This window comes from Prorops nasuta, unplaced genomic scaffold (assembly GCF_024137725.1).
Source record: "Prorops nasuta isolate Cenicafe-Biocafe unplaced genomic scaffold, Cenicafe_Pnas_1.2 PNAS00001, whole genome shotgun sequence".
NCBI classification, from domain to species: Eukaryota; Metazoa; Arthropoda; class Insecta; order Hymenoptera; family Bethylidae; genus Prorops; species Prorops nasuta.
The window spans coordinates 13,068,422-13,140,510 of record NW_027116798.1 but is presented as its reverse complement, the minus strand read 5'-3'; the positions used below and the strand labels follow the sequence as shown (position 1 = coordinate 13,140,510).

The 72,089-nt window shown below is 37.0% G+C and overlaps 1 protein-coding gene across 1 annotated transcript; it reads right to left on the bottom strand.

Moving 5' to 3' along the window:
* Positions 1-41,848: 41,848 nt before the first annotated feature.
* Positions 41,849-43,012, bottom strand: LOC136772480 (uncharacterized). Its single transcript, XM_066725496.1, has 2 exons — positions 42,834-43,012; positions 41,849-42,758 (listed from the first exon to the last, which is right to left on the bottom strand). The coding sequence occupies exons 1-2, from the start codon at positions 43,010-43,012 to the stop codon at positions 41,849-41,851; spliced, it is 1,089 nt and encodes a 362-aa protein (XP_066581593.1).
* Between the last annotated feature and the right edge of the window lie 29,077 nt (positions 43,013-72,089).

Here is a 72,089-nt window from a genome sequence, read left to right as displayed (position 1 = left end):
ATTGCGAAAGCAATTCATCAACTCACTTTGCGTATTCTCGATCAGGAAGATCGTCTAGTAAATTTCGGCGGTGAAGAAATTACAATTCAGTTACACATCAGAAAATGTTAATTTACAAAAATACTTATAAATCGTTGATACTCAATGAGCCTATCAGTCCACCCGCTGCTGCAGAACAGGATACATTGAGTGAAGATAGTGTTAGGAGACGACTAACAAAAAGAAATATCGCCTTTCTGCAATCATTGGGAGTAAACATTGGAAAAAATAGACCCATTGGACGTAACTGCTCAACCAGTGTACAACAATCGTATCACTAAAATGGAAATGCATGCTTACAATCCGTATGCAAATGCATCATTGGGAAATAGTGATGAAATTGGAATTCCTATACAACAATAAGATTTAATTTTTCTACCATGTGAAAGTTATCTCTATATAGAAGGGAAAATACTACCAGGCACCCGTGCAGCAGCTACATCAGAGCCGAATATATTGTACCTCGATTCTAATTCTATGGCATTCTTGTTTGATGAAATTCGTTATGATTTGAAGGGTATAGAGATTGACCGCTGTAAGAATGTGGGTATTACTAGCTCTATGAAGAATCTCATCTCCTAACTTCTGAAGAGAGCAAGAGTCTACGTCATTCTGGATGGTTACTACAAGATTATAGGTCTTCAGAATATTTCAAAACTCTTGTGTTGCATTGCAAATGTTAGGTTTTTGCAAAGACTACAGAAGAGTTATAATAAATGCTCGTCATTAGCTAGTTCTTATTCGAGCACGTGATGATACGAATTCACTATTCTCAACACCAAATATCTTAGGCTCTACAATTGAAGTACAAAAAATGCAATGAAGGATTCCTCATATATCGTTAAGTGATTAGGTAAAACTTAAATTTCTACATATTATTGAACAACACAAAGGTCTAACTATGGCTTTTCGTTCCTAGGAGCTCTATTAATATCCGCTTCTACCTGAAACACAGAGGCATACTTGGGCTGTAAAAGCTGCTGCACAATTGGAGAAACCTCGATACGTTATATTAGCATTTAAAAAAGATAAGATAAATACGCAGCATACTGAGGTGCATAGATTCTCCGATAGTTATGTGCGTGATATTAAAGTCTATCTGAATTCTGAATTCTATCCATATGATCGACTTGATAGTGATACTGGAAGAAATAGTTTTTCTGTACTATAGAATATGTATGATAAATTTATTCAGTCATATTACGCAGGAGAAAAGCAGTCGAAACCTGTGCTTGAATATAATGGCTTTTTAGAATACAGTTTTCTCTTCATCTTTGATTGTTCGCATTAAAATGAATCTATAAAATCAGACACAGTTGGTGTTAACATTGAGATTGATTGTTCTCGAAATATTGCACCTAATACTACTGCATATTGTTTAATTATACAGAATAAAATTGTAGAATATAATCCGCTTACTAGTATTGTTAGAAATGAAAGTTAATCACTAATAAACTAATTATAAGAAGCATACTATTTTAATGAATGTTAAGAAAAGAGCTTAGAATTATAAGAAGCTTTCCACTAATCACAAAAATTACAGTAATATAACTGCAAATTTAATTTCCTATTCAGCTATATAAGTATGATATAACAGGCATATAGTTGAACAGCCAATTACAGCTAACTGTTCTATTATTGTATTTTATGCTTGGTAGGTTACTATTATGTGTAGTGTATGATAAAGAGAAAAAAATTAATAATTATAGTATAATAATCATTTATTGGTATCATTTTTTTGCAGACATTTCCAAAATTAATCTTATGAATATCATTGATTAAGTTTAAATTCTAAATTGTTGTATCGTCCGCCCAAATATAACATTTTTAACATATTTCTCGACGTAACATTATGAAATTTTTGAAGCTGTTCTGGTGTTTCTTCATAGGCAAATCGATGAGCCAAATTTTCTATAATTTCGTAAATAAGATGGACAGAATGTGATTTAAAATAATTATAACACCAAATTTTTTTACTGAATTTTTTTAATATTTTGTTTATTTTAATGCCAACTTCAGGGAAAATCTTCCACGAACTTGGTGGAAGGAAAAACCCCTGGTTTTATTAACTTTTTAAATGAGGGACGAAAACCCACGAACGTGGTAAGAAACCCTGGACAATCCAACTCAGTTTTCTATTCCACGAACTTGGTGGTAATTTAATAATAATTTACACACAAACAAATTTAACATAAATGTACCCTGGTAGAAAATAAAACATGGCCCTGAACAGATCCTTACTAGTTCACCTTAGATTTGTGGGGGGCGCTGATGAGGAAAACTAGCCAGGGCATTGTCGGGTTTGTAACACTGAGGTTGATCAGAAACTGTTTAGTTAAACTATTGCGGCGTTGATCAGTTTTCCCCGCTAATTCCCTAACTATTTTATTGAGATTATGTAGACTAGGTATTCAATAATTTTCTTAATAAATTCATTCTTTTAAAGCTATAGAGTAGACTAGTGTAAAATAATGCAAATGATAAAAGCAATTACTGCACTTAGCAAAAAGTAAGCTTATTCAATTAAAACAATTTCATTATAACATTTTAAATTGTGGCTGTCACTCTGTCAATAACAGTTTAAAATATTAATGAAATTGTTTTAAGTGAATTATAAGCTATAGATCACTTTTTACTAAGCTCGGTACTTGCTCTTATCCTTTGTATTGTCTTACATTAGTCTACCCTCTAGCTTGAAAAATAATTAATTTATTAAAAAAATTTTTGAATATTTAGTAAATGACTTTAAATGAAAACATATATTAAAATATATTTAAAATTTATTATAATTTAACACACTGCACAAAAACGATAACCTTTGAAACTATTATAATACATCTGATTAATTACTATTATCATTTGATGTTAATCTTACTCTCTTATTTCTAAAGCCATCCCAATCCTTGCAATTGCTTAGTGCCACTCCTATTGTTTTGTATACTTCTTTTTCACATAAACTTCGTCCATCTACCTTTTTATGATTTTGTACCATAAAATCTGAAAAATTTTGTTTTATATTAAATAACATATTTCAATTAACATTATAATTAATCTAAACTTATTTTTAAAAATTATTGTTACCTAAAATAAATTTAAAAAACAACGTATTTTTTAGCACTTCTTTCCCAGGTACCTTCTTTATTACCGTGTATTGAAGAACAAGATCTCTTGACATAAATTTTTTCAAAATATTTACAGCAGTCTTGGAAGGTATGTTATCAGGATTTAATAAAGGCGTCAGTGATAATTCCTGAAAAGGTATACCTATAAATATTTATCCATTCTAATTAGTATTGATTTTAATATTATATTTAAATATTATGAAAACTCACAAAGTCCCTTGTAAAATCTTCATTTTGAGATAAATTGTCATTGAAATTGCTAAATTCACCAGTTGTTTTTAAAGGTAGATTGAGACTGTATTTCTCAGCAAAGGATTTTCCACCTGTAGTTGGTACCAAAGAAATATCCCCAACTTGTGAAAGGCAACTTAATATTTTTCGTTGATTTCGAATGACCTCTTTTATATCAGCATTTAAGGAGACAATTCTAGATTCTATTCTTTGTAAATCTGTAAAGATAATAAATTCCTTATAAATTGTAGGATTTTAATTTCTTGTTTAAATGTTTTTAAATCTAATCATAATCAAAAATCAATTACCAATATTTACATTGGTTACAGGGGTTGTCTCCTTGTTTATTTTTAGCGGGTCATTTCTTTCGGGCTCCATTTGAAATTCATTAGGATTTATTATAATTGATTCTCTGCAACCCGTAGCATCAGAATTACTTAAATTATTTAAATTTAAATCCAGTGTCACAGCAGTATTATCATCTAAAAATTTATTTGAAAATATTAAATAAAAACATTTATAGATATTAAAAAATTAACTTTAAACTCTATTTATATTATAATATTGAAATTCATACCTTTCACCAACTGAAGTATTGTTGGAAGATGAAGCATCACCGTAGGATATTGAAGCTCTACTATAAATAAAAATATCATAATGATAGTGTAAAAATAGAGGTGTGTATATATTTCTTTCTTACGGTTGTCTTCAACTGATGCAAGTACATTGGGATTTATATTTTCATCTACAATTAATTTTTCCTCCGGAGTATGAAAATGTTTAATTTGCTCAAAGTTGTCAGTTAAAACCTTTTTTTATATTCTTGCACTATCCTTTGTGCTATCTCAGGTGGTTCTACATCAGTCTCAGTAGTAAATGCATATTCCACATTTTCTAAAGTTTTTAATTTCTTCACAGCATCTTTATAGGTTTCTAAATAAATTAAAAAATATTTTACTAAGTATTTAAGGTAAAAGCATAAATAATACTAACTTGCTTGTCCTCTTATTGATATAGTGAAATATGGCCATGACTGTGATGGGTCCGCTACACTTTTCACCAAGTTATGAAGCAATTTACAGCTTTCTTTCGTATATGGTCCAGGAGGAAACCTTGTCATACACTTTCCTTTACTTTTATTGTATTCTATCCATTTTGACGGTACTATATCTATAGTTTTTGTATTTTTTGGTCGCCCTTTGGATATGAATTCAATCAATTGAAATATATATGCAGCAGATGCAGATGAATCTAAAATTTAATATATATATATATTGTTGTGGTTCAATCGCTGATTCACGACAAACTTGAAATTCTTTTGTATTATAAGGTTTATTGATTTTTGATTTACAATGTTTCTTCTTTATACAAGTTGATAAACAGAGCTATGAGCTAGATAATTATAGTTTTAAGAGACAAAGGATTGCCTGGATAAAATTAAGAGATAAGAGGACTGAAGGTCCTAGGAGACTCGACTTGTTCCTTCTAGCTTTTGACTCGAACTGATTTTTGGGGCTGCACGTTTGGGGCTCTTACCCTCAAAGTGCAGCGTCAAACATTACCTTATATGGTAACATTTGCGGGTCCCAATGGTCAAATGCGTCATTGTTCTAGAACATTCGACTGCCGTCGAAGTGCATTTGCCACGTGTCGGGACTTAGCCTTGGCGACAGTGTGAACGAGCTGCGTCTGGCGCTTCGTATTACACTTAGGAGTTTGTCGTTTTAAGAGGCTATTGGTATTTTAGTATAACTATGCTAGATTAAGATTTATTAGTTATGTCTCCAAATGAATATAATATTAATGATATTAATTATATGGTGTTTATAATAGAAATGAGTTATGTATGTTTATTCCATGTACATAACACCCCTCCCCCCCTGGAAAAAGAGGGTGGGTGGCTAATAATCGGGGTCATATTGAAGATTTGCTGCTTGCTCAGGTGTGACGATAATCATGTGCGTCGGGGCAGCGTCGTCCGTTGCTGGGGCGGCGGTGTCATCTGTTACGATGGCATTGGATGGCAATGCCTGTATTGACCTGAGTCTTGGCTTAGGTTTTGGTCTTCTGTGAAGATATCGCCAGATTATGTAGATGGTTAATCCTATGATGATTAACGTTGTAGTAGAATATGAGATGGCCATATGTTGATAGGTGTGGTGTTGTCCTAGGTCTTCGTTTTGTACATCCTTTTTCAGCTGTTTTAGCTGGATGCTGAGCGTGTTGAGGTCGTTGACCTTGTTCAGGATGTTATGCAGCCTGGGAATTTTGGTTGTGTTGATTGCTGCTACGTAGTTTTCAGGATCTATGGCTCTGAAAGAGAAATTATAGTGCGGGATATAGTGTTTATGTTTGTTGAGCTTGGAGGTTTGTACGGGTTCCAAAACAAAATCAGTAGCTGTTAGGATACAATTTTTATATAAATTAATTACTCCGGAGCCCATTAATTCTATATTATAGGTAGGTTTTTGTTTGCAGATTACTTCTACAATTTCTAATCGCGGTGTGGAGTATATCCACGAGGCTTGGTTTTTCATGGGAATTAGCATCGGTTGCACTAAATGTATAAGTTTATGCTCGCACGTATTTATATCTATGTATTTTAAGTATAATGCAATTTCGCTTGGATTAACTGCTTTTATTTTGTTGGATGGTTTATCCGTCGGGCAGAAATAATTATCTTTTATCGTATAAAATTTTTGTAGTTCGTCTTCGGTATACTCTGTATAATGTTCAGCAATGCTGTCTATTGCTATGTATTCCTGTTTTAAATCTATTATGGAGTGTAGTGTTGTAGAATTCTGAATAGGGATTGGAATTGGATATATTTGCAAAAGATCGAATTCTTTGGGCGTTATTAGAGGTATATGAAATACTACAATTAGTTTGTTGGTTTTGGAATAAATTTTGGGTTTCATTAGTTTTGAAATTAAATGTATATTTAGTGTTTCTAATGGAAAAGGGAATTGCGTGCCAGGAGGGATGTGAGGGATCGCATCCTTAAGGTATTCGAGAATTTTTGTATATCGTATAATTTTCGGATTTATTACTTCTTGGCTCGCCTGTATTACGAAATTTAGTAAGTGTTCCGTGTCTATCATTAATTCTTCGGATGTAAGATTAATGTTATATAGAGCTTCTCGCTCGTCCGCTTGGTCTTCTAGATCACGTACTGTTTTCATCAGCATTTTTTCGTTCGCATCTATTTTTTGTATCGTGTTATTATAAGTTTCTATAGTTTGGTCGATAATTTGTATTGGTTTCAGGAGTGCTATTTTGTTGGTCTCTACTGTTTGATCTATGCTTTGTAGATGTTTATTTATTTCTTCTTCGTCGTTACTGTCCATTATTCCGAATAAAATTTTTCCGATTGATCCTACTCCGTTTGCTAGTCCTCGTTTGTTTCTCTCTTGGTGTAATGTTATTTCATCTATTTCATCTAGGTTCTTTCGGCTGTCTCTAGCTTGTAGACGGTATCAAGGACGGGGTGTTTACAGAATTTTCTTCCTTCTTGTTTGTAGCAAAGGGTTTGATTATATAGGAATTTGTCTAGTTGCGCGAGTCTTTGGCGATATTCTACTATGTCGGTGATTATCGCTAATTTCCATTTTTCTTTATAAAAATTGACCGTGCCGAATTTTTCATAGAATAGTCCCGGTTGCCCTTTGATGGGAATGTTTTGGACTTGCTGGGAGCTTCCGTGGATCGTTATGACCATAAGGGTCAGCATGCACCTATAATAAAGGGTAAGTTTGGTTAATTGTGGAGTTTTAATGTGAAAAATTTTAATAAGTTTTATTTTTACTGGGAGTTATTTTAGTCGGTCGCGAAGGTGCGTCTAGTTCATAGACATTGGGTCAGCGTTTTTGCGTGAATTTGCGCGAAGTGGGGAATGGACTATATATTAGTGGTTTCCGTACGGGGAATTTCATTTCGATTTTCAAAGTTCTGGAAACCCATAGTGACAATGGCTGTACAAGTTTATAAGCGGAAGGATATGTATGACCGAGGGGAGATTGACGGCCAGGGGCGTCGCCTTTTCCTAAGGCTGAACAACGGTGAGTGTCTTTATATAATTCTCTACCCCTTTTTTTTTGTTTTAGTTTTTGTTTCTATATAATTTTGAGTTCGTTGTTTCTATTCCTTTTCTCTCTTTTTTTTTTTTATTTAGTCATAATTTTCAACGTGGGTGCGGTGCAGTTCCGGAGGATGTGCCGGAAATCGGACCGCATCCAGATGCATCAGGAGTGGGATTATGACAGCCTGGAGGACTGCTTCTGGGTCGTTTTTGACTTGTACGGGATAAGGTGGCTCCAATACACCGGGGTGGAGCCCTACCGTGGTTGGGGGTACCCAACCAGCAGGTGGAAGGATGGAGGGGTCCGCCGTTGGAGGAGAGGGACGTCCTCCAATATCATGGATTAATTTAATTTCATATTTTTGTATCTTAATTTTTTTCTTTTTTAAATTTGTATTCTTAATTGTGAGAGGAGGAAAGAGGAAAAAAAATGTTCTTTTGAATAAACTTTAAGTTCATTTTAAATGTATTTATTTTTATTTCTAGTTTTAGTACCTTCCCTTATTGGCATAATTTAAACATAAGTAGATTAAATAATAAGAAGGGAGGTGAGAGGGAAGAGAAGAAAAAAAAATAATAATAATAATATGAAATGGAAAAAAAAATTTTTTTTTTTGCTTGAAGGAATTAAGTTTAGATTTGTAATTATAATAAAAAGTATTTTAGGGTTGATTATTCATAAAAATTATTATTATGGTTAGATAATTCTAGTGGTAGTAGCATATAGAATTGATTTAATTTTAATAGTAATTATAAGAGTAAATTGTAGTAGGAAGTAGATTAGGGTGAAGGGGAAAGGAGGTGAGAGAGGATGGTATGTGTGGGTGGTTGAGTCGGTAACTACACGTGATACGGCTTTAGCCTATTGACGTGGGTTACGATTTTCTTTTTACCCACTGCTAACTCATAATTTAACTCGCTTAGTTTTGCGGTTATGGTATAGGGACCGTCGTACAGGGGTTCCAATTTCTTCGGTCTTCCAGCGCGAATCATTTCTCGCTTTAACAATACTTGGTCTCCTACTTCGTAATTTGATTCTTGTGTATTGTGATCGTAATAGATCTTCGATTTTTCCTTTTCCCATATTAATTGGTCTTTCATTATGTTACCTGTTGAGCGAATTCTTTCGCGGAGCTCGTTATAGTAATCTTCGAATGTATATGTAGGTTGCGGCGGATATTTGAGCGTGGTCGGTAATTCTACCTCGCGTCCGAATAGCAGTGAAAAAGGCGTTCGGCCTGTAGCTTTGTGTGGCGTAGTGTTATAGGTGAACATGGCGTAGGGTAACCATTCGTCCCAGTTATCTAAATCTTCGTTGACAAAGTTTTTTAAGTACGACGCCAATGTTCGGTGCGACCTTTCTAACGCACTATTCGACTGTGGGTGGTATGCCGTGGTCTGTATTTTGTCAATTTTTAATAGCTTACAGACGTCCTTAAAGAGGTTACTTAGAAAGTTAGTACCCTGGTCAGTTAAAACCTTTTGGGGTAACCCGTAAGAAAAAATGATCTTTTCAACGAATAGTCGTGCCACAGTAGAGGCTGACTGGTCTTGAATTGGTAAGGCTATGCTGTATCTTGTAAAAAGGTATTGGAAGGTTAAGGCATACTTGTTTCCTTGTTTGGTCGCAGGGTATGGTCCTATTATATCTAGGGCGACCTTTTCGAAGGGTTCTACTGGCGTGTCTGTTATCTGCATTGGTGCACGTTTCACGTTGCCTGTTTTATTGCGCTGGCACTTGTCACATTTTTTTATGTATTCTTCAATGTCCTTTTTCATATTTGGCCAAACGTGTTTAATTTTAATTCTTTGCAGAGTTCTGTTTACGCCTTCATGTCCTCCGAAGGGAGTATCGTGATACTCGTAAAGGATTTGATTTATCATTGTGGGAGTTTAGGTCGATGATTTCTCATCAGCTGTTTCTTCCTCGGCGTCGGAGTTAGCTGAGGTTGCATCTTCGTTTGAGTCGGTTGGCCTTGGGGCGGCTTGCCGTGCTCTTGAGCGCGTGGTCACGTATATACGACTTAGCGCATCTGCGTTTGTATTCTGAGTACCTGGTTTGTATCTAATTTCGTAATCGTACTCGGCTAACTTTAATCTCCAACGCATCAATCTGGAGCCTGGGTTTTCTACATTGAAAAGCCAAGTGAGTGGTTGATGATCGGTGATGATGGTAAATCGAGTACCATATAAGTAAGGTCGAAAATTTTGTACAGCCCAAACTATAGCTGCTAATTCTTTTTCCGTGATGCTGTAATTTACTTCGGCCTTGTTAAGCGTTCTGCTGGCGTAAGCAACGGGGAGGTCTTTGCCTACCTCGCCTTGCGATAACACGGCTCCTATTGCTTTATTGGAGGCGTCCGTGGTCAGAATGAAAGGTAGATGAAAGTCTGGATACTGTAAAAGTGGTGCAGTAGTCAATCTTTCCTTTAGATTTTCAAATGATGATTGTTCTAGGGAGGTCCAGTTGAACTTCACTCCTTTCTTTAATAGGTTCGTCATGGGTTTCGACAGGTCAGCAAAATGGTCAATGAACCTTCGGTAATAGCCTGCTAGGCCTAAAAAGGATTGTACGTCCTTTACGCTCTTGGGTGCTGGAAAATTTTTTACAGCTTCTATTTTAGTTGGGTCTGGAGAGATGCCTTTGTCTGTAATTATATGACCCAGGTAGCAAGTTTCCTTGCGAAGGAAACGGCATTTTTCCGGTTGCAGCTTTAGAGTATTTTCACGCAGTCGAATGAACACTTGTTTCAGTCTTTTATTGTGTTCTATTAGAGTAGGGGCGTGAATTACTATGTCGTCAAGGTAAACGAAACATTGGATCCCTTGGAGTCCGGATAATACGGTGTTCATTAAGCGTTGAAACGTAGCTGGCGCGTTTTTCAATCCAAACGGCATGCGGTTGTATTCGTAGTGCCCTAGGGGTGTGGAGAAGGCTGTTTTTTCCTTGTCTTCTTCGGCCATGCCTATCTGGTGAAATCCAGAGGCTAGGTCAAGGGTGGTGAAATATTTTGAATGACCTAGTTGGTCCAATATTTCGGTGATATTTGGCAATGGATAGGCATCGCCTATAATAGCTTCATTTAGCTTGCGAAAATCTACGACGATGCGCATCTTTATATTCCCTTGTGCATCGGGTTTCTTGGGTACCACGAGCATTGGCGCGTTCCACTGGCTTCGGCTCGGCCGTACTATTCCGTCAGCTTCTAGCTGAGAAATTTGTTTATCAATTTCCTGTTTATGCTTTTCAGGTAACCTATAGGGTTTTTTAAAGATAGGTTTGGTATTTTCTACCAAAGTAATGGTATGTTTTACCGCTTCAGTAGTGAGGAGTTTGTCACCTTCTAAGAGAAATATATCATTGTATTCCTCACAGAGTTCTGTTAGAGTGCGCAATTCTTCCTGAATTAATGATTTAGTTCTAATTGAGACTTTAGCCGGGCGAGTCGATCGCTGGCGCAATTATTTACAGCGTATACGGTTATGGGTACAGAAGGGTCGTCGCCCTGAGTCGGTGGACTCGGAATATCTTCTAACACAACTGTAGGCAAGGGTATCTCTAGTTCTTTCTCCGTGATGTTCAAAATGCAGACGCAGCAGGTAGAGTTGGTTGGCCTAGTGGCACAGTTACCTATATACACTCCAGGTAGTATTTGCTGTCCGTATACAATACCGTCTTGTTTACTATCAGTTAACGCGGCTACTAATGTTTGTGATCTCGGTTTTAGTGACACCGTACGTGATACTAGCTGTTTCATTGGCCAGGTGTGTCCCAGCATCGTCAAGGACATATCCTTTTCATAATGGAAGCTGTTTCTTTTCCAGAAATCCATGCCGATTAGTCCGTCGGCTATTAGCGAAAAGGTGTCTGGTACTATTTGAAATTTATGGTTTATAGTGTATTTTCCGACTTTTATGTGTAGGTAAACTGACCCTAGTATCTTCACGGGTGTTCTACTTATTCCTGTTAGCGTAATCGGAGTTTTGTCAGCTATTGTTTCTTTGCGCAGGACTCTTATTTTAATTATGGAGACATCGGCTCCAGTGTCGAAGAGTAAGGTTGCCGGTCGAATGAATTCAGCGGCTTGTACTTCGATCTAATTTTTTATAGGAGTATAGAATACCATATTAGCGGTTAGATTTCCTACAGGTGTTGGTCGATTTATATTTTCGTTAATTGGCTGTTCTGAGTTATTTGCATTCTGTTGAGCTTCTCTTTCTCGCTTTGCTTTTAGGGTGCGGCACTCTTGGACGGTGTGTCCTGGTTTTTTGCAATAATTGCAAGAGGTGGATACTTTGTTAACGGAAGATGAGTGACTCTGAGTCCGTTTTGCGTTGCTAAGTCGCGCGTAGCATTTTTCGGCTACATGTCTTTTCCTATCGCAGCGTTTGCAATAGAGGTGCGAAATATTCCGTTGTCCGGAGGGTCGTTGTTGTCCTTGGTTATCGCGTCTGCCATGGGTCGAGCCCTGTTGAGTTCTGTACTCTTCGTCGGAGCGAGTCAAGGATTCACGATCTATTGCGATAGCAATTGATTCTCTTAGAGTTGCAGGTTCGCAAGATGCTACCATAACTTGGAGTTTAAAATTCAATCCTTTTATGAATTGATGTTTCGCTTGTTGCATTAACAATTCTTCTATGGCTTCGTTTTTAGCCGGGTCATTTGCTGGCGTGATGCATCTTTCTTTCAAACCTGATAATATGTCTTCTAATCGAGAAGCATAGGATCGTACCGATTCGTCTTTTCCTTGTCGGCATCGATTTAAACTATTTTGAAGGGTCGCAGTAGACCGTCGGGGTTTGAATGCTTCTTCTAATTCTCGTATTAGTTGCTCGATATTTTCGATTACTTTGTGCTTAGTTTCAGTATAAGCTTTGCCTCTTAGTATTGTGAATCTAACCTGCCGTAGAAATTCGTCTCTATCTAACGGGTGTAGATTTTGGTTTGCCATAACTATAGAATTCACAAACAGTTCTAGCTCGTCTGGGTCTCCTTTATACTTTGGAATTCTTCCGAGAGTTACATGTAGGGAAGCATATCCGTGATGAGGTTCTTCTTCTTCCTCATCGTCAAAATTTGGCACGTATCGAGGTCTTTCGCAGGGAGTCACATACGATGTTCGTTGTGCCGGTCTTGCCGTGGAGGTCCTCGCGGGGAGCCTATTAAAATCTTGGCGTAGTCTGGAGAGTTCGTCTCTCAGTCTCGCGTTTTCTTCTTCAATTGCGCTAATTTCGCGGGGCCTTATGCTGTTGTGTAACCTTCTAATTTCAGCATCTATGGCGCTAGGAGGGACCGTTTCGTCATGAGGAATCGTGTTTGTTGGTGCGTCTTCTATTCTGATAGGCAGACGTTCTGCGGTGTAACTATGGTCTAAATCTGGGGCGTCATTGTTCGCGTTGCCACGGTGAGCCATAGTTAGTCTATTCCGTCTTCGCGTATTTACGTTTCGAAATGGGGTTCCTTCGTCTGTTTCCCTAAGAGTACGTAAGGTTCTATTCCCTAAATGAGAGATGCAACTATCTATCTCCCGGGTGATTGAAACACGATTTGGTCGAGGTACACTATGCAATGCGGGAGTTAAACTAGGTTCAGATTGAGATCGGTCTAAATTATCGGGATTACGGTACATGGAAGAAATTTAGTACGACCAACGCTATGGGCTCGCGGTTACAATGTTCACAAATAAAATTGCTACTGATATGATTGGCACCGTACTCACCAAAAGCTCATTTTCACTGGTTGGCTGGCTGCAAGTTCTGCTGGTTTCCAGTCGTTGATTTCTTGTAGTCGTGAGGTAGTATGCGGGGTGAACCTCGAAGTTGTGGGTTTGTCGCTCCGTTGCTGAGAAAGGCAAAGTTAACGGATGTCTCGTTGAGTATCGATGATTGTCCACGTCGGTTCGTCCTTGTAGAGGTTGGTCGATCGAAGAAATAAAATTTTCTTAATTTTCCTTGGGATGAAGATTTATGTAGGTTTGATCTTCACCAGTCAACGGATCCCACCGCTGCCACCAGTTTGTTGTGGTTCAATCGCTGATTCACGACAAACTTGAAATTCTTTTGTATAATAAGGTTTATTGATTTTTGATTTACAATGTTTCTTCTTTATACAAGTTGATAACCAGAGCTATGAGCTAGATAATTATAGTTTTAAGAGACAAAGGATTGCCTGGATAAAATTAAGAGATAAGAGGACTGAAGGTCCTAGGAGACTCGACTTGTTCCTTCTAGCTTTTGACTCGAACTGATTTTTGGGTCTGCACGTTTGGGGCTCTTACCCTCAAAGTGCAGCGTCAAACATTACCTTATATGGTAACATTTGCGGTTCCTAATGGTCAAATGCGTCATTGTTCTAGAACATTCGACTGCCGTCGAAGTGCATTTGCCACGTGTCGGGACTTAGCCTTGGCGACAGTGTGAACGAGCTGCGTCTGGCGCTTCGTATTACACTTAGGAGTTTGTCGTTTTAAGAGGCTATTGGTATTTTAGTATAACTATGCTAGATTAAGATTTATTAGTTATGTCTCCAAATGAATATAATATTAATGATATTAATTATATGGTGTTTATAATAGAAATGAGTTATGTATGTTTATTCTATGTACATAACAATATATATAGTTTTAATAATCATGAATGTAGGTAAATTGAATTTTACCACTACTAGATTCCTCGTACTCCATTTTTGTTATAAAAATTTGTATTAAGAACTTGTTAAAATTGAAACGCAAGGCACATAAAATAATTTCTGATCGTCTTTAGTGTGTAAAGGCAAGTCGAAAACTGAAAGGCTAGGCTGTGAATGTGTACAGTGGGAACCTGAAAACCTATGTTATAAACAAAAAATGTAAACAATAAGGCGCAGAGGCATGTGATGCTGCACTCTCTCTAGCTAAAGGATTCTTTTGCACATTCAATCCTGTCGAAGATTGAGAATTTTTCTTACAAATTCATGCTGCGTTAACTTCACGAAAGAGTAATAATATTCATTTTGATATATTACACACATTCTTTGAATTTAATAACATACAAGATGCAATTAAATAAAGATTGCTGGACCAAAGTATACAAGCGCACAATTTTTGTTTAAATTTGAAAATTGATCAGTGTATGCGCATGGGCGTCAGCGTTGCCAACTCCGCCATTTTGATTATACTACGCTGTACAGTGATGTCATTGATGCCAGAATCAAGCTTTTAACAACGAAAATGAAGTTAGCCGCTAGCAAGCAGCAGTATGCAAAATTTGAAGGAAAGGGATATATGATATTTAACTGCAATTTAAAAACATGTCTGTACTTTATTTCGAAATCCTGGAAAATTACAAATAAGTTAAAAAGCATAGTTTTCTGACACTTGCCGTATTCTTATAAAATTGTTATAAATATTTCTGGAAAGTACGGAATAAATGATACACATTTAAAAAAAATTATCCATCTACAACCTTTGGTTATGTAGAAATAAATTTTTCAATTAAGTTGTTTAATATCTCCAACGCGCCTCCCCCACTGTTCAGGCGCTACCCCCACCACCGCGCTACGTAGCGAGGAGATCGCTACCACCGAGCGCGTGATTTCTAACAGATTCTTCTTGGTTGCAAACAAGAAAAATTGAACGAAAGATTAAGACAAAAATTTAGGCGATAGGGTGATATGTGCACTACTACTGTGCCAAATTTCAGGTCGAAAGGTCAAATACTTTCGACGTAGTGCACCGTGAGTAAAACTTGATGATCTCAGCTTCTACTGCTCCAATCGCCATGATTTTTTTTTAAATTAATGGTTTTTTATAAACATTACAATGCATTTTATTGCAATTGTTAAAATCCAATAGTTGCTGAAATGCGGACGATAGCAACGGGTTTTTTCAATTAAAAAATGCTTTGTTTATTATTGAAAAATATGCTTTTACACCATTTGTTAATAACGTTAATACCAATTTTTAGCAATTGATTTCATTAATTTATGACCGCCAAGAAAAAATTGGCAGCTACTTAAAGTTTTCACATAAATAATTTTGCAATAGGCCACCATTTTTAGATATCGAAAAATGGCTTTTATAGCAAATTCTTCTAACTAAAAGACACCTTCTAGTGAACTTTCAGTAGCAATCAAGCATTTGTTATATGGTTTTTCACTACTTAAACTTTTCTCCACTTCCTGTACTTCATTAATGTTTTTACAAATAAACAAAACAAATTGATTTTTTAAACCACGCCTATCTTATTGAAAATTTAATTACGAACAAGTTTTATTTGACACATTTTTTGATACGATATATAATAAGCGAGTTATTTAAGTTAAACCAGAAAGAAACGCATTTTTCAGCATTTTTTTGAATTAATAATAACCTTTCCGACCTCCTTCATGTTCGAGACTTTAGGAGCTCTTTCAGGACGTTCCAAACTATACATAAAAAAATTAAAATTCTCTATTGCACGAAGTGGAAATTCAAATGCTATTTCTCCCCGCCAAATCTGTCGGACGCGAATGAGAAGCACTTTTTGTTAGGCACACACCATTAGTATGTTGCGTATACGTGTGCAGTTTCCTTCGGTCAACACCGCTCAGCTTCGGCTATCTTCGCTATACATCGAGTTCGAGAAAGAAAGGCATAGTTTTCTCGGATTTCTCTCTCCCTCTCGATCTAACTTTCGTTTAGCCGAAGAGCCGAGTAAAATTTCTTTTCGTCCTTCTGCTTCAATCCTCCTCCATCTTTCAAACCTCAGATTCAAGTTCGATTCCATCCAATAAATTTTTTTTTTATTATTGAATGTTTATTTATTGCCATGAACATATTAGATTGGAAAATATGTAAAAATGGGGTTTTAATATTCCATAGTTACACTCAAAAGATCTTTATTTAGTCCTACACTTTAAATATTTTTATAAAAATTGAATTTTTATTTCGTTATCAATTCAAAGAAGTTATTAATGATTACTATAAATATTCTAAAATTATAAAAAAACGAAAAAAAATGAGTCGAAGAGGTCTCGAACCTGGGCTCACCGGTTCCAAAAGCCGAGACCTTACTACTACATGCGCTATAAGAGATATAAGGATATAGATGATAAACTTGCATAAACTTTATAGCTACAAATTCACGTACTCTCCTTGTTACACAGATACAAGTATACCTTCTTTCGATATATTTATAATTTATACTGTGAAATTAAACTAAATATATGAAAATATTATTAGGTTAATTATATGGCCCTAGAATCGTTAATACATTTTCTATAAATTCGACGTTTTGACTCCTATATTAATTTACAGAGACACATAAAACATTAATTTGTTCTGTTTAATTAATAACTGTATGTTTAGAAAAAAATAAGCTTGTAATTATACAGAAATATTAATTTAAATAGTCGAAGCGGTGAATTTGTAGAGTAATAAATATTAAGGATTAAGATGACTCGCGCGTTAAACTATGCATGTAGTGGAATGAAAAATACAATCTTTTCGAAAGAAAACCCAAGTTCTAAAGGGAAATGAAAAAATACATAGGTAATAAAATGGCATGCGATGCAAATATATAAGTGAAGTGTTCTGTGTTTCACATTGCGTTTTAAATATTATTTGACACTTCAGAATTACTAATTCAGTCAAAAAGCCGGAATTGATTTATTACAATTTTAAAAGATTTCTAAATAATATAGTAGATGTCTAAGGCCATATAATTAACCTAATAATATTTTCATACATTTGGTTTAATTTCACAGTATAAAGTATAAATATATCGAAAGAAGGTATACTTTTATCCGTGTAACATGGAGAGTACGCGAATTTGTAGTTATAAAGTTTATGCAAGTTTATCATTTGTATCCTAAAATCTCTTATAGTGGATGTGGTAAGGTCTCGGCTTTTGGAACCGGTGAGCCCAGGTTCGAGACTACTTCGACTCTTTTTTTTTCATTTTTATAATTTTAGAATATTTATAGTAATCATTAATAACTTATTTGAATTGATAACGAAATAAGAATTAAATTTTTATAAGAATATTTAAAGTGTAGGACTTAATAAAGATCTTTTGAGTGTAACTATGGAATATTAAAACCCCATTTTTACATATTTTTTAATCTAATATGTTCATGGCAATAAATAAACATTCTACAATAAAAAAAAAATTTATTGGATGGAATCGAACTCGAATCTGAGGTTTGAAAGATGGAGGAGGATTGAAGCAGAAGGACGAAAAGGAATGTTGGGTAGTTAGTAAGAAAGATCTAGAAAGCGCTTTAAATTAGATTTTGTAAGGGCGATTTGCGACGTAGTGCTTCCCTAGAAAAATAGCGCCGAGCGCTTCTGCGAAGTTTTCGTCGGTTGAGGCCCCCACCGCTATATAAGCGATGGGTTGGGGCGCCGCGAACTACTGCTAACACGACATTCGATGTATTCAAACGTGATCATATAAAAATCAGCGTTTGCCAATGCGTAATAAAACAGCATTCGCCTAAGCGATACGGATAAACATTATATACGCGTCATTGCAGGATCAAGTGCAAAATTATTTTAAGTGCGTTTTTTCGTTATACATTCTATAAGTGCGTTTTAAATATTACGTTTCATAATTATAACTGTTACGAACACAAGTTTATAATAGAAGGAATAAACATTTTTCATCTATATTTAAAAACGTTTGGGAACGATTTATTATATCCCCCATTCGTATGTACAAGGAATTTTACTCGGCTCTTCGGCTAAACGAAAGTTAGATCGAGAGGGAGAGAGAGATCAGATAAAACTATGCTGTTCTCTCTCGAACTCGATGTATAGCGAAGATGTCCGAAGCTGAGCGATGTTAACCGAAGGAGGTTGCACACGCATACGCACCACAGAAATGGTGTGTGTGCCTAACAAAGTGCTTCACATTCGCGTCCGACAGATGGCGTTAGTAGTTTTATGGAAAATTTTCGACGTCTACAAACATCAGCGCCGCCTACCGGCAAGGATTATTTTAGGACCCTGCCATGAGCAATTTCCCGTTTCATCTCTGTTAATACAGTGAGGTTGTTCATTGTTATGTTAGTGATTGTGTTTAATTTTTACAATGATAAATAAATTTGAATAATAATGACATAAGGAGTCGATAATTATTAGATAAGTAAAACAATATTTTTGAATACAAGAGGTTATATTCTTTGTGGTACTTTGTGAAATTTCTTTTTCAGATAAAATAAATGGAACATTTCTATTTTCATTATTGAGGATAGAGCTGACTGGATAAAGTAAGATTAATATTAAATATTTTCAACACTGTGCCAAGGAGAAGTATACCTTCAACATTTATGTGCCTTGGTGATTATCAGGATCATATTAATTGCAAGAAGTTGTTAAGGTATTTGAAAATCATATGCTAAACAACCAGGTATTGAAATCATTAACAAAATACATGTTTAAATTTTTTTTCTTTAAACTGATGTGGAACATACTCTCCGATAGGTTATATCATATATGCAAACAATTTTCCAGGAGACAATAAAACTTTCTTATTACTACGATTAAAGAAAAGCGGATAAATATTTTCTAATCGTTATTTAATATTCAATTATAATATAAAAAAGTATTAAAACCAAACATTTACCTACGCTTCCCTAATCAGAATAGAAAGAAATTATTATTATTTCCAAAAATATTATTCAAATTTAATTTTTTATAAGAATAACATTGATTTTTATAATATAATATGTAATATATTTTTTGGTACTTAGTGAGATTTTATTTCAGATTGAATTGCAATAACGTGTTTATTGTGTCATTGTGCAGGGTTGAGCTGTAATATTTAATAAAAGAAGTCAGAAATGATTCCAGTTTACTATAGAAAGAGCCATAGTGCAAATTTAATGTTGAGAGTTAAACCTAAGGAAAAGGTGGAGAAATTAAAAAATTTGGAAGCCAATTTTTAATAGTGAAAGGCTCGCAGGTGATTATGGGCATAAACTCTTTGAAATATATAAATCAATTAAACCATAATTATAATGATAACATCATCTAGAAATGAAACAATGAAATGAAGTCATCATTTTAATATTTTCCATGTGATAGAATTTACAGTGAATAACTTTGCGAAACTGAAAGCAGTATACTTACAAAAGATAGGCTTCCATTGTATAATTTTGTGTATTTCCTAGTTTATATTAACCCATTAACGTCCAAAATGTCAAAATTTCTTGCAGGTTTTCAAAGTGATTTTTTCCTATGTAATTGGCGTTGAAAAAATTCTTGAACCACATATTCTGATGTAAAATTGCATGCTCTTTCAGAATCCGTTGCCAGAATCATGATAAAACTCACAGGAAAAGAGATATGCTCGATTAAAACATAAAAAACACCTAAATTTTCGAAAAAAAAAATTTTTAGGATTTTTTTTCGAAGTGTTACGGTGAAGATATCACCTTGCGACCGTGATCAAAGGTGATCATGGGAGTTGAAGTTTAACAGGGAATTTTTTTGTTGACCTTGAACCATCGCTTCTTTACAAAATGGCGGAAAAAACGAATTTTTTTTTTTCAATCTTCATCAACTTTTTTCTCGAAATCTATGGTCTTTAGAAAAAAATTTATAAAAACAAAAATGCCTTAGAATCGCTCGAGGAACATTCTCAAATTTTTTCAGAATTTTTTGAGACAATTTTTGATTTTCCGGGAAACTTGTGAAATGGAATTTTCAAAAATGTCTCCAAAAATTCTGAAAAAATTTTAGGATGTTTCTCGAGTGCTTCTAAGACATTTTTGTTCTTATGAATTTTTTTCTAAAGTCCATAGATTTCGAGAAAAAAATTGATAAAGTTGAAAAAATAAAAATTCGTTTCGGCCGCTATGTTCTAAAAACCTATTGGTAAAAAACGATTTCTGTGCAAATTTTAGGAAGATTTTTTTACTCTTAGCGTTACCCAGAGACTACGGCGTGGACGTGGTAAAATTCTGTCTCCTTTGGGGTGCTTTTTTCCCGTGAGTCCCCTTGCCTCACACGTCTCGGGGTGCTTGTTTTCCGTGAGTCCCCTTGCCTCTCACTTATTCATACTTTTAGGTGTGCTTTTTTAGCCAACATTTATTGCAAATATTTAAATTACATGTTTTGCAGAAAATTCTTGTTCTTATTGGACAGTTTCCATTCGAACAAATCCTCAATTTGTCACTATTAGATCGTCCATGTGCTTTACTTTAGCGACTACTTTTTTGTAAGTAGTATTTGGCAATCGAAATAGTGAACTCTTTTATTCCAACTTTTTTCTTTCCATCGTTAGTAGCATTGAAAATTACAAGAGAATTAGTAATAGACGCCTGTATAAGTCTCATAAAAACTACCCATGTCCATTTTTTTGATCGTATACTTGGGAGTATGTCATTGCAATGTCCGTCATGCAGGTCAACACCTCCCATGAATTTGTTATATAGGTGAAAAGCTTGCGGAAAAGGTATTTCAATTTTAGATTTAGCCTCTGCGCTGTATCTTTTTGAAATAGATAGAGGATTGACACCTGCTGCAGTTGAAGCTATTGAGACGGGCTTCGAATCCATGATAGTAATGAAATTTATGCCACTGTTTACGTCGTGCTTCACCACATATGTCCCTCTTGGAGCTTTCTTATCAAGCACATTTTTTTCTTTGACTCGATTATCTCTGATAGTACCAGTGCATTTCAAACGCAATTTCTTCAAATGTAATACCAAATCCATGTTCGTGAAGAAGTTGTCAAAGTACAGATGAAATTGAGAAATTTTGTTATGACTTATTATTTGAAAAAATGGTTGTAATAAATATAATACTACTCGTGAACCTAAAGCACATTTAGATAACTTATCTCCAATTTGAGAATTCTTGCCGCAATAAAGATCCAAATTCAGTAGATAGCCGTCCGAAGTACACAAGCCCCAAAATTTCAAACCAAATCTTATCGGTTTTCCTCGAATAAATTGTTTCAAAACAGTTTTTGCATAGGATTTGGCCATCATCTCATCAACGGATAGAGCAGTTCTCCATATTCCGAATTTCATGATGTTATTTTGAAAAAGTTTCAGTAGAGAACGAACGCGCCATCCTCGATCATTTGAATCTTTGTCTTTGTTTTTTGAAAACTTCAATTTAGATTTTGTGATTTCAAATTGTTGGCGAGACATTGCAGAAGAAACTACTTCATTAGATAAATACGGATCAGATGACCAGTAATCTCTCTGTGATTTTCTGGGATTGAATGTAGAAAAAATAACTATTCCAATAAAAGTATCAAGATCTTTCAATTTCAGATCATAACCATTGTCTTTACACGCATCAATAATATATTTTTTCATTTCAATAGAAAAAAAGGTTTCAAACAATTGAAAAGGTTCGCTCCTACGTATTTTCTTTTTTTGCGATTCGGACAATAATACTTTATCTTCACAAGAATCAGGGTGTAACTTTTCACCCTCAATCCAAGTGAATTCATGACCTTTTTCAAGTTTATCTTGTTTTTCAGAATAATTTGCACGAGCTTTATTGTAAGTGATATTGGGTATTTCATGTTCGCAATCTGAATCAAAATCGGAACCAGAATCATCGGAACCTGAATAGTCAGGATCCGGAATGAATACGTTGCGTTCTGAATCACTATCTGAAGAATCTGATTCATATTCAGAAGATCTTACACGTTTCCGCGACATAATGTATGAAATTAATGATTTCGTTTATTTATCACTCATCCGTATGTACAAAAATACGAAAGAAGAGAACAAAAAAAGACGAATATTCATGAATACATGAGACCAAAAATTACGCTTATCTGCCGAAATGAAATGGAAATAAAGGATGAAATTTTTGTCGGAATCTATAAGTCTTTGAAAAAAGAATGAAAATAAGTTAGAATCATTCGAGCAATATTGTAAAATTTTTTCCGAGTTTTCGTAGACAGAACGTTTTTTTACCAATAGGTTTTTAGAACATAGCGGCCGAAACGAATTTTTATTTTTTCAACTTTATCAATTTTTTTCTCGAAATCTATGGACTTTAGAAAAAAATTCATAAGAACAAAAATGTCTTAGAAGCACTCGAGAAACATCCTAAAATTTTTTCAGAATTTTTGGAGACATTTTTGAAAATTCCATTTCACAAGTTTCCCGGAAAATCAAAAATTGTCTCAAAAAATTCTGAAAAAATTTGAGAATGTTCCTCGAGCGATTCTAAGGCATTTTTGTTTTTATGAATTTTTTTCTAAAGACCATAGATTTCGAGAAAAAAGTTGATGAAGATTGAAAAAAAAAAAATTCGTTTTTTCCGCCATTTTGTAAAGAAGCGATGGTTCAAGGTCAACAAAAAAATTCCCTGTTAAACTTCAACTCCCATGATCACCTTTGATCACGGTCACAAGGTGATATCTTCACCGTAACACTTCGAAAAAAAATCCTAAAAATTTTTTTTTCGAAAATTTAGGTGTTTTTTATGTTTTAATCGAGCATATCTCTTTTCCTGTGAGTTTTATCATGATTCTGGCAACGGATTCTGAAAGAGCATGCAATTTTACATCAGAATATGTGGTTCAAGAATTTTTTCAACGCCAATTACATAGGAAAAAATCACTTTGAAAACGTGCAAGAAATTTTGACATTTTGGACGTTAATGGGTTAATGAAAGGAAAATATAAATGGTACTAGTGTGCTGGAGAAAGTGCCATAATTCAAAGTTGATGTTGACGGTAACAGCTAAGAAAATGATGGATAAATATGAGCTAATTTATAAGAAAATCCTTGACAGTGAAGTGCCTACAGGTGATTTTGAGTATTCAACTTTGGAATTAGAAACAATATAGTTGATGAAAATTATAATAAAATCATGTAAATGTGTAAATATGAAAAGAATTCATAATTTCAATATTTCACATGTAATGGAATATACGGTGTGTAACTTCAGGAAACTCAAAGCAGCACACCTAAAAAGCATAGGCTTACATTGCATTAATTGGTATATGTTTTACAGTTTATATTAATGAAAAGAATATATAAATGTCACTAGTTTACCAAGGGAAAGAGCCATAATGCAAAGTTGATAGTGAGAGTAACACCTAAAAAAAACGTCGATTTAAAGGTAAATTTAGAAACAAATTTTTGAAAGAAAAAGGCTTTAATGTGATTTTGGGTATAAGATGTTGAAAATATAACTTAAACAGTCATTGAATCCTGTGTTAAATGCCTCTAAAAGTGTAATTATGATAAGAACTCATCATTGTAATATTTTGTATTTTATTTAATAGATTAATAAATTAATATCTCGAATTGAAGCTTTACATTATGGAACGATGAGAACATTGGAAAATGTTTTATTAGATTGGATTAGTTAAAACAATTTTTTAGTTTTAGTTCCTATATTATTACAAAGCGTTATAAGATCCCACCAAAAACAAGCTTTGCTTGTAAAAAAAGGACGGCAAGTACATAAGTCGTATCTAGTATGATTAATATATAGTAATATAAAATATTTGAATTAAAAAATATAGTGAAATCCAAATGTTAGGCAAGTATAAATTTTTTCCATGGCGAAAATTGAAATTTGGAAAAAAGTAAATAGTAATACAAAAATTACTTGCCGGGCCCGTAATATTCATGTGTAAGTCGCTATCTTGCAATATAAGCATTGCTTCTCGTAAGTTAAAAATATGTCTACTTAATACGATTGCATAAAACGGGCCTGGCAAGTAGTTTTTGTATTACTATTTACTTTTTTCTAAATTTCATGTTTCGCCATGGAAAAAATGTATACTTGCCTAACATTTGGATTTCATTATTTTTTTTAATTAAAATTGTGCGAAGCAGTGTCCAAGAAGGCTTTAAACCTGTAGTCGGGTGGGAATGTTTTCTTTTGAAATAAAAGTTTCAAACGCAATTTAAATACAGGAAGGAATGTTTATTCAAATAAATAATATATACAAAAATTTACAAAATATATACAAAGAACCGCGAGACTTAAATATATTGAATTCCTAGGGAATCTGCTCTCGTCAAATTCTAGGGAATTTCTTTCGCAGAAGATTCCCAAGAACTCTAGTTACGAAAATTACCTAGGAAGTTACGCGGACTACAAAGCTCCCTGACCGGCAATTTCCCTGGGGTATTCCCCAGTAAAATCCCCAGCCACAGGAGGAAGCAAAGGTGGAGAAGTGGTTTGGGGAAGGGGAAGTCTCCTTACCTCTCAGCTTCCTTCTCCACGAGCTCTAGTGGCTCCGAGCCACCCCAACCCCTAGGGTGAGTTTACCCCTCCCCACTACCCAACTCCTGCGACAGCCCGGATTCAAGGGTAGGGAACACTGGGTATAAAAGAGTCCTCGGAGGCAGTGTGGTAGGGGAAGCAGAGGGTTGAATTTCTCCCGGGAAGTCCCCGGAGAAATCTCCCTTAGGAGGGAGGAGAGTGCCGCCGAGGGGAATTCCCCTCTTGGAAGGCGGTGGGTGGTGGGTGATACTTACCACAAGAATCGACCTAGAAGAGTTCGCCGGTGGAGGCGCTCATTGGCTTGGTGGAGGCGCTTGTGCCGTGGAGGCGCAAAAGATGCCGGTGAGGCTGGTTGCCGAGTAGACTGTGGTGCCGGAAGGCGCAAAAATTTCAGCGGTGCTCGGTTGCTGCGGCGGTAGCTGCTGCTGAGCGGATTGGGCTGCGACGGGTCCTTATCAAGGACCCATCTATATAATTTCGCGGCACGAAACTTGTCAGCGAGAGAGCTGCTTGAGGCGCTGGTCACCTAGCGGCCAGGCGCGCAAGTTGTGCCGCTGCCGCGACGTGCCAGCAGCGTTGCCAAGCGTAGTATAGTTATACTACCGTAGTAAATTTTCCTATAGCGTAGTATCCTCAGGATACTACGCTACAGTTTCTGTTCCCTGCGGGATCCTACGCTACAGTTTCTGTTCACTGCGGGATCCTACGCTACAGTTTCTGTTCACTGCGGTATCCTACGCTACAGTTTCTGTCTTTGCGGGATACTACGCTACAGTTTCTGTTCTTTTGCGGGATACTATGCTACAATTTCTGCTCTTTGTGGGATACTACGCTATAGTTTCTGTCAACATCGAAGATACATTTTGCTCAATAATTTTGCGTTAGGTGTGGGGAAGAAAGAATCAATGGAGTGCAGGAGCCAGGAATATTTAAGAGTTTGTTCGTAGCTATCAAATGGCTCAATTAACCTTCTGTTTATATCGAAACAAATCTAACAATTTCAAAAGACAAATATTATAGAAAATAGGAGAAGGACTTCTGCAAATAATGAAGAAGAAAAAATATATCAGATGAGTAATAATTAATAACAAAACGTGAAAGTTATTAACAAATTTTAAGGAAATATGCTTTTTTTATTTCTGTTACAGATTACATCTTACTTCTGATGAGTTTAAATTACTGGAAGAAATATTTATAGAAAAATGAATAAAAAAGGACTAATTTATGAAGCATTTCTGTGTGGTCCAGTCATTTAAATAATTGTGATATAATGTTATAATAGTAAATGTGAAAGCGATTGCTTTATAAACAAAGAAATTTTATTATAAATTAATAATGATATATGATAATGTTTTTATTCCTATTATTATAAATTAAAGTTATATAGTTCATAGGACCGAATCGGAGTAACTGTGGAGGTGGAATTTCTCACATTCACACATCTATAACAGTCTGTATAATACTTACAATTTGAATTATTACTTCGCAATCTTAATTTACAATTTTACGAACATATTCATAATATGTAGTGCAATTCATTTGGAACCTATGTAGTTGCAGCAATTCCGACCATCTCTGAAATGCTTCATATTTCTTAAAATGAGACATCTGTCATTCCGAATCGATAACTTCATTCATTACAACGGTGCAATGAGGAAACAACCATTTCTGTTTTCCCAAATTGAAGGCATACATCCTTTGTGGCAATTGGCAAATGCTTTTTCACCGCAAACATTACGTCGAAGCCAATATTTGTAGGGATCTATCGTTTCCCATTCATTCCGATACCTTTGGTCCCTCCTTCTTATAGCCACAACTTCTTTAATCATTGCAACATTGGATTCCATTTTAACAAGCCTACAAATTGTTAAGAACGACATAATTAATGAATTTAAATTTACGAAAATTGATAATATACGGTTGATTTGAGTAACATATCTTTCGCAGGTTACAAAAATGAAATTTCATCTTTTTTATTAATATTATACAACAGATAATTTATAATGTAAATGACAGATATAGAAAAGAGTAATATTTAAACAAAATTTTGTAAATAATTTGGATTTACAATTCCTGAAAATTTATAAGTTGAAACTTTTCTGTTTCACATTAGTGCTAAATATCACGGTGCAATTGATAATACACTACTAAACAATTTTATAATTTACAAATTTCTTTTAGTAGGAACAGATAAATTTTCATGAAGGTTAACTCAGTTATCAAGAATAATACAATGATGTTATTTTTAAACTGAAACGTGAAATCTCAAGTTTACAAACAGTTCATTAATTTATATATTGTTTAAACATCAGTATAATAGTTGTATACAAAAATACAAATCCCTACTTCTTTTAATTAAATTTACTGGTATATACAAACTGCAACAATTATTTTTTGATAGTTTTAAATAAAAGACGTAGTATAACGCCCAAGCTTTTCTCAACAATGCAAGACTAATTACAGGCACATTCTATTTAATTGCTAAACAAATTATAACGTTTGAAGAGAAATCTTTGCAATATTGTCCGTCCTGTATTAGAATATCATTTACAATTGATTGAATTAACGTTATTTCTATTTTGACGTAGCGTTTTAAAACGAAATACTTCTTTTATAATAAGGCAGCAACATTACAAGTTGCAGCAATTCGTTGTTACCACTTGATAGTAAGCCAAATTTACTATACTTATTAAGTAAGAATTTGTTTTATATTTATTAATTTACTCCATTACATACTATAGTAAATAATTTTATCATTAATAACATGTAACCTTACTTAGTCAGGATTTATTCCTCTAAAAATAAAAAAAATGCACACCATACAATTTTTATTAATAATGCTTGACCATTCGAAGTAATAGGCGCATTCACAACACTATTAACCGCGACATCCGTTTATATATATACTACAGAATAGGATTAGCCGAATTTTCCTTTTGCATAAAAGCACAAATTATTCAATTTTCTCATAACAATTTTCACGTACATCACTAGATAATTTCATGACGGTTTTAAAAATGTATATACATTTAAAAATCCGGCTAGAAATAGGAATGCTACGCTGGAGGAACATATTACTGCTCTTATTATGTAGTGTCGATAAATGGAACCTCATAAAAGTATTATTAATGTACTTAATGCTTTAGAATGGTTATAGCATTGTTAAGAAAAATTATATAGGTCTTTTATTTTTAATTTTAACAGCAATAAATTTTGTCTAATAATGGTTACACGTAATGTAAAAAATTATGTGCTAGTGTGTTTTATGGAGTTAATTATTAAATTTGAAACGACTATTTAACTAAGAAGTATAGTAAATTTGACTTGTACTGTCAAGTGGTAATATTAATTTTTTAGAAGTTGTAATTTTTGTCTTTAATTATAAAGAATATCTTCCGTTTTAAAACGTTACGTTAAAATAGAAATTACGTTATTTCGATCAATTGTAAATGACGTTCTAATACAAGGTGGATAATATTGCACATTGTCAAAAATGTTTAAGAAAAGTTTCATCAAATATTGTACAAATATTACACTGTCAAATTCTCAAAAGTTTAATAAATTTTTTTCTACTTTAACAAAAAAATTAATCTTTCTAAATAATATAGCCTTTCACGGGAGTTTTCTAATTAAAAAAGATAAATCCTCACACTTACTCGTTTATTTCTGCAAAGCCTGAAATGTATACACCACTCTTTTATTTGTTTCTTCCTTCTTCTCTCTTCGCCTAAATATTGTAATTATCGAAACTTAATGTTTTATCTTCAACTCACTCGCGAGCGCTAATTGCTTCTTACTTCAAAATATCTCTTCCCCATTGAAATAAAGGCATGCTTGAATATCAGATGACATTAGGTGGGAGTAAGTTTTTCGTCCTTCCAATCAGAGCATTCAAAGATAATGAAGTTACTTATAATGTTTTCATGCTTCTCATTCGTTCATTAGTTTTAAGAGGAGGATACTTTTTCATGGAATGAAATATATGAAAGGATTTTCTCAAGCATTTTCCAGCTTATTTGCTTCCTTTCATATAGAGTTTTTAGCATATAGTTAAAACAGTTAGTGTATTTCATCTTACACGATCAAGGGCATTTCATTAGAAAATAATGAGCGATATTGCTATTTGCATGCTTCATGACAAAAAATACAATATCTATGCTACAAATAGTTGTAAATATACATTAACCTTCCCTCCTAGTGTGCTGGTGACATAGTAACCCGAGTCAAAATCTAAGATCTACTATAAACCTTAATGATTCTATCAAAAGGATAATTTAGAATAATACCAGAAGCTATTTTGTATACAAACCAAATCCTACAAAAGTCTGAAATGTGTCGGAAAGTGAACAATTCAGCAGTGTTTAGAACTCAATAAGATTTTTAAAGTCCTGCACAATCCTTTTTAAGTCTTCTGGTAAACTTGATAGTGGAAAATCTAGGATTTAGATTCTTTATACGTTAGGCTTTTATAAGACTTTAGATTAATTAAATATTAAGCATATATAACTCAGAATTTTATTATATTTTAAAGTGTACAATGCAAATCATAAGTGTATTGTTTTCATGCACATAAATGCATTCATTTCTTGTAATAATTTCCGATCTACTTTAAGGGGTGTTATTTCTATAATACACTATGAAACGTATAGTTTTACACGTTTTGCAACAAAAATACTTTCTAACATTAAGGCGAAACCTATACAGTTATACTTACACTGTATCAAATTGTATCTCTATTTTTACTTAAAATTATTTCAACCTATACGTGTAGATTAATGTACAATGTACATTGTATTGGCATGAAAGGGGTGAACTACAACTGGCGGACCAAATTTGACAAGTAGACACCTGATGCCATTGGGAGTTGAAAAGTCTTATACTACTTTTTCGTAGGAAGCATAGATTTCAAATTATGGGGTGTTAAAATTGCCCAATGAGAATTAGTTTTTAGCGGAATGTTGGTTCAAAGTAGTATGCGTTTCATGTGGTAGTAACAAACGAAAAACTAGATTGTTGAAATTGATCGACTTGAAGACGGTGGACATTAGCGGAGGAGTAGCAGACAAGTGAATGAATGCTGCGCATGTACTGCCGTTCTTAAACGATAGGCTCTCGAAAAATTAGACCGCTTTCGATAATTTAAATGAGATTGATTTATGAAATTATTATTTAGAATAAAATTAAATCATATTGACATGAACGAAATTGTCTTATAGCGACCTGATTTATGGTTGTTATTTAGAAAAGCGAGTTAAACAAATGCAAATAAAGCAAGCACGTCATAAATCGTTTTATTTATTTAACAGAACAAGTTGTACCAACGAATAGGATTGGGAGAAGATAAGTATAGAGAAAAACAGTGCTATGAATAAGTTAATTTTTTATTTATTAAAGTATACAAAAGAACACCATTATGTCAACGTTTTAAACAAATCTGTATTGTAATACTAATTTTTTTTATTTAATTATGTAAAGTTTTATAAAAATGTTCAAAATGACCGCCTCCTACGGCGATACAGGCCCTTGCTCGCTTTATCAATTCCTCCTTGATTGTACGAAGAATGGCTGGTGTAATCTTGCCAATTGCGTCGTCGATCCGTTGCGCCAACTCATTCGCATCTTGAATGATATTTTTCCGCTGATAAATCACTTCCTTTAAATATCCCCAGTAGAAAAAATCAAGGGGATTAAGGTCCGGAGATCGTGGTGGCCACTGAACTGGACCTCCGCGTCCAATCCACATGCTTGGAAATTTTGCATCCAACACATCTCACAAGACTTGGGCAAAGTGAGGGGCTGCTCCATCTTGCTGGAACCACAGTTTCAGCCTTAATTCCAACGGAATATCTTCCAGAAGTCCAGGAAGATCGTTTTCTAAAAATTCGGCGTAAGCCACCCCTGTTAGACGTTCTGGAAGGCGCCATGGTCCAATCTGTAAAATTTAAAGAAAACCATTTCCATTAAAAAACGTCGAATTGTTTCGAAAATGAATCGGGATGTAAAAGTACGAACAATAATGTTCTAATGCAATATTTTTGAATCGAATAAGAAAACTAATTTTTTCATTTCTATGCCTTTGTTATTAACAGCCTTAAGATCGATTACGATTCATTTTGAAGACGAAGAGAATGGTGTGTTAAAAATAATGCATATGGATCTATTGTCAATTACCAAATATTCTCCGACAATTCCCGCCCATAAATTGACAGTCCATCTTCGTTGAGGTCGTCGAGGTATTGCAACCTGTGGATTTTCTTCATTCCAAAAATGCGAGTTGTGCCTGTTAATGATACCGCTTCTATCGAAGAGAATTTCATCGGAGAACACGATGCTGCTAACGAAGTCTTCGTCTTCGTGATGCCTCTGAAGGAGCCACTGACAAAAATCCACACGCTTGGCATAGTCTGCTTCTTCCAATACTTGGACATTTAATCCTTTGTACGGATGGAATCCTTCGGAGTGAAGGGTACGCCAAACTTTATTTTGGCTTGTACCAAGCATGTCTGCTATTTCTCTGGTGCTCACTTCTGGATCGTCCAAAGTAGCATTAATAATGTTTTCTTCTAGCCCAACAGTTGCTGCGTCAAGGGCAACACCACTAACTTCCTTCCGATCAGGCATTAAATGGCCGCGTCTTGAACGATTTATTAAACGTAGAATTACATTTTTCGACGGATGTCGTCTTTCTGGGTAGTTTTCTGCGTAAAGGGCAGCAGTTCTGTTAGCTGAGTAATTGGGTAACCCAACTAACATCAGCATATCTACGTATTCTTCAGCCGTGTACTCCATTGGTTACTACAATTTAAAATGCCAATTTCACCTCACCTTTATACTCCTGTCTCCATTCAGGATGAATCTGGAATTATCTTAGAGCTAAATTCACTCTGTACCTCGATGAATTTTCAGAATAGTTCATATTTTCTAACTTCAGAGTGATTCCATATTCTCGAAGCATCGAGGTACAGAGTGAATTTAGCTCTTAGATAATTCCAGATTCATCCTGAATGGAGACAGGAGTATAAAGGTGAGGTGAAATTGGCATTTTAAATTGTAGTAACCAATGGAGTACACGGCTGAAGAATACGTAGATATGCTGATGTTAGTTGGGTTACCCAATTACTCAGCTAACAGAACTGCTGCCCTTTACGCAGAAAAGTACCCAGAAAGACGACATCCGTCGAAAAATGTAATTCTACGTTTAATAAATCGTTCAAGACGCGGCCATTTAATGCCTGATCGGAAGGAAGTTAGTGGTGTTGCCCTTGACGCAGCAACTGTTGGGCTAGAAGAAAACATTATTAATGCTACTTTGGACGATCCAGAAGTGAGCACCAGAGAAATAGCAGACATGCTTGGTACAAGCCAAAATAAAGTTTGGCGTACCCTTCACGCCGAAGGATTCCATCCGTACAAAGGATTAAATGTCCAAGAATTGGAAGAAGCAGACTATGCCAAGCGTGTGGATTTTTGTCAGTGGCTCCTTTAGAGGCATCACGAAGACGAAGACTTCGTTAGCATCATCGTGTTCTCCGATGAAAGTCTCTTCGATAGAAGCGGTATCATTAACAGGCACAACTCGCATTTTTGGAATGAAGAAAATCCACAGGTTGCAATACCTCGACGACCTCAACGAAGATGGACTGTCAATTTATGGGCGGGAATTGTCGGAGAATATTTGGTAATTGACAATAGATCCATATGCATTATTTTTAACACACCATTCTCTTCGTCTTCAAAATGAATCGTAATCGATCTTAAGGCTGTTAATAACAAAGGCATAGAAATGAAAAAATTAGTTTTCTTATTCGATTCAAAAATATTGCATTAAAACATTATTGTTCGTACTTTTACATCCCGATTCATTTTCGAAACAATTCGACGTTTTTTAAAGGAAATGGTTTTCTTTAAATTTTACAGATAGGACCATGGCGCCTTCCAGAACGTCTAACAGGGGTGGCTTACGCCGAATTTTTAGAAAACGATCTTCCTGGACTTCTGGAAGATATTCCGTTGGAATTAAGGCTGAAACTGTGGTTCCAGCAAGATGGAGCAGCCCCTCACTTTGCCCAAGTCTCGCGAGATGTGTTGGATGCAAAATTTCCAGGCATGTGGATTGGACGCGGAGGTCCAGTTCAGTGGCCACCACGATCTCCCGACCTTAATCCCCTTGATTTTTTCTACTGGAGATGTTTAAAGGAACTGATTTATCAGCGGAAAAATATCATTCAAGATGCGAATGAGTTGGCGCAACGGATCGACGACGCAATTGGCAAGATTACACCGGCCATTCTTCGTACAATCAAGGAGGAATTGATCAAGCGAGCAAGGGCCTGTATCGCCGTAGGAGGCGGTCATTTTGAACATTTTTATAAAACTTTACATAATTAAATAAAAAAAATTAGTATTACAATACAGAGTTGTTTATATCGTTGATATAATGGTGTTCTTTTGTATACTTTAATAAACAAAAAATTAACTTAATCATAGCACTGTTTTTCTCTATACTTATCTTCTCCCAATCCTATTCGTTGGTACAACTTGTTCTGTTAAATAAATAAAACGATTTATGACGTGCTTGCTTTATTTGCATTTGTTTAACTCGCTTTTCTAAATAACACCCATAAATCAGGTCGCTATAAGACAATTTCGTTCATGTCAATATGATTTAATTTTATTCTAAATAATAATTTCATAAATCAATCTCATTTAAATTATCGAAAGCGGTCTAATTTTTCGAGAACCTATCGTTTAAGAATGGCAGTACATGCGCAGCATTCATTCATTTGTCTGCTACTTCTCCGTTAATATCCACCGTCTTCAAGTCGATCAATTTCAACAATCTAGTTTTTCGTTTGTTACTTCCACATGAAACGCATACTACTTTGAACCAACATTCCGCTAAAAGCTAATTCTCATTGTGCAATTTTAACACCCCATAATTTGAAATCTATGCTTCCTACGAAAAAGTAGTATAAGACTTTTCAACTCCCAATGGCAACAGATGTCTACTTGTCAAATTTGGTCCGCCAGTTGTAGTTCACCCTGTATATACAGGGTGTAACGAAACGACCGCCTTTTCTCGTAACTGGAGGTTCGTGATGACAACTCGAGTACTTGTGTAAAATTTCGTTCGAATCGGTCAAGGGTTTTAAAAGTTATTTCCATTTAAAAACCACCCTTTTTCGGTCCTTTTCGAACGATTTTAACTACACAATGGAAAGTGGAGAAAGTGAAAAAACAATTGATGAATACCCTGCTAGAATGTAAAAATTATCGATCGCGCGCACGATAATACATTTGCTATTTATTTCTATAATCTGACTATTAGATTTTAGAAATAAACAGCAAAATCCTTTTCAATACAATTTCAATTCAATTCAGTACAAGTATCATTGACTGAATTGATGGAAAGAGCGAGAGGACGCAATGAAAAGGAAAATAGCAGAAGCTAAGATGTCGTGCGAGTGCACTAATAATTTAATAAGCAATGCATAAGGTCATTCTCTTTCTACCAACGAAGCTAAAGAGAATGATTTAAAATCAATGCATTGATGATAAAGAAAATTAAACTTACCCATTTCACGTTCTCCAAGTTCCTTTACATCGAAGTTTTTGAAAATGCTTCAGACTGGCTCCTCGATGATTTTCACAAAGCACTACCACTGATTTTGTCTTCAATCACTCGAGAATTTAAAGAAATAAGTATTAACCAATGTTTTCTCACAACACTGGTTAATTTGACACTTTTGAACTGTTTGAAGTAGGCTGAAGAGAGAGACACAGAGAGAAAGAATAATCAATAATTATTTTGGACCACTCTTTATCAGCCTTCTTCACTTTGCTAACTGCTCTTCTCTCTACCCCGCTACAACTATTTCATCGTAGAAGCGTGTGTGTGCGTACAAAGATAAATGTTAGAGCAATAATTCTCCTTGAAACGATTTCCAACTTGGAAAATTTTTATGTTTTATTTTCGGCTTTTTCTGAAATGAAAAACAAGATTTTACCATTAAATTTAAATGTTTATTTAAAAAATACAACGATTTATAAAATACAATAAGTTAAAAAACATTCATAAAATAAAATACATATTTGGCAGATATCGGGGCAGTTTATTATTATAGTGGGACAAATTAAGCAGCAGGTGTGAGAAATTATACAAAACGCTACGCAAAGCTACGACGTTTAACGACAAAGTAATCGCACGATTAATTCAGCGATTTAAAGACACGGGATCATGCCTCGTCGCTAATGAAGGTGGAAGACCGAGGACAACACGCACTTCAAGAAGGGAAGAAGAAATATTAGAAATATTCGAAGAGCATCCTGAAGAAAGTACGCGTAGCGTAGCAAGACAGCTTGGTGTAGATCACATGTCTGTACACCGAGTATTGAAGGAAGATTCGCAACATCCGTACAAGATCTGCCACGTACAAGAGTTGCGGCCACGGATTATGCAAAACGAGTTACGTTTTGCCAGTGGCTACTCGAAAGGGAGAGTCAAGAGCTAGGATTCAGCAGAAGAATTCTATTCTCAGATGAGAGCAAATTCGACCATGAAGGAGTCTTCAATACCAGGAACAATCATTGTTGGAGCAGAGTGAATCCCTATGCAACACAACCTAGGGCATTCCAGAAACGGTTTAGCTTAAATTTGTGGAGAGGACTTTAATTATCCGATCGGTTGGCTAGACAAATTTATCATAAATTCCTCAAGAATGAGCTCCCAGAGATTTTAGAGAGGTGCTATTGGACATCAGAAGAAGCACGTGGTTTCAGAAAGATGAAACTGGACCACATTATCAGAGTCATGAGAGCAACCCTTCACGACTTTCCACGCAGATGAATTGGGTAACTGGACTTATGGAGTGGCCCCCACAATCACCAGATCTTGATCTGCTTGATTTCTTCTTGTGAGGCTATTTGAAGAATTCCCTCTACGACGACTTTGTTGATGACTTGGATGATTGGCAATCCGCTTAAATGTAGCCCTGCTTGGTAATTCCGAAGAAGCTGTGGATTCCATGGCCAACTTATCAAAAAAAGCGGGCCATGTCTTCAAGTAAATGTCAGCTGTAAAAAGTTTTATAGTTATTTATAAAATTAAATGAATACAAATGTTAAAATAGCATAAATTTAACGAATACATACAGCAAATGCTCGAAATTTTGACCATTTACTTGAATACATAGCCTCGCTTTTCTTAATAAGTTGGACTGCATGGAGTCCAGCATTTCCTCGGAAATTTCCGCGAGGGCTATGTCCAAGCGTGCCGCCAAATCGTCCTGGTCATCAACTATGCCGCCTGTGTAGACGGAATTCTTCAAGTAGCCCCACAAGAAGAAATCAAGCGGATTTAGATCCGGTGATCTTGGGGGCCACTCCACAGGTCCTCGTCGTCCAATCCATCTGCGTGGAAAGATGTCATGAAGGGTTGCTCTCACAACTCTGTGATAATGTGGTCCAGCTCCATCTTGCTGAAATCACATGCCTCTTCTAATTTCCAATGGCACCTCTTCTAAAATCTCTGGTAACTCATTCCTGAGGAAATTATCATAAATTACCCCAGTCAACCGATCGGGAATTACAACAGGACCTATCTGTAAAAATAGATACATTATTAGTAACTGGTTTGAAAACAAAATAATATCCGTGAAATTTATCATCTTACCACATAGTTCCCTATAATTCCTCCCCATAAATTTATGCTCCATTTTCTCTGGAATGCCCTAGGTTGTGTTGCATAAGGATTCACTCTGCTTCAACAATGATTGTTCCTGGTATTGAAGACTCCTTCATGGTCGAATTTGCTCTCATCTGAGAATAGAATTCTTCTGCTGAATCCTGGCTCTTGACTCTCCCTTTCGAGTAGCCACTGGCAAAACGTAACTCGTTTTGCATAATCCGTAGGCCGCAACTCTTGTACGTGGCAGATCTTGTACGGATGTTGCGAATCTTCCTTCAATACTCGGTGTACAGACATGTGATCTACACCAAGCTGTCTTGCTACGCTACGCATACTTTTTTCAGGATGCTCTTCGAATATTTCTAATATTTCTTCTTCCCTTCTTGAAGTGCGTGTTGTCCTCGGTCTTCCATCTTCATTAGCGACGAGGCATGAACCCCTTTTCTTTAAATCGCTGAATTAATCGTGCGATTACTTTGCTGTCAGGATGCCGTATTTCTGGGTAGCGTTCTGCACAATTTCTCACTGCTGCTGCTCTGTTTGCTCCACTACAATAATAAACTTCCACGATATCTGCCATTTCGCGGGGTGTGTAACTCATTATATTTTTTATCGCCTAATCTCGTCGAGCTCTTTAATGCGACTGACATTATTTAGTAATTAGGCAACGATGATACTAGAGTTGGTACTATTACAACTAAAAAATACTTAGTATCCAAATAAATTAGCGTATGTAGTTCATGTATGTAATCCCCCTCTACCAGACTGTTTGATCGAACTCCGGCAAAATTTTAAATCATTGCTAAGTAAACGGTGGACTGCGCTTTCAAATGTTTAATGCTTAAAATTTTACAAGTAAAAAATCGATAAAACGGAAAATATCATTTAAAACATTTATCTTTGTACGCACACACACGCTTCTACGATGAAATAGTTGTAGCGGGGTAGAGAGAAGAGCAGTTAGCAAAGTGAAGAAGGCTGATAAAGAGTGGTCCAAAATAATTATTGATTATTCTTTCTCTCTGTGTCTCTCTCTTCAGCCTACTTCAAACAGTTCAAAAGTGTCAAATTAACCAGTGTTGTGAGAAAACATTGGTTAATACTTATTTCTTTAAATTCTCGAGTGATTGAAGACAAAATCAGTGGTAGTGCTTTGTGAAAATCATCGAGGAGCCAGTCTGAAGCATTTTCAAAAACTTCGATGTAAAGGAACTTGGAGAACGTGAAATGGGTAAGTTTAATTTTCTTTATCATCAATGCATTGATTTTAAATCATTCTCTTTAGCTTCGTTGGTAGAAAGAGAATGACCTTATGCATTGCTTATTAAATTATTAGTGCACTCGCACGACATCTTAGCTTCTGCTATTTTCCTTTTCATTTCGTCCTCTCGCTCTTTCCATCAATTCAGTCAATGATACTTGTACTGAATTGAATTGAAATTGTATTGAAAAGGATTTTGCTGTTTATTTCTAAAATCTAATAGTCAGATTATAGAAATAAATAGCAAATGTATTATCGTGCGCGCGATCGATAATTTTTACATTCTAGCAGGGTATTCATCAATTGTTTTTTCACTTTCTCCACTTTCCATTGTGTAGTTAAAATCGTTCGAAAAGGACCGAAAAAGGGTGGTTTTTAAATGGAAATAACTTTTAAAACCCTTGACCGATTCGAACGAAATTTTACACAAGTACTCGAGTTGTCATCACGAACCTCCAGTTACGAGAAAAGGCGGTTGTTTCGTTACACCCTGCATATATATATATATATATATATACATCAAGCGTTTAATTCCGGGACATTATCCAAGCTATATGTATAATGGTTTAAAACATTGTACATAATGATTGTACTCACGTTTTCACTAATGTACAAAACATAAATTGAATCTTTATAACTATATTTTCACTTTACATTGTTACGTAAAGTGCAAGGACATTTGTATATATAATGTATAATTTACTAAGCTCCGCAAAGTGCTGGGGCACTTCTACCAAGATGTTTCAAAAATCCATAATTCGATTAAACTGAAGAAAAAATATATAGAGTATATCTTATACTACATGAAATGTTTACCGTGCTTAACTTTCTGAAATCAAATGTGCTTAAATATATAAATTTATAATAAAAATTTAATAATTTCTTAATAGTTTTATAATTAATTTACAGTTTATTTCGATTTTATATTTCACTCCTTTTGATAAAAGTTACTAGCCAGTAAGTTTACAGTAATTCCTCAATATCAATCTTTCTTCGATTATTGTTACTGATAATCATTGGTTGGATGTTGGATCTAGGGAATTTTCAACAGCCCATAGGCCCAATCAGTCTGATTATTGTAGTTAGATATATTTACCTCCAATCTGATTACCCATCATAATTTCAAGCCACAGGCATACCACACAAATCATATATAACCTTTCAGGTTGCTTTTATTTAAAAAAAATTCATTATATAGTACATAACCTATGAATCTAGGGTATTTTTCTTATTTTTCGTAAGTCTGTTGCATTATTGCAACGTTAGCTAGGAATATAATTTGACTGTTAAAATCCCGTTTAAATTTCGGCAACCTTAACTATATTAACATTCGATATTTTTGAAAGATGAATTAGAATGTGTCATATTCATTTAATTATGCTCCTATTTCTCATTTAAAATGGGAAATTTAATATCATTAGTAAAAAGAAATAAAGATATTAATTTATTAGTGAAGCAAATAAATTAATGTTTTATTCTTATATAAATCCATGGTAAGCCTCATGTTTTTGTTACAATATTAAACTGTATGTAGAATTTAATAATCAGCTAATAGTGACAACGTTCCATACTGGTAGCTTGACAAGTAGAAATCTTACAGACAGTTTTAGTCATCTTTTAGACTAAAATGTATTTGAAAGGACACTATTAGTCAAGTGTACCGTATGACTAAAATTAGTTTCATATTTTTTAGCAGATATACTGTTTCCGCAATGGATCCCTCTATTTAAATAAATCACTCACAACCTCTAGTTTTGACTGGATCATAAAATATGTTAAGCCATTAAGCAATTTACTTGTTTTAGCTATTGTGTTGGGTATAACTTTTTAATACAGACAGAAAATATTAAAATATATATTAAAAATGAGTATTGTTTTAATAAGGTTTATTTTATTAATTCCTTCAAATACATTACGCATACTGACCTGTCAGGAAAATGAATCTGTAATAGGTACGTAGGCATATTACGTAAGAGTGAAGGTGGTAGGTTTGAACATGAGAACAATTAAGTAACCTTAATTGTATTGCGAAAGTAATTGCACATTTAGCAATATAAATGTTTATTAGATGTAGGGCTATGTGTAGCATCCAGCATCTATGGATTATATTATATGATGATTCAACTTACTAGCAAGATGATAGTTGTTAAAATGTACCCCATATTCAAATCTACACTCATCTTCCCTTCACATTTAATTAAATACATACACCAACTTATAAAATGTATGGTTAACTCTCAAGTTATTGTTCTTACATGGTACATTATCACATCCAGTGTAGTTCCTATACTATTATAATAGTTGGAAATGCTTGCAAAAGATTTGATTATAGAGATATGAAAATGGAGCTATTATTAAATAGGAATTCTTATAATGGTCAACGTAATATCACTACGATAAAAAATGCTTCTCTTCAGCCTACTCAAATTTCTCATATAAATCAAGGTAAATTAATTATATAAAGTTAGATAATATATTTTTCAACTGCTTATACATACATTAATCTTTTTGCTGCATTTAATATTTTTTTTATTATCTATTAAATCTTTTTTTATTTTTAACAAATTTTGTTTAATTTTTTTATCTTCTTTAATATTCTTCTGCATATCCTTTATTTCATCCAGTAGCTTGTTTTTTTCTTGAGGCGTCGCATTTTCTGATCGACATCGTAAGATAGTTTCTTCTGCCTTATTCTTTCTCATTTTTAATTCTAAATCCTTTAATTGAGTCTGAATTCTATCTTTCTCCATTTAAAATACTGCTAGGTCCTGATCTAGTCTTATCTGCTGAAAAATGTCCTTTGATTGTAGATTGCAGAGTGGCATAGGGAACTCCATACTTTGCACTGGCAGAGCGCGTTGATTCTCCTTTTCTCACTTCTTCTAGTGCTTTCTCCATGACAGAGTCAGAGTACTGTCGGTATTTTTTTGGTGCTTTGCACTATAAATAAAATAACCTCATCATAATTATAATTTTTAATCGAGATAACCTCGCAATTTCAGAGAATAATTTAGGATCGAAAATAGGGTAACGTACAAAATTTATATACCAATTTTCGATCATGTGATTTCAAGAAAATAAATAGATAATTGAGTACGTACTTTTCTCCTTTTACCCATAACGAATCATAGGAATCTGCTGAAATTTATTTCGTTGAGAAAGAACAAAAGAAAGTCGTCAAATAAATGAATCTACAATCGCATGTTGTTAGACTCATGGCTAAAGAAATTCGGTAGAATACCATGTGGTCCATTAGTTTGATTTTTTTATACTACCTGAATATGTGCGCTTTAATGAAATTGTAGATAAATAATTTGTCAAACAATTAAATTTTCAAAATGGATTTCCTTTTTCACAAAACAATATATATTTATTTTAAAATACGCATTTTTTGTTAGCTTGATTAAAAACTAGGACGTGAACGAAAACTGCACCAACTACCTTATTTAACTTTATGAAATAATAGCTCCGACTGGCTTAAATGTATAATTATGTCTCCTTTTTGAATTTTTGTACCTTTGTAAATGAGCCATTTAGTAAGAGCAATACTGTTATTAACTACATTTGTAGCTATTATAGCATGAAACTTCTTCATCGCAGAGTGATTTATATAATCAATTTTACTATTAGGTCCAGTTTCATATTGTTGATACGGAAATTCGTTTCGCAAAAAACGATTATTCAATTTAAGTTGGTGCTTAAGAGCCAGGGTATAGCACAGATTAGATCTGCTAATTGAAGAATATGATGAGGATTTGAATTAACGGTGTTTGCTTTCAAAACGCATACATGAAAGTTTCCATAATGATACCATAAGATGCATAATTCTAGGATAATGCACAAGAAAATGGTGCTTTGGTTTAAGATTATTAGGAAACAAGTTTGACAGTGTTGATAAATATTCTTCAATTAAAGTTGCTAATAATTCACAATAACTCGGACTTATATGAGCCGGAGCAAGAACAATTTCAACAATTTTTTTAAGCAAGATTATTAAATCCCAGTGTGGAATTGATCGTGGCACTAAATCTCCAATTATCATAGGTAAATTTCTAACTAAACACAGCATTTCAGCTGACGACATTCTTAATTGTTTTCCATTCAAGTGGTGAATTAAAACTGGAGGAGGTTTATTTTCATTTTTTTGATATTCAAACCCACAAATGCGTGAATTTAACTTAGATAATTTAAAGTACATTTTTGATATAAAATAATTAAGAAGTAATTTAAGGTCATATTAGCATACGCCTTCTAATAATTCATGCATAGGGTCAGCAGATACATTTTTTGTAACATGAAAACCTTTAATTTATGAAAGCAGCAAAGCTCTTTAATTCCTGTTAATGAACAATTATTCAGATTAATTTGTTCCTCATAATTATCAACATTTCTTAAAATGCACGAACGTTCATGAAATACAGTTTTTATTAAAGATTTGTTTATTAAACAAAATCTGCAAGGATAAGGTGCAGTGACTCCCTCAACAAAACCTACAATGGAATGTAGTCCAAGGTTTTCGCCGATAATTAAAACGAGTTTAAAATATATCCGCTGTTCGACATTATTAAACGAAACTAAAATACCATCTGATTCTAGAAATTGTAATTCTTTTATAACAGCATTAAATATAATTGCATTATTAAGTTGCTTCTTATCAGCTGTATTGAAAAGAACAAATAAAAAGATATTTTCTAATTTTGATTGAAATTCAGGCGGCAAACAAGGTATGCTTATGTATATAGCACCACATTTACCAATTCTAGAATTACTTCCTAGTGGATTATTATTTTCAAAATCATCGAAAAACATAATTAGAGGAAGTACTATTTTTGATGAATATATAGTTTTTAATTCTTTCCAAAATGATGCTTGAATAATGTTAGTGCATAAGGGTGCAGAATCATTTTCTAAGCAACTTATGTAAGAAATGGTTTTTTGAAAAATTTCTGGATTTCGAAATAATCGAGTCAATACATGCCTTATTGGAATAAACTGTGCTGTAATAGGTACTCGACAAAGTTTTAATACACCATGTACGCGTTTAACTTTATCTTTTTCGCCTAAAACATATTTTTTTGGTTTTATAAAGTTACCAGTTTTTACCAGCTCTTTAAATGTATGATATTCTGAATCGAAATTTTCAAAAGGTTTATTAAATCTTCTAAAGATTTTATTCAACTCATTTAAATTTTCCTGATGCTCTCCTAATATTTTAAGTCATTCTTCTAATGCCTGCTGCAATTTGGAAATTGCTGTCATATTAAAAAATTGTGTGGTAAGATTAAGAATATCTTCAACTCTTTTTCTAGGCATATCAGAAAAGCTATATAATTGCGAAATCAAATGTAAGACATGGTCTTTTAAAGAAGAATCAAAATTTTGAAAATTAAATTCAAATGTTTCTGTACTATTCATTTCATTATAGAAAACTTCATCATCAACTAAAAGAGAAAGACTTTTGTGGCTACTTAGAACTATTTAATTGTCATTTATTACTTCTACAACGTCTAAAGGATTATCTTCCCTTTCTGATTGATGATGGCTGATTTCTGTGTGTTGTGAAAGTCTGTGCTTTTTAAATGAATTGAATAAGGAAAACACCCGATTTCCACATGATATTTCATCACATTTATATCGTTTTAAATGTAAATGAAATTTTCTTATATGTGTTAATAATTCCTTATTATCACAACAAAGCAATTTGCAGACAGAGCACTTGAACATGATTGCCGCAACAGGATAAATATTATAAATGTTTAACGTTTATATTTAAATATCTTGAAATTTAGCCAAGATTTCAGAAAAAATCGAATGTAATGCTAAACATATTTTGCATTCTGAATTTTGGATATCAAATCCTACTTTTTCAATAAATAACCATAAATGAAAGGATTGATCCGGATATTTACAATCTAATGAATGGAAAGATTTGAACGCTAAATCTATAGCATGCAAAGGTGACGTTACCGAGTAACTTATATTATTTATATAAACATAAGCGTCTTTTATGTTCTCCAACGGTCCAACAATGACTGCTACTGGCTGTAACGTACGTCCTTGCAATAACATTTCTTCACATTTGAATGATATAATTCGTTCTACATCTGTGATATTCTAAAATACGTACATAGTAAATATATGTGTGCGAAACAATGTCCCAAGTTGGCTCCGAACCTGTGGTCAGAAGGGAAGGTCTTATTCTATAATAAAATATTCAAAGCCAAAGATAAGAGGTAAAAGGAGTTTTTATTTAAATAAATAAACTGTACAAAATTTTACAATATATTTACAAAAGAACCGCTAGACTAAAATGATCGACTTCCTAGGGAATTTGTCGTCGTTAAATTCGAGGGAATTTCGGTAACCGAAGATTCCCAAGAACCCCAGAGACTAGAATTCCCCCGAAAGGAACGCGGACTTATAAACTCCCGGACTGGACAATTTCCCTAGGGTATTCCCTAGTAAAATCCCCAGCCACGGGAGGAAGCGGAGTTGGAGAAGTGGTTTTAGGGAAGGGGAAGTCCCCTTACCCTCAGCCTCCTTCTCCAAGAGCTATGGTGGCTCCGAGCCACCCCAACCCCTAGGGTGATTCTACCCCTCCCACTACCCGACTCTGTCGAGAGCCCTGGAGTTAAGGGTCGGAACACTGGGTCCGAGGTAGTCCTCGGAGGCAGTGTGGAGGGGAAGGAGAGGGTGAACTTCTCCCGGTAAGTCCCCGGAGAAATCTCCCTTACGAGGGAGGATATTGCCGCAGAGGGGTAGTCCCTTCTTGGTAGGCAGTGGGTGGTGGGTGATACTTACCAAAGTATTTGCCCGATGAGTTCGCCGGTGGAGGCGCTCTTCAAGATGCCGTTGAGGCTAAAAAGGCTTCTTCGTTGCTGCGGTTGCTGCTGCTACGCAGTCGGTTGAGCAAGGCTGAGGTGCGATGGGTCCTTATCAAGGACCCATATAAGTAATTCCGCGGCACGAAACTTGCCAGCGAGAGAGCTGCTCGTGGCGCTGGCCACCTAGTGGCCAAGCGCGCAAGCTGTGCCGCGGCCGCGACGCGCCATGGCCAGTAGACGCGTAAGCGCGCCGTGGTGAGAGATAGAGAGAGACAGATGGAGCGGCTAAACGCTGTTGTTCTAGCCGTCCTCTGTAAGCGCAATAGAGATAGGGAGATATAGCAGAAAATGTGAAATCTACTTCTCATCATTTTTGCTCCTCCCGATCTCGAACAATATGGAATAATTATTGTAATATAAAAATTCTGAATGATAAAATATGGTACCTCACTATGTAAAACAAATGCTTCTTGGCTCTCAATAATAGACGATTTACTTTTTTTGTCTCGCTTCTCCATAAATATATTATTAGAACCACCTTCTGACGAACGAAATTTCTTTTGGATGCATAAATTTGGTTTGGGAAGGTTTCAATAGATGTGCTAATAAAAAAAATATTATTACATCTAGACTCTGAAAATTAAAATAATTAAGTTTAAAAAATAAATTAGTTTTAGAAATAAAAGTTTATGCTTTTAATTTACCACAGGAAGTTATTGATTGCAACTGACGAGCTAAAACTTTGGTTTCTATATCATTTAACCGTTTCGATGTTTTAATAATATTTATTACACCTCCTTTAATAATGTTCCATCGTTTTAGTAACGATTCACCCTTGCCAGGAAATAGTTTTTCAAAATCACTATGTATCTATAAAGAAAGAAAAAATAGCAATAGGAAAAAAAACAGCTTTATTACATAAACTTTTACTATATCTGATGTGACGCTACTGGCTATCCTTAGGGATAGTATATAAGGGGATGGAGGAGTGATCCCTCACCAATCGCGTTCGCGTCCCTATAGGCGACGTCCTACAAGACCCGGGCGCCTTCGATGTACTTTGAATAATACCCGAATATTTATTTATACAGAGGGGGTTCTAACCCTCGTACGCGAATATCGGGGATGGGGTGCTAATACAATAACTCGCTAACTTCGGTTAAATTCTCTTTATTATAACGTCTGTGCTCAATACAATTCCCGATCCTTCGCACGCAGTATAACGGTGTTACGCGAGGTCCTAAATGTGGACGCGGCCTAAGTCGTGCGAACGCGGCTTAAGCCCCGATGACGTAGTAGTTAGCCCCGCGCTCGAGCCACTAGTTGGCGTTCGCGGCGGTCCCGCCGAGTCGCGCGGTACTCGCGCCTCCGGCGGATTCGTAGGCTAACCACGACGCGACGTTACGCGGATGGGTCCCTATCCCCGCGCGTGCGCGTCACCCGACGGTTATTCGCACTGACTTCGTTCCCGCGTAGGCAAACACAACAACGACCCTGATTGTTTACGTCGAGGACTCTAAGGTCGCTAGTCCTCACGATGATTATACTAAGTCCGCGGCCTTGAGCCGAATTACGGGAACGTTCCTGTCAACGGTCAACTCACAACGAATCGATGCAATCGCGAACACTTTTACTAATTCGCGCCTGTACACAATGAGATTTTCGTTACCGGCCCCACGGAATGACCACTCCGCTAGGTTGCCCGCTTACCCGTGACAGGTGAGCAGGGCCAGCGGTTCCCTATACAACCGGTTGGTGCTACGAGCCCTAAAGCCCTAGCACACCCCGGGACGTCACTGGACTTTATTACAAAACGAATAATCACCCTAATTTCAGCTTACAATTGGCTGGCTCTCTTCTCTTTCTCTCTCGTCTCTCTCTCTCTCCTTCTCTCGCTATCGCCCTTGGTGGATGGCCCGAAGGGCTAGGGCGTCCCGTCGTCTGATATGGGTTCGCGGCTCCCTGGCAGTCGCTGCACTTCTCCTGTTTTCTTTTTTCTCTGGATGGCGGCTGTCAGTGGGGTCGCACTAATTTCGGCGGCGGGGCACTAATGTGTCACGGTGTGTCACCTTTGACATCTAAATTACGTGTGTCGGGGCAGTCCGCGGGAGCAGGTAAGGCCCTGCGCCCGTCCCGCTGCTGCCCCGCTACACCCATCGCGCGACACTAGGAAGCCGAGAAGTTATCGATCCTAGATCAATACTAATCGGTTGATAACTCCCTAGTTCGTACGCGACCCGTCTATCTAGCGTTTGAGATTAGCAAAGCGCTAGATGGCAGCTATTGTAACGCTGCGGGAACGCAACGTTACACTGCATATAAAGTAAATTACCTATTCACTACCCTGATCAAGTGATAAACATCTATATAGTTTGTAATATTCGTGAACTTCAGTATGTTCCGTCAAAAATTTATTTCTACGTGCTTTAAACGTGTCACTCCAAAACAGTAATACTTTAGACCAAGGTTCGATATTCAATTTTAACCAATTTAATTTATATTGTTCATCATCTGTAAATTTCTAAACAATTGATGCATTCAAAAAAATAATATATATGTATAAATTTTAAGATATATACATATACAGGGTGTACCACCGAAGGCGCACCAGCCTCGAAATGACCGTAAGAGGACGGATAGCGCGTGGTGGGGGTCGACGCATAACATTGGACGGAGTTAGATAAAGCGCGAGTAATAGATGGAAAGGCAGGGTTATACGCTCCTATACGCTTTGCCTATGCCTTCCCCCCTCCCCCATCAACGCGACACCAATAGTCACAGTCTCTCTCTCTCTCTCTCTCTCTTCTCTCTCCCCGCCGTTTCCATTTCTTTATTTTCATTTACCCAGGAGGCGTTTTCGTCCTTTTCTTCTGTCAAGTCAATTCTTGCGGATTACTAAACACATTAATTTTTAGCATAAAATTGAAAAGCGTTAGCAATCTTTCTCACACCACCTTGAGGTAGATAGCTAGGCGCGTTTTTTTTAAAGTGGTTTCCTCCGGAGGCCTAATCCACTGAATAGAGCTAGCCTATAAATTCTCAAAACATCCCCCTCTTTGTTGAGAACAGAGGTTAGCTCTTCGACATCTTAATCCATTCGACTACTTTTTGTGGGGACACATAAAGCGTTTAATGGAAAATCAGCGTGAGGGTAGAGTGATGGAGGTTCGTGAAGAAATCATTGCGGCCTTCAGAACAATCACGCCGGACATGATGAGACGAGCAACACGCGACATAATTCGAAGAGCTAACCTTTGTTCGCAGCAAAAGGGGGGATATTTTGAGAATTTCTAAGCTAACTTTACTTTGAGTTATCCAGTGGATTAGGCCTCCGGAGGAAACCACTTAAAAAAAACGCGCCTAGCTATCTACCTCAAGGTGGTGTGGAAAAGATAGCTAACGCTTTTCAATTTTATGCTAAAAATTAATGTGTTTAGTAATCCGCAAGAATTGATTTGATAGAAGAGAAGCACGAAAACGCCTCCTGGGTAAATGAAAATAAAGAAATGGAAACGGCGGGGAGAGAGAAGAGAGAGAGAGAGACTGTAACTATTGGTGTCGCGTTGATGGGGGAGGGGGGAAGGCATAGGCAAAGCGTATAGGAGCGTATAGCCCTGCCTTTCTCCATCTATTACTCGCGCTTTATCTAACTCCGTCCAATGTTATGCGTCGACCCCCACCACCCGCTATCCGTCCTCTTACGGTCATTTCGAGGTTGGTGCGCCTTCGGTGATACACCCGGTATATATATAGTATATACCATTTGTGCTTTTGAAATATTAAGAATAAGATATGTTCTGTCGTAACGCAGCTGATCAATATTAAGCATTAAACTGATAAGAAGAGTCAGGACAGTAAATGAATTATTTTATATGTTACACGTATTTTTAAAATGTAAAATGTGACATTTAAATTTTAAAGTATGATGTTTGTGTAGGTTTTTTTAAAGTTTAAAAAGAGAAAGTATTAGTTTTTTCGGTTATATTAATGATGGGGCCAGTAGAGTTATAAAGTAATATATAGTATGAAGCTGAAACTAGCAGGCAAAACTACCAGACAAACGCTAGCGAGCCAGGGCCGAATAACTGGATGGGGGTAATAGGGGCCCGTCGATAATAGGCAAGGAAATAAAAAGCGCATATTTATCCACTAAAGTTAAAAACAAATTCATTTTATGCGACTTTAAATAGGTACTTGTGTGGAAATTTGTCTAAATATGCAAAAATTTAGAAACATAGATAGGTTAAATTTCTATTAATTCACAAACAACAATAAAACCACTCGCCAATTAATAGAAAACTTCAAGCACCCTCAGCTCCTCCGAATCTTCTATTTAAAGAAACAAGATCTAAAGAGTAGCCAGAACTCTTTCTACTTTTTTTTTATTGTTTTTCTAAGACGAAATCCGGATTTTCACTGATTTAACGTGAGAATAAAGGGTAAAAACACTCGTCCATTAATAAAAAAATTTGTATAGCTCCTGTTTATAATGGTCTATTAGAAGGAGAAAGAATGAAACAATATCGTGAATTATTTCTATTGTTTACAATATTTTTATTTATGATCACAATTTTACTCTTTTGTGTAACACAAAATATTAGACCTGATCTTACATTTCATAACGATTGAAAAAATTATAGGGTCCTAACAAATTCATGTAGCATATTGAAAATAGTGTAGGACAAAATGACTTCTTTTTATTTAAATTTTTATGAATGTTAAGTATTCTTCTTATATATAGTTTTAATTCGTTTTTAATATATACACACTCAATAATTGGGGCCGAAATAATAATAATCTTTCGTTTGAGTTGACCACCAACAACTGGCAAAGCTATAAATTCTTTTATCACGTTATCATGCAGATAATTATTAAACTGTGCGACATGAATTCCTGCTATTGTGGGGAAGACACAATTTTAACAAGAAATCATTGCAAAGGCACACAGACTTTACTTATAAAGAGCGCCAGGCTCATAAACCTTATATGAGCCAGTCTGAGGCTTGCCGGCTTGAGACTTTTCAAGGACGTGGCATGCTGTGAAATTAAAGTGGATTCTCTTGGAAAAATACTAGTACACAATAGTAAAAATTAAAAATAAAAATTATATTCTATAAATGCTCTGCCTATCAATTTACAAGTATAAAGTTAAGATAACTACACAGTTATAAATGGGATTTCTCCCCAAATCTACCGTTAAATTTATAAAGACAAGAGCAATGAGATTATAATTATTTACAAGAAAATATCTATATATAAATAAGAAATAACAGAGTGAATATTAGATAATACTGAGGAGTTGGATCAATCGTATGACTCTCAGTCCAGGCATGAACAATTCCAACTGGACAAAAGACCCCTTTCAAGTTTATCCAGCGCTAGCCCTCCACGAACCTAATTACTTGCTGCACTATCCCTGTAGGAAATATATAGCACAAGCGAAAAGGTAACACCAGGTCAAGTAAGGCGTAGCCAAGTCCATCAATATCTAAATCATCACTAAGAAAATTACATAACTAGGGTTGTCCGCCGGAGTCTCGGAATCTGCTGTTTTAATGTGCTTATGCACCAAATTTATTAACCTTATGTTATTTTAATATAATTTCAAAACCTAGTCAGGAAACAATTGATTGAAATCAAACTATGTACAAGTATATAAGTAAAGAAAAAAATTAACAATATATATATATATATATATGGCATTAAGGCCTAAATCCTGTCATCGTACAGGCTATGGAATCTATTGTTACGTTAGGCGCTGCGTCAGCAAAGCGGCGTAGCTCAAATGGCTCCCAAATATAATTGGGTCAGGAGAGACACTGCTGAATTGCGTTAACAGAGCCGACGATACAATCGAAACGTCGGTCTTCGAGCGGCGAAAGATCGACAAGGTCAGCGGGATTCGTGGTAATTTAAATAGAAGAGAAAAAGTCTCTTCGTTTGAGCTCAGATTTGTCTGACTGGCAATGATATTTCGGCTTGGTCTTACGGTTCAGCTTGTTGTGTAGTGGCAGTGGTTGTCGTAAGATGTAGGCTAATTTCTGGACGGCCGTGGTCGTTGTAAGAGATTGTAGGTTTTAAATCGTAGTGAGTTTATTTCTAAAGTTCGCGGATGTACGAGTTACAATTAAGACTTAGACTACCAGCACTTCGTTGGCCGGGCGAAGAAAGGTGTTGAGCTATCTGCTCCGTAATGCTCGGACGCGACTCGCGGCAGTGAGATGCACAGGATAACTGAAATTTGGTTGGTCGGTGCGGATTATAAATGCGAAAATTTTGGGGGAGGTGGTGCAAGACCTCCTGTGTCTCGCAACACCTTCCAGCCTGCGTCTCACTAGGTCGGGTCGTTGATCGTCGTCCGAGCATTGACTCACCCAGCCGGGAATTTCGGGTGTCAGCATTGAGCAAAGATCTCGAGCTTCGTGCTCCGCTAAGTGACCGGAAGTCCCGGTGTCGAAACAGCCAATTCAACACTTTTCTTATAATTTCTTATTTCTAGCTATTCTACTTATTACTAAAATAACCTATACTGGGGTTGGAAATACAGGGAACAGACCCCTACGTTACACCTCCCCCCTTAAATGGGACATTATCCCAGGCGGGTTAATGTTCCGCTGAAAAAGAAAATCACAGGGGTCGGTTACCTGTACCTTTCCTTCACAGAGATAAAGAGTCTCGGCGATTAAAGGGCGGCCGTGGTGCTGGGACGTATTGTAGCATGGGTATGTGCGACGCCATTTGGACCGGTGGGATGCTGACATCACATGCTGGTAGCATCGGGGTTTGTTCAGTCTGTGTTGTTGGTGGGCTCTGAACCGTGATGGCAGTGGTTACCTTTTCCAAAGTCCCAGCGCCGGACGCCCTTAATTTTACTATTAGAACTACGCTTAAGGCTATAATGATGAAAAGGAGAGTCCCTGATGAAGCGTAGGTAATGGTGTGAGATGTTTGAAATAAGTCGTCCTGGCGTTGAAGGTCCTGGGCTTGGTGCTCGATGTCCTTGAGGGCTATGCTATTGGAGCTGTGGGCCCAATCCGTGAGGGGCTGCTGCAGGATTGGATGGATCTGGAGTAGTTTCTGCAGTGCTGGTTTCTTGGGAGTTGGTAGCAGCTCCAGTAGAGGTAATGATGTTAAAGCCTCGAAGTGTTCTGTGCGCGCTGAGGAGATGGTATGCAGGGCCTCTACGCGCACGGTATTTGTTTCTGCTCGACATCCCGGTTCCAGGCGAAGAATACCATTTCCTGTAAGGATTTCCGAATCCTGCATCATTCCCTCACAGTCTACTCGGAGATCCTCTTTGGATGCTAGGGAGTAGAGCCAACTTCCCGGGGTCTCCAGCTGGGTCCAGTAACTGCCCGAAGAGGCTGCCAGACGCACATCGCACTGGTCCCAATTTGTAGCCTTGTGATGTAATAGGAGGCCTACTTCGCACTCCTGATTGAAATGGATCGGCCGGAGCGGAGGGCCGGACGGGCACAGGAAGATGGTTTTCTTGTGAAAGCACGGTGCCAGTTGGGCTCGGGAGAGGAAGGAATAGTATTTAGCAGGGGAGGAGACACAGAGGTAGGGTTGGGATGGTTGGATGAACATGGATAAGGTGTGAGGGGAACCTCGAGGATGATGATCATGGTGAGTTCTGGTCTTAGATGAGTTGCAGAGGTTGGCGTTGTCGGTGTCCCTTGTCTTGGTGGATAGTTGATCGAGGGTTGTAGCTGGAGCCAGCGGATCCGCTATTATGGGCCGGCAAGACTAAAGGTTTGCCTAACCCGGAAGGTTAAGGGCTAAGTCGTTGATTTGTAAAGAAAGAGAAAACTGTTTTGGATTGTGAGCTGTAACAACAGAAGGGGTTTGACTTAAAAACAAATAGAGTAAATTTAAAAAATTTTTTTTTTTTTTTTTTTTTTACGAAAGAATATGGGCTGGTTTTAGCTTATCGAGATGTTTAGTGAAACGTTTCCCGTCTTCGGTTATCAGAACAGCGTTATGCTGAGGTGTCACGGCGTCGATTCGGTAGGGACCAACGTAATGGGGTTCGAATTTATGTAGTCTAGGTTCTTTCAGCACATAGACTAAGTCTCCAGGATGAAATGTCACGGGATTAACTTTGCGGTCATAGTATTCTTTGGATTTTTCCTTCGCTTTGATTTCCCGTTCGCGAGCGAGTTCTTGAACGACCTGAAGTTGTTGTTTTAGCTCGGTGGAATAGGAGTCGAAAGTAGGTAAGTCTTCAACAGGACCTACCGCTAGGGGTGAGCCAGCTTTCCTGCCATAGACAAGTTCGTATGGGGTATACCCGGTTGCTTCATGCACGGAGTTATTATAAGAATGCATGGCGAAGGGTAAGAAGTGGTCCCAGTCGCAGTGCCGCGGGATGGTGTGTCTGACGTAGTCGATGAGTACTATATGGCTACGTTCTAGAGACCCGTTGGTCTGTGGTCGATAACCTGATGTTGCGAGGTGCTCTATATCAAAAAGCCGGGTAAGGTGTTTTATCAGCTTGCCTAAGAAACTTGTACCACGGTCAGTGAGTATAGCGCGTGGTTTTCCATGCAAGGTAATGAAGTGACGAGCGAACGCATCGGCGATGGTTACCACACGTATATTTGGAATGGCCACGGCAAGGCAGTATTTGGTGAAATTACACTGCATAGTTAAGATATGTACATTTCCCGAGGGTGTGATGGGCAAGGGCCCTACAGTATCCAGAGCTACTTTATCGAAAGGTATGCTGGGAGTATCCGTGATAAGCATGGGCAGGCGAGTTTTAACCCTTACTAGCTTCTGCTTTTGACAGTCTTCACAAGCTCGTACTACGCGTTGTACGTCCTTGTGTAACCCCGGCCAGTCGTAATGTTCCCGAATTCTGTGGTATGTCTTTGTCACTCCCTTATGGCCCCCAATGAGGCCTCCATGATAGTCTAAGATGATTTGTAGGCGTACAGATGCGGGGGGCTCTATTATGTCTCCGTTGCAAATCGTTATCTTCGTGGAAGAGTCCAGGAATGTCTTACTCAGCACAGAGCTCAGGTAGCGACCTGTGACTCGGCACGCGCCAATTTTAAACGGAGATATGCGGAAAGACTTTAAATCTAAAGATTTTACTTGATCGTACAGGGTCTTCAGGGCTAGACCAATTTCATCGTGGCTTGGAGAGAGACGTTCGTGCTGGTGTGTTAATAGCAGAAGGATGAAGTGAGTTTTATAGGGAAAAGTATGTGAGGAGTTCGGGACTAGGGAAGTCTTCCGCACCTCCTCCAAGTCTAATCTTCCCGTTTCTATTAGCATACGACTGACGGCGTCTTGAAAGGTGCAATCACTGGCTATCAAATGAACTAGATGGTCGGGTTCGCGAGCCAGGGTGAAGGGTGTTATACTGATATTGTTGTTATAGGGTGGTGGTCGTCGGTCGCTGGGAGCCGGGGCAGGCTCAATGGTTTGTAGGTCAGCATTCAGACTGACGTCAAATGAATTAGGGATTGTTGGTGAAATCTTAGTTGTGTTCACGACGGTGGTATTTAGTTCTGTTTCGGAGTCGGTTTCTTCTTCGCTATCCTGGTGAATATCCTGCGGTAGCATGGTAGATCGTGCAATGGGCCTCAATCCTGGTAGTCCGGATGGAGAGTGTGAAGAATGGGGAGGGGACATAGCTTCAAGTTGATCAATTTCTTTGCCGGGAGGCCCACTCTTGTCCAATTCGCGTTCGGGGCTGGAGCTAATCTCCTGTAGGTAGCTTATCTCCTTATCGTTGAGCGGTGTAAAATCTTCTCCGCTGGTTTCAAGCAGGATGCTCGGTTCTTCTTGGTCGTCTAGGTCTAGATTATCCTCGAGGGTTACTTCATGCATAAGGCTCGGAAACATGGAGGGTCTAGCGGGGACCTCTTCTCTGACAGGGGACTCTTCATCGGAGGACTCTGCCTCGTCGGACGTGTCAGGCTCGGCGTAGTTGACGCGAGCGCAAGTCCTTCGAGGCCGAAGATCACGGATTCTTGAACCTAGCGTGGAAGGGTCGGGCTCGGGTTTCTTAATCTTTGGAAGGTAAAGAGGATCCTTAACTACTAAAGGCAAAGCGAGAGGTACTGGATTGCGCGAGAGCGCGTCAGCATTTTCGTTCAGGCTGCCCTTTCGATAAATGATTTCGTAATCAAATTCTTCGGTACAGAGTTTCCATCGTTGTATGCGGTTCGTTGGGTCAATGGTCTTGCTTAGCCATACTAGTGGCTGATGGTCGGTAACCAGGGTAAATTTTCGTCCATAAATGTAATGTCGGAATTCCTTCAGGGCATAAACTGCAGCAAGCCCTTCTTTCTCTGAGGTTAAGTATCGAGTTTCGGGGTCATGTAGAGTTCGAGATGCGTAGGCGATGGGGTGATCTTGGCCTAGCTTGCCTTGGCTTAAAATGGCTCCGATGGCGTAGTCTGAGGCATCGCACGTCACAATGAAGGGTTCTTGAAAGTTTGGATAGGCTAGTACGGGAGCTTCACACAGTTTATCTCTTAAGTCTTCGAAACTAGCTTGGGTTTCCTCGGTCCATTTAAAGGCGACCCCCTTTTTTAGGAGACGAGTCATAGGCTTAGCTCGTTCGGCGAAGTTTGGTATGAATAGGCGGTAGTAACCTGCCAGTCCCAAGAACTGCTTGATGTTGGTAGCGTTCTGGGGAACCGGGAATTCTCGCACGGTTTTGAGCTTTCCAGGATGTGGTTGTACTCCATCGCGGCTGACTATATGCCCAAGGTAGGCAATTTGGCTTTTGAGGAATTGACACTTGTCAGTCTGTAGTCTGAGGCCGTGCCGTCTCAGTTGATCAAATAGTTGGCGGCACATATCCACGTGTTCGTCGATGGTTCTCGTGAACACTATGATGTCGTCAAGATAGACGAGCACACTCTGTCCTTGTAATTTAGCGAGGACCTGGTTCATCAATCGCTGGAAAGTGGCCGGTGCATTCTTTAAACCAAAAGGCATGCGAGTATATTCATAATGTCCCTTAGGTGTAGAGAAGGCGGTCTTTGCTTGGTCTTTAGGGTGCATTCGTATTTGATGGAAACCGCTGGCGAGATCGAATACGGAAAAGTAATTAGATCCTCCTAGCTTATCCAAACTATCGGTGATTATTGGCAACGGGTAGGCGTCGCCCACGGTCTGTTCGTTAAGTTTTCGGAAGTCCGTGACTAGGCGCCATCTTTTGTTCCCTTTTAAGTCCGGAGCCTTTGGTACGATCCAGAGGGGAGAATTATATGGTGATATAGAGGGGACTACTATCCCGTTCTCGATCAGGGCATTGACTTGTTTCTGCACTTCCTCGTGCAAGCTCTGCTCGATGGGGTATTGGCGGACCTTGAATGGCCGTCCACCGGGTGTGTTGATCTCGTGTGGAACTCCGGTGCGATCCTCGGGATTTGGCTTGTCACCCTTTATGTAGAAAAGGTCCGAGTACTCCCGGATGAGCTCGCGCACGGGAGAATGATCTTCCGAAGAAGGGCTGTCCAGCTCTCGGAAGTAGGTCTCTAGTTGGTGGATCCTTTCGGATTGGTTCAGGGGCTCCGGGAACCCAGGCTCGTACTCATAGGGCAAAGGACGATGAACCACTGCCTCAGAGTGAGAGGGGGGTTCGGCTTCACAATCGAAGGGCCAGGGAATGGTGGTTGGATCCTGGGCTACACACGCGGAAATTGACGGTGTTCGCGGGACTTCAACCGGTTCTCCTTGTTTTATATTCTGCATCGTGTCAGCATTTTTGAAGCGCAATGGGTGAATGGGTCGATTTTCCGTAACCAGAGTGTACATCGTGTATGAAATTTGAGCTCCGGCTTGATTAAGGAATGGAGCTCCCAATACGCCGACATAAGGCAATGAGAGATAGGGGACGATTTGAAAAGCGTAATTGTCGTCGTTAAGACCAAGATCGGTAGATCCTATAAATGCAGTGACTGAATGTAAGTCCTGGACTTCTTTTATGTCCGGCGGTGTCCGAGGAGTATCTGGTCGTAGAAACTGGGTCTGGATTATGTTGACTTCACAGCCAGGATCACATAGGAATGTTCCCTCGACGATATTCAGCTGCGGTACGTTTTTGAGGACTACAGAGATGGCGGGGGTGTAGTATACCCGAGGTTTGGGGTCCCGGGGTTTTGGATTGGCCATCGGGGTTGGTCTCCGGAGGAGACTGATGGTCGCGATTTGCTCAGAGGGCTCAAAGACGCGGCTTTCAGTCGAGCCTAGGCGGAGTTTAAATCTGCTGGCTCTTCTGTAGCTGTCAAATTGGCAATTACCGGCCCCGAGGATCTGGATACCGATCTGCAGTTGGCGAGGACGTGACCAGGTCGTCGACAATGTGTGCAGAATGCTTCGGGATTATAGGGGTCTCTAGGCCGCGGAGGTGCGGTAGGGGCCATACCCGACGGCGGATGACAAGGGCACACCGGGTACGTGGGAGTGGTGACAGGTAAATGATACGAAGGAGAGGGAGCGGAGATGGGGTAAGGAAGGGGGGTTTGTGGATATCTCGGAACAGCTGGATACAAATGCGGGGAAGGACTAGGATAATGAGCCGGGTAGCTGGAGTAGGCGGATGAGGCCTTCCTAACCTCGCGTTGTGTTATGTGGAAGCTAGCCACACGAGCGTAATCGAAAGCGTCTCTCAATGTACCGGGCTGTCTGTGTGCCACTGCTACAAACAGATCTTTGGTCAGCCCATTGAGGAAATACTCTACCACCTGTGCCTCATGTGTTTCACGGCAGGCATCAGCGGCTACTCTCCCGAATGTGCTCTTGAAGGCAGCCAGAAGGGCTGTATGCAATTTTCCGGTACGTCCTATATAATCATGGACTGGTTCATTGTGTCCCATTTCGAGGGCCCCTAACTGAGTGACAAGGGAAACATAAGTCTGGGGAGGGCTAAATTTGGCGCGGAGATGTGCTATAAACTCTCGGAAATCGGCGAGGTTTAAGCCCGCGATACTAGTTCGTGCCGGACCCGTGAGTTTGGCCTTCACGACCGGTAGGATTTCGGCCCGACAAGCATCGGACATCGCGGAATATCCATTTTCGAGACGTTCGATAAAGTAATTTAGGTGCTCGAATGAACCGTCGAATTCGGGTACAGAACTCAGGATAATGGCCGCCTCCCCCCTTGGGGAGTACGGCCCCGAGGTGGTGTTTAAGCCATCCGCGACCTGCGTAGTGTTGTTAAGGGCAGAATACGATGGGTTATGCGTCATGGTGGAAGGTGGAGATCGGACAAGTGAATGGTTTGCGTTGAAAGGAGATGGAGGTGCACTGCCTTGTAGGACAGTGGGTGGCGGCATATGGGATGCCAAATGTAAACGAAAGATAAATGATAGTACGAATTGCTGTCAGCAAATCAATGGCTCATACCAAGAGTATATATATGAAGAACAAAAAAAAACTCGAGGAATCCCACCGCTGTCACCAGTTTGTTACGTTAGGCGCTGCGTCAGCAAAGCGGCGTAGCTCAAATGGCTCCCAAATATAATTGGGTCAGGAGAGACACTGCTGAATTGCGTTAACAGAGCCGACGATACAATCGAAACGTCGGTCTTCGAGCGGCGAAAGATCGACAAGGTCAGCGGGATTCGTGGTAATTTAAATAGAAGAGAAAAAGTCTCTTCGTTTGAGCTCAGATTTGTCTGACTGGCAATGATATTTCGGCTTGGTCTTACGGTTCAGCTTGTTGTGTAGTGGCAGTGGTTGTCGTAAGATGTAGGCTAATTTCTGGACGGCCGTGGTCGTTGTAAGAGATTGTAGGTTTTAAATCGTAGTGAGTTTATTTCTAAAGTTCGCGGATGTACGAGTTACAATTAAGACTTAGACTACCAGCACTTCGTTGGCCGGGCGAAGAAAGGTGTTGAGCTATCTGCTCCGTAATGCTCGGACGCGACTCGCGGCAGTGAGATGCACAGGATAACTGAAATTTGGTTGGTCGGTGCGGATTATAAATGCGAAAATTTTGGGGGAGGTGGTGCAAGACCTCCTGTGTCTCGCAACACCTTCCAGCCTGCGTCTCACTAGGTCGGGTCGTTGATCGTCGTCCGAGCATTGACTCACCCAGCCGGGAATTTCGGGTGTCAGCATTGAGCAACGATCTCGAGCTTCGTGCTCCGCTAAGTGACCGGAAGTCCCGGTGTCGAAATAGCCAATTCAACACTTTTCTTATAATTTCTTATTTTTAGCTATTCTACTTATTACTAAAATAACCTATACTGGGGTTGGAAATAAAGGGAACAGACCCCTACATTACACTATAATCCAACTCATCTTAATAATAGTTAACTCTCCTTATTGGAAATACTAAACTATATGAGAACCAAAGGGGAAAGCTCTGTATCTGTCTCCTGTAATTGGAGTTGGACTCGATAACACTTCCTACATAGACCTGCTACGCCCCACCAAGTCTGGAGCCACCAAGTTAATCACAGAGGAATATTATTAATTAAACGTTGAGCCATAATGCCAGTGCTCAACGCTTACCTTCATGCAATAAATAGTGTAACAAGGTACAAGCCAGGCATGCACAGCAGTGTCAAATTTAAGGTTAAGAGTGGTAGATGGAGTGAAGTCCCCAATTGAACCTCTTGACAGTTTCCAATTCCCTGTCTATCCTCCTTCCTTCCTTCTTAGTATATCGAATCCAGTCTCGGGGTCCACTTACATGGGTATCCGAACTTGATTAAAGCTTTCCTTGGATTTTCCACAGAGATACGTCCTGCCTTGATGACTGGTAAAAGCGGTGTGTCCGCGCCTAAGGCCCCGCTCGACCAGGCGGTCGCGGCAGCTGTGCGCGGGGCACAGCGCCGCCACACGGGATCGAGCGCAACCTCATCTAAGCGCGGCGCTTTTAAAAGTAGAAACAAGTTATGTATAAAGCAAGAGAATTTGCCTTGTTACAATACTCATCGAAACCTTTCCGATATCTACCATTTTGAATTGTACTATCCTTGTCGATCACTAGAAATCCGTAATCATGGTGCCAGCACTTTGAACACAATTCATTGAATTTTTCAAATGACATATCCGTGTTTACATGATCGTTATAAATACATTTTAAATTAGTACCATCTTGCTTAAAGATTATGAGAAGATTTGCATTATCACGAATCATGTGTTTAGGAATTTTAGCATAAGTCTGGCAGAGGTAGAAGCAGTCAATATTTGAATGTCTACCCATGGAGAAGTAGTCTCTGATATTATCCTGCTTATCGTTAGCAACATCATCAAATATGAAAATAGAATTGGGTAACGCCTCAGTTACCTTTACAACGTCGCTATTGTATGAAAATTTAAAATATCCAATACCTTTTAGTCCTTTTAATAACCGTTTAAGGTATTGATACTTGGGTTGTTGAAGCGACTTTGAGTATACATAAATATTTTCAAATCTCACACCGTTAGGACTTTCCACGAGACTAAGCAGTACCTTTGGTTTACCGCTATTCGAGGGTCTGCAAATTATACTACGAATTGTAGATGGAAGCAGGGATCCATGACGTTTACTCCTTCCTCCACAACCCCCACCGACAATAAAGCGAACGGCGTTGGAGACACGAATGTGCAGTGGTTGCTTTACGAAATCCATAACTGTAAAACTCTATGATCATTCAAGCTATTTATAGGCTTGAAGCAGATTATCTCATCAGTTCTCATTATGTCGTTGTTAATGTTAGATGTGCCACGTTTGGAGGATTTAACTATTGAGCAGCTTGAAGACATTCCAAAAATTTTTCTATTGAAGCGCTTTCCAAACAGTATTCGACTTGTTTGGTGTAAATTGCCTGAGCACATTCGTGCAGATCCTGAAGTGCAACAATATCGTGCCTGTACGGAACACTATAATTTACCTAATCAAGATCATTTTGATGGATTACCACCTTCAATAAAAAATTGCTGGATGTGTCAACGAACCCGTTAGGAAAGCATGATATGATGAGTTAAGTTTGTGGATCTTTTTTCAATAAGCTGCTAAATAAACTACCCTTCGAGCTGCATGTACCTGGCTACAATTATTGCGGTCCAGGTACTCGCCTTCTTGAACGGTTAGCACGTGGTGATCGAGGAATAAACCCTCTGGATGATGCTTACCGTGAGCATGATATCGCATATTCAGTATATAAGGACCTGCCCTCGCGTCAAAATGCTGATAAAGTACTTGCACGGCGTGCACGACAACGTATCATAGCTAGTGACTCAGCCGTAGGTGAACGAGCGACAGCGACTACTGTCTGGGCATCAATGAATACAAAACGGAAACTCGGCTCAGGACTGCGAGTGTCTAGAAAAAGTACGAAGAAAAGAAAAATTCGTGTACCGAAAAAACGAGGTGGTTTATTGAGGAAAAAGTCACTTACTAAAACAAAACGGGCGGGGGTTTATTACCATTGCTTCCGCTGCTGAGTGCGGTGGGCGCATTGGCTGGCGGTGCGGCAGGTATAGCAAAGGCTGTAAACGATACCAAAGCAGCCAAAAAACAATTGGAAGAAATGCATCGACACAATCGCTTAATGGAAGCGAGAAGGGGATAAGGTTTATACCTCGCACCATACAGCCGAATAGGAGAGGGAGTGAAAAGGAAAAGAAAATAAATGGACTTCCTAAATCTGGACCTACTAGTAATATACAATTATCAAACGTCTGCCGTGAAATACCGCATTTTCGGGTAGTCTTTATGCGTACATCTCTACCTCAAAATGTGCAACGCAATGAGTGCGCAATTGTGAATCTTGATGACGAACAAGGTCCTGGAACACATTGGGTCGCTTACGTTAAACGTAATAAGTACGTTAAGTATTTCGATTCCTCCGGAAATTTAAAACCTCCAATTGAACATGTGGAATATTTTGGACCTTCTGCTATAATCTACTACAACCACGACCAATATCAATCGTATGATTCAAGCATATGCGGTCAGTTGTGTGTCAAGTTTCTACGTGAACAATGTCTTTAACAGTTACACTCTCTGGCCGTGACTCGGTAATGGAGTCAGATTTTTTCCCCCCGATCGATCTTCGAGATGGACAATATAAACTCGGTCTCGTAGACTTTCAGAGCTTCAATTCAATCGCTAATGTTGATGAGACAAACAATATATTTTACGTTGATGATCAGGAGTTAACTATACCTACAGGTTGTTATGAGCTCAATGCCATAAATGACTTTTTACGTGCTCAGATGTTCGAAGGTGATGAAGAAGAAGTAATTGTTCTACGTGCTAATAATAATACATTAAAAAGTGAAATAAAGTGTAAATATCAAATTGATTTTACACAACCTACCAATATAGGCTCTTTGTTGGGTTTCTCATCAGATCGTGTTATTCCACCGAACACACTAGCTGAATCAGACGAGCCTGTAAATATTATAAGAGTAAATATTCTACGAATTAAATGCAACATTACAGCTGGTGCGTACACAAACGGTAGACCTTGACATGTTATACATGAATTTTTTCCGAGTGTTCCGCCAGGTTATAAAATCGCAGAAACACCGAAAAACGTCATATACTTGCCAGTCATTGCAAAAGTAATTGACCGTCTCACCTTGCGTATTCTCGATCAGGAAGATCGTACAGTAAATTTCGGAGGTGAAGAAATCACAATTCGTTTACATATTAGAAAATGCTGATTTACAAGAAAACTTATAAATCACCGATACTCGTTGAGCCTATCAGTCCAATTGCTGCAGCAGGACAGAATACATAGAGTGAAGGTAACGCTGGAGGACAAAATACATTGAGCGAAGGTAATGTTGGAGCATCATTAACAAGAAGAAATATCGCCTTTCTACAATCACTGGGTTTCAACGTTAGAAATAAAAATGGATCCATTAGATGTAACCGCTCAACCGGTGTTCGACAATCGCATCACTAAAATGGAAATGCATGCTTACAATCCTTATGCAAATGCTTCATTGGGAAATAGTGATGAAATTCGAATTCCTATACAACAGCAAGATTTAATTCTTCTACCCTGTGAAAGTTATCTCTACATTGAGGGAAAGATAATCGTTGGAACCCGCGCTCCGGATGCTGCAACCCAAGATGTCGTAGGACTTGACTGTAATTCCATGGCATTCTTGTTTGATGAAATTCGTTATGAATTGAATGGTATTGAGATTGATCGCTGCAAGAATGTGGGTATTACTAGATACATGAAGAATCTCATCTCCTTAACTTCTGAGGAAAGTGCAAGTCTACGTCATTCAGGATGGTTTCTAACAGATCACAGATCTACGAATCATTTCAACTTTTGTGTACCATGGCAAATGCTGTTGGGTTTTTGTGAAGACTACAGAAGAGTTATAATAAATGCACGTCATGAACTCGTTCTTATTCGAGCACGTAATGATATAAATTCACTACATTCTTCGAGAAAAATCATCAACTCCAAAATTGATTTGCAAAAAGTGCAGTGGAGGATTCCTCAGGTATCACTGAATGATTATACAAAACTTAAATTTCTACGTTTGATTGCGCAAAACAAAAGTCTACCCATGGCTTTTCGTTCCTGGGAACTCTACGAATATCCACTTCTACCTGAAACACAGAGGCATACATGGGCCGTAAAAGCTGCAATACAATTGGAGAAACCTCGATATGTTATACTAGCATTTAGACAAAATAAGAAGAGTACGCAGCTACGCAGCATATGGAGGTGCTTAGATTCAATGACAGTTCTGTTCGTGATGTTAAAGTCTATCTGAATGCAGAATTTTATCCATATGACCGAATTGATAGTGATAGCGAAAAAAACCGTTATTCTGTACTATATGATATGTATGTTAAATTTATCCATTCATATTATGCAGGAGAAAAACAGTCGAAACCAATGCTTAATTACAAAAACTTTGTGGAATACGGTCCTCTCTTCGTCATCGATTGTTCGCATCAAAATGATTCTATAAAATCGGGCACTGTTGACGTTAAAATCGAGATTGATTGTACTAGAAATATTCCAAGTAATACTACAGCGTTATGTTTAATTATACATGATAAAATTGTTGAATATAACCCGCTTACTAGTATTGTTAGAAATGTAAGTTAATAGACTAGATTTATATGTGTCTTACTAATGTAGTGAGGGATAAAGAAAAAATAAATAAATAAGATATAATAAAACATTTATTGATGTCATTCCTTAAAAACATTCCTTACAAACATTTCCAAAATTTATCTTATGATTATCATTGGTTAACTTTAAATTCTAAATTATTGTATCGTCCTCCAACATATAAGATTTTTAATGTATTCGCTGATGCAGCATTTTGAAGTTCTTTGATTAGTTCAGGCGACTCCAGTAATTTCATCATCCTTGAGGGTAGGAAGAACCATTCGTCTGTAACCAGCTTCGCTATTAATTTCTCTCCATATTTGGTCTTAATTTTCACTAATTTAATGATTTGATACTCCTTATTCTCCTCAAAAGTATTCAGCTTTACGAAAGTCTTAGGTTCGTAAGTTACACTTGCAAGTGCATTGATCTTGGTTAAATCCATTTTTCTGTGAAAAAAAAACATAGAAATTGAGAAAAGAAAAAACTTTGAAATAGAATAGCAAGAAAAGAGAATAATAAAAGAATAATTCTTACCACCCAAAAAGAGTTTCTGTGGTACAGCAAGGAAAATATTCGGAATATAGCTTTGCACTGGATCTTTCACCTCCTTGAAGCTTCTAATGAAAACTGACTGACTGAAATTTCCCGATTGCTAACAACATTGGTTTTAAAAAATGGTGGAAGGGATGAGATGCATTCTTATTGGAAGTTAATATTTGGGTGGTGCGTATTCTTGCCCGCCTACGAAATTTGCGTCAAACAAGTCGTAACACGTTACAAGCGGTTTCTCCTGAATTCTTTTAATTGCATAATCATGTTGTAGACTTTTCTAAAGTGAACTGGGGAAAATTTGCGTCAAACAGGTCATGACACGTTACCAGTGGTTTCTCTAGAATTCTTTTAATTGCATAAACGTGTTGCATACTTTTCTTAAGTGAAACGGTAAAATTTACGAGCACATTCCTCGCGATAGCTAGGCATATAAAAAAATTGAGAGAATATGAAAAAATCGAGGATTTAAAAGGTCATAAATCAAGTAACAAGTCATGACACGATCTCAGGCGTCAGGTACTCGAGCATATCCGTTCTAGAAGATATCAGCAGAGTCAGCAATCAGTTCTCCAATCGCTAGAATGGTGCCAATACAGCTTCTTAATGTCTAGGTAAAAGTTATGTTTTGTTTTACCATTCAAAAAAACTGAAGTGCTCTGACAACTCTTTCCCTTTCTAAAGCCTAGCCTGCTTGTTAGATGGATTGTATGATATGCTTACTTGAAAAATCTAAAAAAAATGGCTAAAAGATAAGTCCGGGAGAAATGGCATGACACAGGTTGGCATAATCTTAAGGATAGGCTATAAAAATTCTTAGAACAGTTTTTTATTCAATATCTAAAGTTTTATAAGAGCTAGGACTCAATAAGTTGTCCTATCAAAATATTAATATTCCTGAATTGATATTAAATTATTATTCTCCCCAAATCGATGGAGAGCCGACATGCAAAGGGTGAACCTGACCTGGGGTGTAGTAAGAGCTAGGACTAAATAAGTTGTCCTAGCAAAAATGTTAATATTCCTGTAATTGATGTTAAATTGTTATTCTCCCCAATAGGGGAGACTATTAAAATTGTATCCATTCATTTAAAGGATATTTTGTTATTGTTTGCATAGGTTTAGTTAAAAACCATACCATTAGCGCGAAAGAAGATTAAGAAAGGCAGTCACCTAGCGGTGACTACTGGAACTAGCAATTAACTCAAGCTAGTTTATCTGTGTAGCAGAGTCGGAAATAGTTAGGCTACGTAAGGTAACTAACCATCGACTTCGAAGGGTGAAAAAACCTTCCCTCAACTAAGTTCCCCGTAGGATAACTAACCAACGGTACCATAGGGTGAAAAATACCCCCTCCCTAACCTAACTCTGTCCCACTATAAGACCTTCCAACTGTGACATAGGTTGAAAAATACTCCTCCCTAACCAAACTCGATCCCACTATAAGACCTTCCAATTGTGACATAGGGTGAAAAATACACCCTCCCTCCCTAACCAAACTCGATCCCACTCTAAGCAGTAATGTTAACTTGTGGGAATTCGGTATCCCCACCACGCCGCCACTAGCTAGCACGCACACAGTGCCAGCGATAAATCGGTGAGCCAACCCCACTACTGTCGCCGCTCGGTGGTCACGCACACAGCTACGTCGATACGTGCGTGTCTCGGCTTTCGCCGTTGAAGTTCGGTTAGGTCCGGTGAGGTATGAGTACGAGAGGGATGAATATACTTTACTCGGATCTCTCATTCGCTCTCTATTTCTCCCAAGTTTAGCCAACGAGCCGCGTCAAACTCCTTTTCCATGGTACACTACGGGAAATATATTCTGTCCAACTTATAACCAAATGTTTTAAAAGGCCGTACTTCAAAAGCGGTCAACACTTTTCCACATCGCTGGTTAACTGGTCTAGCACCGAGTCCCGAGCAATAAACCGAGAACAATCGAAAAACCCTAATATACCTGATACTCTAATCATTAATCCAAAATTAAAATTTTTATATTTTTAATCAAACATATTTGTAATTATTATGAATACATTCCTTGTATTTTTAACATGAAAATGAATCCAAACATGATGTTATTCGGACTATTATTTCTGTATTAGTTATATCTTGCATCTCTCATTTTATTAAAATATGTTAAAAATAAAATTTATTGTATTCCAATATGTCTATAAATAATCCAAATAAGCATCAATTAACCCGTAGCAGAATCACACTACAAAAATTGAAATTTTTAATTATATGAGATGATTAACCTTTTTTTTTTTGAACATAGTATTACAAAATATTTACATTTATTTGTCAATTATATCTTAAACTAAAATTTATATTTGTTAATTTTTTAATAATATATTTATGTCCTTTCCAATATTTTGGAGATTTATTTTAACTTAATGCACAACGAAGATAAATAGTACAATTGAATTTTTATTAGAATTTATAGATAATAAAGTAACAACTGCAAGATATAACTAAAAGAAATAATGGTTCTATTAATGTCGTATTTGGACTCATTTTCGTGTTAAAAATACAAGGAATGTATTCATAATAATTTCAATTATGTTTGAATAAAAATACAAAAATTGTAATTTTAGATTAGTGTTTAGAGTATCGGGTATATTAGGGTTTTTCGATTGTTCTCGGTTTATTGCGCGGGACTCGGTGCTAGACCAGGTAACCAGCGTGATGTGGAAAAGTGTTGACCGCTATTGAGGTACGGCCTTTTAAAACATTTCGTTATAAGTTGGACAGAATATATTTCCCGGAGTGTACCGGCCGGCTCGATGCAATGGGAAAATAAATTTACTTTTTGCCAATTATAATTCATGAAAATTTTTAAATATTACTACAACTTAACAATTATTCTGAAAATGGTAAAAAATTATGAAAAAAAAATAAAAGTAACAAATAAATAATATTGTCCGTGACAGTAATTGAAAGAAAAAATCCTTGTTATATTGCACAAAATGATCACTGAAGTGTGACATTTAAAATTCATCAAATAAAAAAAAATTATACGAAAATACATTAAAAAATTGATTAATATGAAAAAATGGTTAAAAATTAGGTAAAAACTCGACCATTCTCTTACAATATCACTGCACCGATAGCAATTCGGATTTGTAAATATGACCAAATTCATTAATATGTACTATGAAATGCAAAAATCTGACTTAATTTCTATGATAAGAGCCTAATAACAGAAAATGTGAGGCTTCTCAGAAATTCCTTCGGTTATTTTCCAGTATGGAACACCTAAGCGAACTGAAATATCCTAAAATATATGCAAAAATAATAATAGGAAATAAAAATAGGACTTAATATATCACAATGTGAAATAATGTGAAGAAATAGCTCTAACCCACTATTTTCAAATTTTTTTATGCAAAATTTGAGTGTAGGAGGCACTTTCGCCTTAAAACTTTTGCAAATTCATATATAATTGTTGATAACTAAATAATTATTGCTCCAGAATGTACTTAAAATAAAAGTTTATTGAAATTGAGTTTTACGCTATGATATTGATAAATCTGACTTTATCTCTGCATTGAGAAGCAAATAACTCAATTTCTCATGCTTCTCGGATGTTTCTTCGGCTATAATCTGGTATCATATGTCCGAATGAACACAAACAGATGCTATTAATTATCAACAAATTATGTGGGAATCAAAATTGGGGATTCTAAGCTATGCTACAAAATAATAACCAGAAATGGCTAGAATTGTCCAATTTCAAATTGATTTTCTACAAAATTGGAGTATCGTAGGCGCTTTCGGTTTGAATTTTTTGCAATTTCAGTTATGTCCGAAGAATCATCCGAGAAATACGAGAAATTCAGTTATTTGCATAAAGTTAGATTTTTCAATATCATAGGGTAAAACTCAATTTCAATAAACTCACCATTTTAGAGCTTTCAGAATTTCGGGCAGCTTCAGCTTTAGGAGAAGAGCGACTACCGCTAACCAACACATTTTTATATGTCATCCGTGTAAAGTGATGTAGCGTTTACCAAAAACTCTAAGGAAATCAAAATCCTTTAACTCATTGAGTTTTTAATTTTTATAAAATGCTTATATGTAGACATCAATTAACCCGGCAATGGGCGCGCGGGGTGTTCAGAACACCCCAAAAATAGAAATCTATTGGTAACGTAGCGAAAAATTTGTGCAGTCACTTAAAAATATTAGCGTTTAATTAATACAAATAATGTAAAGAAATGCAATTGCTATTGTATACCAAAGGGAACTTCGCATAGATGATATTTATTGAAAAATAAATCTGTATTTGTAAATATTTTACGTCTAATAACGAAAAACAAATGGGGTGTCCGTGGCACCCCACGCGCCTATCTACGTAAAAAAAAAGCACGCGCCTATTGGCGGGTTAATAAGATTTGGCAATAAATGCATAAAATGCGTTCATATTATATCAAATAATAAGTTGAGGTACAATAAACTCAATGTTTTTATATTAATATGCTAACAAATACATTTTTTGTATTTATTATTGAGTGCAATAAGTTAATGGTTATTAAAAAAAAATTCCTTGTAATGAGAAAAAATGAAAAAATTTTAAGCTTCGCCAATACTCGGACCCGAGCCTGCCGCGAGACAAACGGCTGCCTTACCATCTGCGCTACAGTGCTCACTTCGAGTACCAAAAGCAAAACAGCCTTTTAGAGACTGGCTACAATTCTTTAATTAACTCGTCATAAACGATTAAGAAATAGCTGCAATAATAAATACACTTATTTACACAGCATTATTACACTAAATTTATTATGTTTTTAATTTGAAGCTTACATTTTGCATGAAGATATGATAGTTTAATGGTAACCATGCAGTACACTAAATACAAAGCTATTCATATGCTACATTGTCGTAAATTATTCGACTACACTTAACATATATTGTAATATTACTTAATTAATTTACGACAATGTTGCATATGATTAGCTTTGTGTTTAGTGTACTGCATGGTTACCGTTAAACTATCATATCATCATGCAAAATGTAAGCTTCAAATTAAAAACATAATAAATTTAGTGTAATAATGCTGTGTAAATAAGTGTATTTATTATTGCAGCTATTTCTTAATCGTTTATGACGAGTTAATGAAAGAATTGTAGCCAGTCTTTAAAAGGCTGTTTTGCTTTTGGTACACGAAGTGAGCACTGTAGCGCAGATGGTAAGGCAGCCGTTTGTCTCGCGGCAGGCTCGGGTCCGAGTATTGGCGAAGCTTAAAATTTTTTCATTTTTTCTCATTACAAGGAATTTTTTTTTAATAACCATTAACTTATTGCACTCAATAATAAATACAAAAAATGTATTTGTTAGCATATTAATATAAAAACATTGAGTTTATTGTACCTCAACTTATTATTTGATATAATATGAACGCATTTTATGCATTTATTGCCAAATCTTATTAATTGATGTCTACATATAAGCATTTTATAAAAATTAAAAACTCAATGAGTTAAAGGATTTTGATTTCCTTAGAGTTTTTGGTAAACGCTACATCACTTTACACGGATGACATATAAAAATGTGTTGGTTAGCGGTAGTCGCTCTTCTCCTAAAGCTGAAGCTGCCCGAAATTCTGAAAGCTCTAAAATGGTGAGTTTATTGAAATTGAGTTTTACCCTATGATATTGAAAAATCTAACTTTATGCAAATAACTGAATTTCTCGTATTTCTCGGATGATTCTTCGGACATAACTGAAATTGCAAAAAATTCAAACCGAAAGTGCCTACGATACTCGAATTTTGTAGAAAATCAATTTGAAATTGGACAATTTTAGCCATTTCTGGTCATTATTTTGTAGCATAGCTTAGAATCCCCAATTTTGATTCCTACATAATTTGTTGATAATTAATAGCATCTGTTTGTGTTCATTCGGACATATGATACCAGATTATAGCCGAAGAAACATCCGAGAAGCATGAGAAATTGAGTTATTTGCTTCTCAATGCAGCGTTACGTACTGGGTAGTCGTGGCCGCCTTTCGGTCGAGTTTCGCGCTGACTCGACAGTAGTGTGGCTATAGGGATTCTGGGACCGGGTGGCGAGGGGGTCGGGGTTTTGCGGGGGAAGGGGAGGTAGGGGAAATACCCCCACTTCTTAGCGGAGGGGGATTGCCCCCACCCCAGGGTTGTGGGGAAAGCCCGGTGGTGGGGGAAAAATAATCACGTGACACCCCGGTGGTGGGGGAAAATTAATCTCGTGACACTCCAATTGTTTAGCCTTTAACAAAAAGGATTATTTATATCGTTAGATCTCTTGGTACTGATAACGTGGTATAATTTTATAAGAAGTTTGCGAATCTAAGTAGTACATCGCGCGCCTATCTGCCTATTTTGTTATTTCATCCATTGGTATACCTAATTTCAAATGAAAAATTCCAGCCGGTGTTCGCAACGGGTCCGCCAAACGTCCCAGCCCTTTACGCGAGAGATATAAGAGAGAGAGAGAGAGAGAGAGAACACATATTGTAAAATTAATTTATTATGAAAGGAATTGAGGGAACGTATAAATATACGTAGATTTTGGTGAAACAGCCTTGCGGCATAAAAAACGAACTTTATTATTTAAAATATATATATTTTTCTCAATCTTTGCAGTACACATTGAAAAATCATAGAAAATTAATCGATCGTTGAAATTGATGGATTTAGTACTTCGTTGTTTTTTTTTCTGATATTCTGCAGCGAGGTAGCTGGGCTCTGCGTTTTTGAGTAGTTCTTCCATCTAAAATCAAAATGGTCCACTTTGCCTCGTCGAAGTAAGGTCTACCTCAGGCTCCATTTGCGCCAGGCTGCAGCGGTGCATTTAAAGGTCTACGAAGTGGTTGATGCTGCTGCAGAAGTCTCTATCTATTTGGTACAACTAACTGCGGTGTTGGCTGTTGTACAATCCTAAATGGCTTTACGATGGCTACAGGCTTTCCTGTTTGTTGATAATCCAATAATGTCATTTTTTTGTCTGGCAAACTGATTTTTTTTTTGTTTGAATCCATTTCGTCTACTGTCAGAAACACTACTGAAGTCGAGATTGCTCTCCAGTACGAATAATCCTCATCTATCTCTACTCAAGATTGAGTTACATCTCTTAATCAAAACGTATTAGATTTCTTTCCGTTTACTCCTGATGAAATAGGAAGGGGAATATTTACAATAATATTTTTTCAATAATATTTTATTTAACCTCTACTTTTTCTCTCATGTTTTTTTTTTAAATATTATACACAAAATTTAATAGTAAAAGAAATAGAAATGTGGTTGTTCCTCTTCTTCTTCCCTCTTAGTCTGCTTTGACTCAATATCCTCCTCCTCTACTTTTTTCTCCTCTTCCTCTTCTTCCTTCTTCGTTTGCTTTGACTCAATATCTTTTTCCTCCTCCTCCTCTTCCTTCTTCGTGTCCTTTGACTCAATATCTTTTTCCTCAGCCTGTTTCTCTTCGTCTTTCTTCACTTTATTAAAAAAAAAACAAACAAACAATAATTATGAAAAAATGTAAAAAATAAATACTTACAGTTTTTATGCAAATAAAGATGCAGTTTCCGTTCATACTCTTCGAAGTAACGATTGAAAAAATCGTTAATTCGATTGACGTATTCCTCTGTCAATTCTCTGGGAAGAGTGGGTGAAAGAGGAACAATATCCTCTTGAATCATGATTAATTTACACTTTTCGCAGCTCATTTTTTTTTTTTTTCCTGTGTGCAGCACCGACAACGGTATAAGATTGAATGAAGAATTGAGGACTTGTGTTCTCCTCTTTATTTCTCTAAATAGTTTTCAAAGAATCACATATTTGCTTTTATCCACTTGGCAAAAACTGACACCTCCTCGTAAGGACAGTGGATACGTTCATTGTCCAAGTTCGTCTCTCGAACGTGTAAATTACACGGTGTTTTTTCAAAATCATATAATTTAATTAAATCCTTAAACTTAGGACAACCATACACTTCTAAATTGATATTTTCCACATTCATCCTATTCAATATATTTCTTTCAAAATGCCCTCCCTTGTAGGCTACTACGGAATTCTCGC

Coding starts and splice junctions, on each gene's coding strand:
- LOC136772480 (XM_066725496.1), bottom strand. CDS start 43,012: ATGAATAGTACAGAAACATTTGAATTTAATTTTCAAAATTTTGATTCT. Junction 42,759..42,833: donor ACAGCAATTTCCAAATTGCA/GCAGGCATTAGA, acceptor TAAAATCTTTAG/AAGATTTAATAAACCTTTTG.